This window comes from Bombyx mandarina, chromosome 18, assembly GCF_030267445.1.
Source record: "Bombyx mandarina strain Sakado chromosome 18, ASM3026744v2".
NCBI lineage: Eukaryota > Metazoa > Arthropoda > Insecta > Lepidoptera > Bombycidae > Bombyx > Bombyx mandarina.
Window position 1 is genome coordinate 51,297 of NC_143224.1, and position 70,313 is coordinate 121,609.

General features: G+C 49.1%; 5 protein-coding genes and 1 pseudogene across 6 annotated transcripts; 3 read left to right on the plus strand and 3 right to left on the minus strand.

Moving 5' to 3' along the window:
* Positions 1 to 590: 590 nt before the first annotated feature.
* LOC114245765 (uncharacterized) lies at positions 591 to 9,834 on the minus strand (annotated as a pseudogene). The gene is made up of 2 exons (XR_016324600.1): positions 9,149 to 9,834; positions 591 to 801 (listed from the first exon to the last, which is right to left on the minus strand). The product of XR_016324600.1 is annotated as an uncharacterized LOC114245765 (transcript).
* Positions 9,835 to 15,544: 5,710 nt separating this feature from the next.
* LOC114246084 (uncharacterized) lies at positions 15,545 to 17,676 on the plus strand. The gene has a single exon (XM_089734836.1). It carries the CDS (start codon positions 15,545 to 15,547, stop codon positions 17,558 to 17,560), a length of 2,016 nt encoding a protein of 671 aa, XP_089590962.1. The 3' UTR covers positions 17,561 to 17,676.
* Positions 17,677 to 23,628: 5,952 nt separating this feature from the next.
* Positions 23,629 to 25,076, minus strand: LOC114249734 (epithelial serine protease). The gene is made up of 5 exons (XM_028183404.2): positions 24,852 to 25,076; positions 24,391 to 24,658; positions 24,213 to 24,302; positions 23,887 to 24,080; positions 23,629 to 23,778 (listed from the first exon to the last, which is right to left on the minus strand). Exons 1-5 carry the CDS (start codon positions 25,044 to 25,046, stop codon positions 23,677 to 23,679), a joined length of 849 nt encoding a protein of 282 aa, XP_028039205.2. The 5' UTR covers positions 25,047 to 25,076; the 3' UTR covers positions 23,629 to 23,676.
* A 14,310-nt stretch (positions 25,077 to 39,386) lies between these two features.
* On the minus strand, positions 39,387 to 41,229 carry LOC149500913 (epithelial serine protease-like). Its single transcript, XM_089734837.1, has 5 exons — positions 40,972 to 41,229; positions 40,191 to 40,458; positions 40,008 to 40,097; positions 39,691 to 39,887; positions 39,387 to 39,552 (listed from the first exon to the last, which is right to left on the minus strand). The coding sequence occupies exons 1-5, from the start codon at positions 41,212 to 41,214 to the stop codon at positions 39,448 to 39,450; spliced, it is 903 nt and encodes a 300-aa protein (XP_089590963.1). The 5' UTR covers positions 41,215 to 41,229; the 3' UTR covers positions 39,387 to 39,447.
* Positions 41,230 to 51,967: 10,738 nt separating this feature from the next.
* LOC114249738 (epithelial serine protease-like) lies at positions 51,968 to 53,857 on the plus strand. The gene is made up of 5 exons (XM_028183412.2): positions 51,968 to 52,241; positions 52,787 to 53,054; positions 53,148 to 53,237; positions 53,360 to 53,556; positions 53,692 to 53,857. The coding sequence occupies exons 1-5, from the start codon at positions 51,999 to 52,001 to the stop codon at positions 53,794 to 53,796; spliced, it is 903 nt and encodes a 300-aa protein (XP_028039213.2). The 5' UTR covers positions 51,968 to 51,998; the 3' UTR covers positions 53,797 to 53,857.
* Positions 53,858 to 61,455: 7,598 nt separating this feature from the next.
* LOC149500914 (uncharacterized) lies at positions 61,456 to 63,908 on the plus strand. The gene has a single exon (XM_089734683.1). The coding sequence runs from the start codon at positions 61,623 to 61,625 to the stop codon at positions 63,894 to 63,896; it is 2,274 nt and encodes a 757-aa protein (XP_089590809.1). The 5' UTR covers positions 61,456 to 61,622; the 3' UTR covers positions 63,897 to 63,908.
* Positions 63,909 to 70,313: the final 6,405 nt, after the last annotated feature.

Genomic DNA, 70,313 nt, shown 5'->3' on the forward strand with positions numbered 1-70,313 from the left:
TATCGTTTTTTGTTAATAACTTGAAAAATATTAACATGGAAGCAACTTTGAAAAAAGCTCGTTAAAGAGGAGGAAATTTCCAATAAAAAAGTCCTAAGTCCCGGAACTCTATCTCCATTATTTATAATTTTAATTAGAGGGCTCCGCGCGGCTGTTACAGCATGCGCGCGCCGCCGCTAAAGAGAGTTCAGCAATAAAAATAATTTTTTTAAAGCATAAAATGTAATTTTAAAAATTTGAAAAAATTCTAGTATCTTCTTAACACTTGAAAGAATCGAGCCCTGAAGAAAAAAAAGTTTAATCATCATTTTTCAAAAAGTTATTCAATTGTTAACTAACAAATTTTTTCCCAATCTCCATTGGCATAAACAATGGAATGAAAGGTATAAATAATTGGCCTATAAATTTTAAACTTCGTGGAGCCCTTTCGATATATGTACTTTATAAGATCCTGCGGTTAATTTTCATTAAAGTTAATTAATTTGTTAGTTATGATTTTTTATAACTATTGAAAAATTAAAAATCTAAAATAATTTTAATTTTAATTTTTCGTTCTGTTGCAAATAATGTGACAATAAAAACCAGCAGCGTAACGACAAGTTCTTTTATTTGTGCGAGAATGCAGAAAGCAGGTAGAAATGGCTGGCACGGCTTGTTTTATTAACACTATCCCCCCTTCGTTGGCTTTGGCTGGCGGCGGTGGCGGTGGCTGTGGCGGAAGGGGGCGTGTTAATATGGCTTGGCGGCTTGGCTGGCGGCAGGGCATGACAGCTGACCTCACATCCGTTACATTCGGCCATCCTGCAACAATTGCTCCCGCAATGGGGAACACACAAAAACATTTAGTTCTCAAATAAATCAATAAGGTCTTCAGTTTCGAGCTGCTCATCGGAACTACTAGCGCTATCGGACACATGGGCTATACTTTTATAGGGCCTTAATGAATCTGTTGATACCAGGCCAGTGAAATTTTTATAACTTCGAAAACCTTTTAGATATACTTCTAATTCGATACCGATTGTTACCTACTACTTTACTTACTACATACGGACCTGAGTACAAATCGTCTAATTTGGTATTAATCCTAGTGGCGCTACTAACCAGTTGGCGCCTGTCTCTACGATACAAAATGCCTTTTCTTATAAACATGAGCATTTTTTTTTTTTTATATTAATGTTGTGTGTCATAATTGCACTCGCTTGTTTTATCCTAGCTGCAGCTATCTTACGCCGTGCGTCAACAGTTTCTGGTTCGCGACCAGGAATCGAAACATCACGTATTGACCTACCAGAGCGCGCAAAGATTAAATCACAAGGCTTGTAGCCGCTGCTACTGTTAATTGTATTGTTTATGCCCCAAATGATGTCAGGTATGGAGTGCACCCAATTACTTGAAGCTTCACTAGGATCAGTTGCCCGCAACGCATCTAAAATTGTACGATTAGTTCGTTCAACCTGGCCATTAGCGCGTGGGCAAGCAATAGCATTTAAGGTATGCCGAAACTACTCGTAAAAGCTTTCCCATGGTCTGTCACCACGTGATTCGGGTATCCGAACAAACTGAATATCTTCTTCAAGGCACGAATGGTCCCGATTGAGTTTACAATACGCGTTAGTTCAGCTATCACAAATTTAGACAACGCATCTTTCATTACGATCATGTACTGGTTGTAGCCTTTTAGATGTCCTACAGAAGGGCATCATGTTATCTATTTGTACCATGCGCATAGTATCAGATGGTTTAGAGATCATTCCGATAGAGGCACCCGTCACGTGCGGACGTGCTCATCGACCACTCGATCGCCCGGTCTTTGTTCGCCCGGCTTTTGTTAGCCCGGCCATTGTTCGCGCGGCCTGTGTTCGTGGTACATCTGCCGACTAAGTGCTCTTTCTGGAAGTTTTTATTTGTTTTGTTTCCTTTTGTTGTTTCTGTGTACGTGGTACATCTGCCGACAAACTGTTTTCCTGGAAGTGTTTAATTGTTCTGTTTCTTTTTGTTATTTCCGTTTTGTTGTGTTTTTTCTTTGTCCTGTAGTAATCGTGCCGCATCGCCACCTGTGTTCAATAGAACCGCTCAGGTCCGAGAAGTTGGGGCCTCGCCGCAAGGCGAGTGTTTTCAAGACCCGGGGCCGCCCCACCTGGGCTCTCAGCGATCATGGACGCTGTATTCGCGGAATTCCTCCGACTTCGCCACCAACAGCTCGCCTCAGAGTTTCTGGCCTTCAAGGCCGATCACACCGCGAGCCCTCTCGTGGACTCCGCCGAGCTCGCTGCTCCTGCGTCGCCTGTACCTGCGTGCAAAGCTTCTGCATCGAGTACCGCAGCCTCCGTCGTGCCTGCCGTTCCCGCGTAGGCGACGTACGATACGATACTGGCGAGTAAAACTGCTGCGTCGTCCGCCGTGGCCACCGTTCCAGCAGCGCGATCATCCGCAGCCTCCGTCGTGCCCTCCAAAACACCTGCTCGTAGGTCACCTGCGCCCGCCTCCTCGTCCTCCGACTCTGACTCGGAGATGGAGGTCGACCTCGCTCCCGCCTCATCGACGGATGGATTCACCCTGGTACAAAAGGGTAAGAAGCGTGCCGCGGAGTCTCGAGCTCCCGCGGCCGCTAAAATTAGCAAAGCCGCGAACGCGTCGCGCCCCCGCCCTCAGACTCCCGTTGCGCCTCCAGCCCGTGCCACTCCGTCGCCGCGTCCGGTGGCACAAAATAAAACCCAGACCCCTCCCCCGGTAATCCTCCAAGAGAAGGCAGCTTGGGATCGAGTTTCCCTGGCCCTTAAGGCCAAAAATATCAACTTCACGAATGCCCGTAACCTCGCGAACGGCATTCAAATTAAGGTTCGAACACCCGACGACCATAGGGCCCTCTCTTCTTACCTCCGTAAGGAGCGTATAAGTTTCCACACGTATACGCTCCAGGAGGAGCGCGAACTCCGTGCCGTCATACGTGGCATCCCTAAAGAGTTGGATGCCGAACTAGTCAAGGCCGACCTTCTCGAACAAGGCCTACCGGTTAACTCCGTACACCGCATGCACACAGGTCGCGGAAGGGAGCCATATAACATGGTTCTCGTCGCCCTCCAGCCTACCCCGAGGGTAAGCAAATATTCAACATCCGAACGGTCTGTAGCCTTTCCGGAATCGCCGTCGAAACCCCACACAAGAAAGGCACACCTAGCCAGTGCCATAACTGCCAATTATACGGGCATTCTTCCCGTAACTGTCACGCGCGCCCCCGATGCGTCAAGTGTTTAGGAGATCACGCCACGGCCCTCTGCACTCGCGATCAAAAAACCGCGACGGAACCGCCTAGCTGCGTCCTGTGTCGTAAACAGGGTCACCCCGCAAATTACCGCGGATGCCCCCGAGCCCCGAAAATAAATCGCCGCGTCGCCCGCCAAAACCGCCTCCGAGCCTCCGGCCCAGACATCAAAGCCTCGGCACCCTCTGTGTCGCAGGCTAAGCCAGCGTTCGTTCCGGCGCCGGTGCCCAGTGTCTCGGCTTGGGCGAAACCGCTGCCGTACACGAACACGGTTACAACTCCCTCCTCCGCGATTCGTCCCGCCCCCGCAACTCGTCCCTCTCCCGCGACTTGCCCTCCGACCGCGTCCGACAATCTCGCTTTAGCGATCGACTTCTTTCAGTCGATCAACTTTGAGCGCGTTAACGCTTTGGGCGACGCCATTCGCGCTGCCTCCACTGCACAACACTTTATCGCCGTTGTGCAAGAATACGCCGACGTATACGCGTCATTAAATACGTACGTCCTCCCCTCACTCCGCCGGTAATCAATGGCGTATATAAGTAGAATAAAGCCCCTATCCGTGACGATAGGATTTTTAACGCTTACGGTCTCGCAAATCAACGTGATCAGGTTTCTGACTTTTTGCGTGACCATCAAATTGATATCTTTTTAGTGCAGGAGACCCTACTTAAGCCCGCGCGCCGTGACCCTAAAATCGCGAACTATAACATGGTCAGGAACGACAGGCTCTCTGCTCGTGGTGGTGGTACCGTCATTTACTATAGAAGAGCCCTGCACTGCGTCCCGCTCGATCCTCCCGCGCTCGCTAATATCGAAGCATCAGTGTGCCGAATCTCACTGACGGGACACGCGTCGATCGTTATCGCGTCCGTTTATCTTCCACCGGATAAGATCGTTCTAAGCAGTGATATCGAGGCGCTGCTCGGCATGGGGAGCTCTGTCATTCTGGCGGGCGACCTAAATTGTAAACACATCAGGTGGAACTCACACACCACAACTCGCCTTCGATATCGTCGCTCCGCTAACACCGACTCACTACCCGCTAAATATCGCGCATCGCCCGGATATACTCGACATAGCGTTATTAAAAAACGTAACTCTGAGCTTACACTCGATCGAAGTAGTTTCAGAGTTAGATTCAGACCACCGTCCCGTCGTTATGAAGCTCGGTCGCGCTCCCGACTCCGTTCCCGTCACGAGGACTGTGGTGGATTGGCACACGCTGGGCATCAGCCTGGCTGAATCTGATCCACCATCCCTCCCGTTTAACCCGGACTCTACCCCGTCTCCTCAGGATACCGCTGAAGCCATAGACATCTTAACGTCACACATCACCTCAACATTAGATAGATCATCGAAACAAGTTGTAGCGGAGGACTTCCTTCACCGCTTCAAATTGTCCGATGATATTAGGGAACTCCTTAGAGCTAAGAACGCCTCGATACGCGCCTACGACAGGTATCCTACCGCGGAAAATCGTATTCGAATGCGTGCCCTACAACGCGACGTAAAGTCTCGCATCGCCGAAGTCCGAAATGCCAGATGGTCTGATTTCTTAGAAGGACTCGCGCCCTCCCAAAGGTCTTACTACCGCTTAGCTCGTACTCTCAAATCGGATACGGTAGTAACTATGCCCCCCCTCGTAGGCCCCTCAGGCCGACTCGCGGCGTTTGATGATGACGAAAAAGCAGAGTTGCTGGCCGATACATTGAAAACCCAGTGCACGCCCAGCACTCAATCCGTGGACCCTGTTCATGTAGAATTAGTAGACAGTGAGGTAGAACGCAGAGTCTCCTTGCCACCCTCGGATGCGTTACCACCCGTCACCCCGATGGAAGTTAAAGACTTGATCAAAGACCTACGTCCTCGCAAGGCTCCCGGTTCCGACGGTATATCCAACCGCGTTATTAAACTTCTACCCGTCTAACTCATCGTGATGTTGGCATCTATTTTCAATGCCGCTATGGCGAACTGTATCTTTCCCGCGGTGTGGAAAGAAGCGGACGTTATCGGCATACATAAACCCGGTAAACCAAAAAATCATCCGACGAGCTACCGCCTGATTAGCCTCCTCATGTCTCTAGGCAAACTGTATGAGCGTCTGCTCTACAAACGCCTCAGAGACTTCGACTCATCCAAGGGCATTCTCATCGATGAACAATTCGGATTCCGTACAAATCACTCATGCGTTCAACAGGTGCACCGCCTCACCGAGCACATTCTTGTGGGGCTTAATCGACCAAAACCGTTATACACGGGAGCTCTCTTCTTCGACGTCGCAAAAGCGTTCGACAAAGTCTGGCACAACGGTTTGATTTTCAAACTATTTAACATGGGTGTGCCGGATAGTCTCGTGCTCATCATACGGGACTTCTTGTCGAACCGCTCTTTTCGATATCGAGTCGAGGGAACCCGCTCCTCCCCGCGACCTCTCACAGCTGGAGTCCCGCAAGACTCTGTCCTTTCACCCCTCCTATTTAGCTTATTCGTTAACGATATTCCCCGGTCGCCGCCGACCCATTTAGCTTTATTCGCCGACGACACGACTGTTTACTATTCCAGTAGAAACAAGTCCCTAATCGCAAAGAAGCTTCAGAGCGCAGCCCTAGCCCTAGGACAGTGGTTCCGAAAATGGCGCATAAACATCAACCCAGCGAAAAGTACTGCGGTGCTATTTCAGAGGGGAAGCTCCACACGGATTTCCTCCCGTATTAGGAGGAGGAATCTCACACCCCCGATTACTCTCTTTAGTCAATCCATACCCTGGGCCAGGAAGGTCAAGTACCTGGGCGTTACCCTGGATGCATCGATGACATTCCACCCGCATATAAAATCAGTCCGTGACCGTGCCGCGTTTATTCTCGGTAGACTCTACCCCATGATCTGTAAGCGGAGTAAAATGTCCCTTCGGAACAAGGTGACACTTTACAAAACTTGCATAAGGCCCGTCATGACTTACGCGAGTGTGGTGTTCGCTCACGCGGCCCGCACACACATAGACACCCTCCAATCCCTACAATCCCGCTTTTGCAGGTTAGCTGTCGGGGCTCCGTGGTTCGTGAGGAACGTTGACCTACACGACGACCTGGGCCTCGAATCAATTCGGAAATACATGAAGTCAGCGTCGGAACGATACTTCGATAAGGCTATGCGTCATGATAATCGCCTTATCGTAGCCGCCGCTGACTACTCCCCGAATCCTGATCATGCAGGAGCCAGTCACCGTCGACGCCCTAGACACGTCCTTACGGATCCATCAGATCCAATAACCTTTGCACTAGACGCCTTCAGCTCTAGGAGCAGGCTTAGGGACCTCGGTAACCGTACTCGTCGAACTCGACAAAGAGTTCGCCGTGCAACCTAACCCATGAATCAGCTCGCTGAGTTTCTCGCCGGATCTTCTCAGCGGGTCGCGATTCCGATCCGGTAGTAGATTCATTCGCGAAGCAGCTACTCTTGAGTTGTTAGGTCTCCTTCGGAGGCGCTCGGGTAGCTGTTAGCAAATCCCACCCCTCCTGGCTGAGTCTTTGCTCGCCCACCTGTCCTGGTGAAACTGGAAAGGCCTCCGGGCAACCAGTAATACTTCAATCATAAAAAAAAAAAAAAAAAAAGGTTTAGAGATCGGATAGACAGTTCTTTTTTCTAACATAGTTATCCTTCTCATGTGTACAATAAAGACATGCTGCCACGTATTTCCTAATAAAGCGTGTCATTTTAAGAAACCAATATTGGCTTTTAGTCAAAGCTGATTTAGATCCACGTGACAAATGTCGTCATAGTGCATTTGTACAATTTTCCATTTAGTCGAAGGGACTGAGAGTCTGTTTCCCTTAAAAAATTTTCGAACTAGTTCATAATTATCTTTAACATCAGCGCGACTTCGTCCGCGTGGAATATAGTTCACAAATAATGCTTTATTTTAGAACAAATTTGGTTAGCATAAAAAAACCTTATAGTGAGCCAACCTTAACATATAGATATATGCTATCGCGGACATTTTTTTTTTAAAGGGGAACAATTCTGTCACATTATTTTAGCGAAACTTTAACCGCTTCTGCAGCGCTGGCACCGGAAGCTCTTAAAAGGGAAAATAACCCGATTTTGAAACATTATTTACTGGTACTTCGCTTGTATTGGCCTTAGCGTGACACAATGATGGTCTTAGCGGTCTTAGCGTTATATAGCCTATAACCTTTTATATAGCCTATAACCTTTCAATAAATGGGTTATTTAACACTGAAAGAATTTTTCAAATCGGACCAGCAGTTCTTGAGATTAGCGCGTTCAAACAAACTCTTCAGCTTTATAATGCTAGTATAGATTGCTTTATAATCGAACTAAGCTTTTCGTCCTGACATTGCACAGTACAGAATCAATTAGTAACTTTAAGATAATTTACGTTCATCATGTCAACAGGATGCCTATTAAGCGCGTCTACAAATGTTCCATACGTTCACCAGGTCTATACTCAACACTAATGTCATAATCTTCTTTCAAAACTCGCCATCGCGCCATGCGTGGTATAATGCCGCGTTTGGTAAGCGTAGCACAAACCACAGTACAATCAGTTTCTACTATATCATGCTTACCTACTTCATAAACACGGAACCTACGTAGCGATTGTACGACCGCCAGGTTTTGAGCTCTTAACTATGATACACATTCTTCCTTCCTAGTAACCCGGCTAAAATACATAACAGGCCGCAGTGAGTTGTCAGTTTGTTTTTGTAATAGTATACCAGAAATTCCTAAGTTACACGCATCGGTTTGTATTTCTGTAAGAAGCATAGGATTATACAGAGCTAGCATAGGTTTGGAACATAAACTGTTTTTCAGTTGTTCGAAATTCGCGTTATGTTCACGGCCCCACACCCATGATTTATCTTCTTTTTTTTTTTCTTAACTCAGTTAATGGACGCGCAAGTAACATATAACCAATAAACTGTCGCACACTATGAGCATTATTTGGCACAGGAAACTGCGAAACGGCCGTCAATTTTTGTTGCACCCGGCTGTATACCGTCTGAAGATATTTCATGACCTAAATAAGTGACTTGTTTCTCCAAGAATGAGCATTTACTCATATTTAATTTTAAGTCTCCACCATAAAATTTCCCAAGTACTTTCTCAATAACTATTGAACCTGATTTTATATCAACCGAGGGTAGAGGTAAATCGTTTAAAATTGCTAGTATCTCGATTTGACCTACATTTATTTTTACCCATTTCTTTTCTACCCACAGACTCAATTATTTTATTAATTAAACGTATTTAACCACCCCATCTTGAAGAATAATGTGGACAAAAAGAAGAAACGCATGAATACAGATGGCACATATGCTAAACCAAAAGGAGTTCTACTGTACTCGAAATAATGACCTTGCGGCGTAATGAAAGCAGTTGTGTGTCTGGCACAATGCTTAATTTATGGTAGCCCTGGGCTAAATCTAAACTCTTGAAGTACTGTTCGGTGGATACTTTTATATTTTACCATAGCGTTTAACGCACGATAATCAACGCATAGCCTACTGTCGCCGTTCTGTTTCTTAATAAGACCACTGGTGAAGCATGACTAGCTTCAGATTATTTTATAATGCCGGCATCTAAAAGTTAATTAGCTTTAGATTTAACTATCGTTTGTTCATTATGAGAAAGTAAAGGTGGCGATACACGGGCTGATCACTAGTAAGCTTAATTTGCATTTGGACTAAATTGGCAATACCTAAATCATGTGTATTCGTAGCAAAGCAATGCTTATACTGTATTTTTTAAATCTGAATGACCCTTGTTATTCAATGGCTCCTTTTAATTTTTTTTATTTCTACCCTCAAATCTCGAAATATTTGTAATGGCATGGCTAGGGCAAGTAGAAATGCAACACACCTGGCTGTTTGGCTGTGGCTCCTCGCAGCTGTTGGCCCTCGGCAGGATCTCGCCCGGCGGCCACATGATGGTCTCCGAGCTCATGTTGATGACTTTGACGTAGCTGTCTTCGCCGTGCAGCAGCGTCGCAGGCAGGGAGAAGGAAGCTCGTAGCCGTGAATCTCGTGAAGCGCCGTGAAGCTCGTAGTGCCGCAGTGGAGTAACCACGTTGCTGCTCTTTTAGTTTCCCTCCACGTGAACCAGAATGATGGAAGGACAGGGCGGCAGGCGCTCTTGGTCCGACGACGTCGAAGTCCCTTTGATTTGATTGTTCCAGGTTCTTCATCCTGTAGCTCAAGTATCGCCTTGTGGACCTCCTTCTGAAGCAATTTTTCAACACCTTCCTCGCCAGTGGAATAGGAGCTTCATCTTCTTCAAACTTGTCAGAAGACCGAGAGATCTGAGCGTGTATATGACGTTGTTTCATTTCTTTATGCCACTTCTGATTGTTGCAAATGATGTGACAATAAAAACCAGCAGCGTAACGACAAGTTCTTTTATTTGTGCGAGAATGCAGAAAGCAGGTAGAAATGGCTGGCACGGCTTGTTTTATTAACACTATCCCCCCTTCGTTGGCTTTGGCTGGCGGCGGTGGCGGTGGCTGTGGCGGAAGGGGGCGTGTTAATATGGCTTGGCGGCACGGCATGACAGCTGACGTCACATCCGTTACAGTTCGATTGTTTATGCCAATGGAGATTGGGAAAAAATTTGTTAGTTAACAATTGAATAACTTTTTGAAAAATGATGATTAAACTTTTTTTTCTTCAGGGCTCGATTCTTTCAACTGTTAAGAAGATACTAGAATTTTTTCAAATTCTTAAAATGACATTTTATGCTTTAAAAAAATTATTTTTATTGCTGAACTCTCTTTAGCGGCGGCGCGCGCATGCTGTAACAGCCGCGCGGAGCCCTCTAATTAAAATTATAAATAATGGAGATAGAGTTCCGGGAGTTAGGACTTTTTTATTGGAAATTTCCTCCTCTTTAACGAGCTTTTTTCAAAGTTGCTTCAATGTTAATATTTTTCAAGTTATTAACAAAAAACGAAATATCATTTTTTTTTTCATCTTATTTTGTTAATAACAATTGCAATTTTTAACCTGCACCAAAATCCTTCAAAAACATTTTTCTAGAGGTGATTCCGAATCGAATGAGCCATCGCTCATATTTTTAGGACCTTTATCTCTATTTTTCACGTTTTTGAACTTGTTGACTAGACTATAGAGGGGAATTGAGTCACCAGTATAGATGTGGTTTGTATGGGTCTTCGGCGGTGTGTGTGTTATGGAGAAAAGGTACCGGAGTAGGCGCCATCGCATTCCGATTTGAGCAACCGACGCGCGTGGACGTGCTCATTGTTTTGTCGGAAGTGACTACCGGTGATAATAGATCATTGTTCGTGGCACATCTGTGGCCCAAGTGTTTCTCGGAATTTGTACCTGCGCCTAATTGCAAGGCATTGCCGCCCGGGAACTGTGCAGTGGTTCTATTCACTCTAATTCTATTCTATTTACTCTATTCACTAAAATTTCTAAAATTCCTAGAATCGCTTCGGCCAATTTAGTGTTACCGACGCAGGGGCCTCGCCGCAAGGCGAGCGCGTGTTTAAGTCCCGGGGCCGCCCCCCCCGGGCGAAAATCACGTGAAGATGGAGGAAAAACTTTTCATCGACTTCATTCGGGAAAAATATCCGTCAATCGCGCCCGAATTCGAAGCCTATAGGGCCTCATTTGGTAAATATTCTCCCCCCGCATCTCTCGCCGCCGTCGCCAAACATGCCTCGCAGGCATGCCTCGCGTGCCCCGCCGCCGGTCCGTGTTCAACCGCACGTACGCACGCCGCCGCCGTAGCGTCGTGCTCGTGCGCGACTTCGTCACCGCGGTAAACTTTGACCGTCTGCGATCGTTCGCAGATGCTATCCGTAGGTCGGTAACCCCCGAACAGCGGCTCGCGGCCGCTTTCGATCACATGGACGTCTACGAGTCCGTGTCTCGCACGTTATAAAAATTCTTTACCGGTAATCAATGGCGCAAAAAGGTAGAGAAAAACCGTATTCCCTTACGTTAGCATTCTACAATGCTAACGGACTCGCGCGGCAACGCGATCAAATTTTCGAATTCCTCCGCGACAATCTTGTAGATATTTTGTTAGTGCAGGAGACCTGTCTGAAGCCCTCGCGTCGTGACCCGAAAGTCGCGAATTACGTCATGGTTAGGAATGACAGACTCACCGCCTCCAAAGGCGGGACTGCCATTTACTATAGGCGGGCCCTGCACGTTGTCCCTCTCGATACTCCCTCGCTCTTACATATCGAGGCGTCAGTGTGCCGTATCTCGCTGACGGGACACCAGCCGATCGTCATCGCATCCGTTTATCTCCCCCCGGACAAGCCCCTCCTGAGCAGTGACATCGAGTCACTGTTCGGCATGGGAGACTCCGTCATCCTGGCAGGCGATTTAAATTGCCACCACACTAGGTGGAACTGCCATCGTACTAACGTCAACGGTAGGCGTCTCGACGCGTTTATAGACGACCTCACCTTCGAAGTAGTCGGCCCCCCAACTCCAACATGTTATCCGTATAACATCGCGCTCCGTCCGAGCACTATAGACCTGGCATTGCTTAGGAACGTAACTCTGCGCTTGCATTCCATCGAAGCACTGTCAGAGCTCGACTCAGACCACCGACCTGTCGTTATGCAGCTCGGTCGCCCTCACAACCCAGTTACTGTTACGAGGACCATGGTGGATTGGAATAAGCTGGGCACGTGCTTAGCCGAAGCCGCTCCGCCAATCCTCCCTTACGGCCCGGATTCGAATCTATCCCCCGAGGACACCGTCGAATCCATAAACATCATTACCGATCACATCTCTTCCGCGATCATTAGATCTTCAAAAGAAGTCGATGTGGAGGACAGCTTCCACCGCATCAGACTATCCTCCGAACTTAGGAATCTCTTAAGAGTTAGGAACGCGGCAATCCGGGCCTACGATCGGCTTCCCACGCATTCAAACCGGATTCGGATGCGTCGTCTACAACGCGAAGTCCACTCCCGCCTAAGCGACGCGCGTAACGATAATTGGCATAGTTATTTAGAACTCGCGCCCTCCCACCAAGCATACTGGCGACTAGCTAGGACTCTCAAATCCGAAACTACCGCTACTATGCCTCCCCTCGTACGCCCTTCAGGCCAACCACCGGCATTCGATGACGATGACAAGGCTGAGCTGCTGGCCGATGCACTGCAAGAGCAGTGCACCACCAGCACTCAACACGCGGACCCCGAACACACCGAGTTAGTCGACAGGGAAGTCGAGCGCAGAGCTTCCCTGCCGCCCTCTGACGCGTTACCCCCCATTACCACTGACGAAGTTAGAGACGCGATCCACAATCTCCAACCTAGGAAGGCATCCGGCTCCGACGGCATCCGCAACCGCGCGCTAAAACTCTTGCCAGTCCAACTGATAGCAATGTTGGCTACAATTTTAAATGCCGCTATGACGCACTGCATCTTTCCCGCGGTGTGGAAAGAAGCGGACGTTATCGGTATACATAAGCCGGGCAAACCGACAAACGAAACATCTAGTTACCGTCCGATTAGTCTCCTCCCGACGATAGGAAAAATTTACGAACGGCTCCTTAGGAAACGCCTCTGGGATTTTGTTACCGCGAACAAAATTCTCATAGACGAACAGTTCGGATTCCGCTCTAAACACTCGTGCGTACAACAAGTGCACCGCCTCACGGAGCACATCCTGATAGGACTAAATAGGCGTAAACAAATCCCGACCGGCGCCCTCTTCTTCGACATCGCGAAGGCGTTCGACAAAGTCTGGCACAACGGTTTAATTTACAAACTGTACAACATGGGAGTGCCAGACAGACTCGTGCTCATCATACGAGACTTCTTGTCGAACCGTTCGTTTCGATATCGAGTAGAGGGAACTCGTTCTCGACCCCGTCAACTGACTGCCGGAGTCCCGCAAGGCTCCGCGCTCTCCCCGTTATTATTTAGTTTGTATATCAATGATATACCCCGGTCTCCGGAGACCCATCTAGCGCTCTTCGCCGATGACACGGCTATCTACTACTCGTGTAGGAAGATGTCGCTGCTTCATCGGCGACTCCAGATCGCAGTAGCCACCATGGGACAGTGGTTCCGGAAGTGGCGAATTGACATCAACCCCACGAAAAGCGCAGCGGTGCTCTTCAAAAGGGGTCGCCCTCCGAACATCACTTCGAGCATCCCACTCCGTAGTAGGCGCGCAAACACATCCGCCGTTAGTCCCATCACTCTCTTTGGCCAGCCCATACCGTGGGTCTCGAAGGTCAAATATCTAGGCGTCACCCTCGACAGAGGGATGACATTCCGTCCCCATATAAAAACGGTACGCGACCGCGCCGCGTTTATTCTAGGACGACTCTATTCAATGCTTTGTAGTCGAAGCAAACTGTCCCTCCGCAATAAGGTAACTCTCTACAAAACTTGTATACGCCCCGTCATGACGTATGCAAGCGTAGTGTTCGCTCACGCAGCCCGCACCCACTTGAAATCCCTTCAGGTTATTCAATCAAAATTCTGCAGGATAGCCGTCGGAGCGCCATGGTTCCTTAGGAATGTGGATCTCCACGATGACCTGGAGCTCGACTCATTTAGTAAGTATCTACAGTCGGCATCGCTGCGCCATTTTGAGAAGGCGGCACGACATGAGAACCCTCTCATCGTAGCCGCTGGAAATTACATACCCGACCCAGTAGACCGAATGGTAAACCGTCGACGTCGCCCAAAGCACGTCATTACGGATCCTCCTGATCCATTAACGGTGCTCTTAGGCACCACAAGCACCGGTCACCGTCCTCGTCGAACCCGTCGCTTGCGACGAAGGGCTCGACGAGCGAACTAACCCATAGACACAGCCCACTGAGTTTCTCGCCGGATCTTCTCAGTGGGTCGCGTTTCCGATCCGGTGGTAGATTCTGCGAAGCACTGCTCTTGCTAGGGTCAGTGTTAGCAACTCTCCGGTTGAGCCCCGCGAGCTCACCTACAAACGTTAGGGTGAAGCTGAAATAGCCTCTCAAGGCTATCAGCATAGGTAGGAAAAAAAAAAAAAAAATCCTTAGCTCAGAAGCGAGCGAGTCCCCGAGGGACCTGGGCGGGCCCCCCGGCGCGCACTTTGCGTGGCCGGGGGCTCCGTCTGTGGGGGAGTTTTGCTGGACTTCCACCGGGCGCGTCCGTAGGTGGCGGATAACGGGATCCTCTGGGAACAGTCCCACTCCCAGGGGTATCGTCCGGTCTTTTTCGTTGCAAGGATTCTTAGGTGTTAGGGAGGTAGGTTAGGTGTAGGAGTAGGGTAGCCTAGTTAGGCCTTGCAACGAAAGAGATCGGATGACGCGGACCAAAACCAGCAGGGGGAGTTGCGGGCTCTCCACGCCCTTCACTCGCTGAAGGGTGTTCCTCCTGGAGACGCTCGGGCTCCCTCTCTCTTCCCCCTTCTTCCCCCTTTTGTTTTTCGGGTGACGTCCGACCCGTTTCGGACGTAACCCATGGGTGATGGTGGGCCACTTTTGGCCTACCTGTCGATGGAGAAGTGAGCCGGCGTTGCTTACGCATCTTCCGGCCGCTGGTCGCCATGTCCCCGGCTTCGGCTACAGGGGCACGCCCTCCAGAGGGGGGTACCGGTATACCGGCGTGGCTTCGTGGTTGTTGCTCTTTTGAGCGTCGGGCGGTGGTCTGTCGTGTTGCTCGTTGCACTCGGCAGGCCGCCGGCCAACCCGTAATCCTCACCGCGTGGGGGACGGGGGCCGCTGCCGCGAGGCACGGGGCCGCGAGGACGTAAACCTCTTTAAAAAATGCCCCAATCCTAAGCTCTGGTGCCCGGCGATGGGATGAATGGCTGGAGGGAGTCCAGTCCCGAGGGTACCAACCAGACCCCAGGGGACCGACCCCTGGTTAATCAAAAAGGAATAATGAAAATGGCACTTGTTAAAGATTTATTACCCCAGGAGGGTACCTCCCGCTCTGCGGGGGGAGAATCCCTCCGTGCGGTCGAGCGATCGGCCGCACGCTGCCCCACCGTTTCTGGGGGGGGCAAACAATGCCAAGATGTAGGGGGCGACAGCACGGGTCGCGTAAGGGACAGAGTCCCCACCGTGCGCCTCGAGCGCTGTGAGAGCTTGATCTCGCTGTACTCGGCGCGGAGCTCCGCAAGGGGCGACGCATCTAGTGGGCGGGAGACGCCAGCTCTGTTTGCTGATTGTGTTCGGCAGCGGACTCGGCGGAAGCGGAAGTCGGCTCGTCAGCCGGCGTCCTCCGCTCCGTCCGACTCCTCGGAGGGTGAGCCTGCCTGCGCCAAATACATGGCGTTGGCGGAAGGGCCGGCGGCTGCTGCGGCGCCGCCCGCCACTGATTGTGAAGATAGTCTTCCTCGCGGACTGGCTGCTGCCTCCTCGGCGCATTCCAGGGCCGCCTGCCGTGAGGCAAGAGGAAAAATTAAAATAGGAGAGGTCGAGCGCCTGGAGCGTTCCCTAACGGAGGTGGGTCCCTATGACCACCTCCGAGCATTCGAAATAGTGAAGGACATGGTCGCCACCATAGCTACAAAATCGGCCAAGGGATTAAAGGGCGACTACGTGCGTGCCATGAAGTCGGCAGCCGCCACCTTGGCAGAGCGCATGGAAAAGATAGTAAGCCGCACAACAAATGAAGAGACAATGGACCAACGCAAGGAGCTGGATCTGATGCACGCCCGCCTCGAGCAAGTGTCAGAAGAGAATGGCCATCTTCGGGCGGAGAACGGTCAGCTCCGCGTCGACATGGCCGAGCTGCGAACAATGGTTGCCGATCTCATTGAGCGGCAACGCAGCTCGGCCCCTGTCCCTCCTCCGCCCGAAGCGGAAGGCCTCACTGAGGTCGAGGAGCTGAGGCGGCAGCTCCTTATACAGGAGGCAAGGAGCTCGACCGTTGAGCGCGCAAGACCGCCCCTCGCTCACGAGGCGAAAGATGGTGCCCCTGTGCCGGCACCTCGAAAGACCAAAGGAGCGGCTACTATTAAAACGTACGCGGGACAGAAGAAAGCTGCGGCACCCGAGACACGGTCGGCCACTTCTGCCGCTGTTCCGGCTGGGACTCCTACAACCGGAGCGTCTACGTCTGCAGCTACGGGGGCAACAAGATCCGCCCCCCCAAAGAAATCGGCGTCTACTCCTGCCCCGTCCCAGCCTGCGAAGATGGGGCCTGGCAGGAGCAGAGAAAAAAGGAAGGGGAGGACCAATGCCGCCAAACCGGCCCCGACCCCCCAGCCCCGCCCACTGCCCCCCGCCCCGGCCAACATGAATGAGGCCTGGACGACGGTGGTGCGGCGAGGGCCCAAAAAGGTAGCGGCGCCTGCCGCGCCGCGCCCCAAGCCCGCCCCTGCGGCCACCGCTCCCCGCCAAGAGGGTCGAGCGGAGCCGAGGGGCCGACCTGGACGAAGGAGGCCGCGCGCCCCGCGGTCGGCTGCAGTAGTCGTGGAGCTGCTGCCGGCCGCTAAAGAACGGGGCATCACCTACCACGAGGTGATGACCCAGGCGCGCGGCGGCGTGAATGTGGACGCCCTCGGCGTGGAGGGGGGCATCAAGGTCCGGCAGACGGCCAACGGGGCTCGTCTTATAGAGTGCCCCGGCCCCAACACAAACGCCGCGGCCGAAAAATTGGCAGCCCGGCTGAGGGAGATCCTGCCGGACCCCGAGGTGGTGCGCATCGCGCGGCCCGTGAAGATGGGAGAAGTAAAAATCACGGGCCTCGACGAGTGCGCCACAAAGGAGGAGGTCGCCTCGGCCATCGCGTCGCAGGGCAACTGCGCCCTCGCCGACGTCAAAGTCGGGGAGCTCCGGGCAACCTACTCTGGTACCCGGACGGCGTGGGCGCGTTGCCCCATCGCAACGGCGAACCTCCTGGCCACCCCTCCACAGGGTCGGCCTTCCGACAGCCCAGGAAGGCTGCGCGTGGGCTGGGTAGTGGCCCACGTGCAGCTGCAGGATGCCAGGCCGTGGCGCTGTCTTCGGTGCTTCGGCACCGGCCACGGTCTCGCCAAGTGCCCCTCGACCGTGGACCGCAGCGGCTTGTGTTTCCGCTGCGGCCAACCGGGGCACAAGGCAGCCTCCTGCACCACAGCCGCGCCGCACTGCGTCTTGTGCGACGCGGCCAAAAGGAAGGCCGACCACCGGGCCGGGGGCCCGGCGTGTAAATCCGCCCCCTCCTCTACAAAAACGAGGAGGGGTGGAAAGAAAAAGAAGCCGGCTGCAAAAAGGGCAGCCGGTGAGTCAGCTCCCGCCGCGGCACCAGAGCAGCCGCAAGGCGGGACAGACGAGGGAGCGATGGACGTAGCCCCGTAATGGGTTGCGTCCATCGCTTCCTCCAATGTAATTTGAACCACTCCGCCAGGGCACAGGATCTCCTCGTCCACACCATGGCGGAGTGGTCAATCGACGTCGCTGTCGCCGCGGAGCCTTACTTCGTCCCCACCGACCAGGACTGCTGGATCGGGGACGTCGACGGCTCCGTGGCCATCGTACTAAGACAGTCCGCGGCGTTACCCCCCTTGGATATGGTGGCCAGGGGACCCGGGTACGTCGCGGCTAGGATCGACGGGACCGTCGTGATCGGGGCGTACTTTTCTCCGAACAGGAGCCTCGCCGAGTTCGAGCGGTTTCTGGGCGGGCTCGAGGTGCTCTTGCACCGCTTCGGGTCCCGCCCTGTCATCGTCGCGGGGGACCTCAATGCCAAGTGTACGGCTTGGGGCTCCCCCCGCACGGATTCGCGAGGCGAGGCTCTTTCGGAGTGGGCGATCGCGACCGGCCTCTGTCTTCTAAACAGAGGTACGGTCGCGACTTGCGTGCGGTGGAACGGGGAATCTCACGTGGACGTTACGTTCGCGTCCCCGTCCGCCGTGCGCCGCACCCGCGGCTGGCGCGTACTCGAGGGGGCGGAGACGCTCTCGGACCACAGATACGTCCGATTCGAGCTCTCCGCCTCCTCCTTGTCGTCGTCAGCCGCGGGCGCCCGCGGCGAGGAGGAGCTCCCGCAAGGTGCGCCCCGTTCGTTCCCCAGGTGGGCCTTGAAACGGATGAACAAGGAGTTGCTGATGGAGGCGGCCGCTGTTGCTGCGTGGGCGCCAAAACCCGCGCGGCTCGCGGATGTGGATGCGGAGGTCGACTGGTTCCGGGGCACCATGGCAAACATTTGTGATGCCGCCATGCCCCGGGTCGGCCCCCGAGCACCACGTGGGGGTGCGTTCTGGTGGTCGCCCGAGATCGCAAGACTCCGCGAGGAGTGCGTGAGGGCGCGCCGCCGGAGCGCGCCGCCGTCGTCGCGACGCTGCGTTCGCGGAGACGGCGGCCCAGCTGCACGCTGACTGTCGTCAAAAGCAGACGGCGCTGCAGCTGGCCATCGGCGAGGCCAAGAAGCAGAGCATGAAGACTCTCCTGGAGTCGCTCGACGAAGATCCCTGGGGGCGCCCATACAAGATGGTTCGCAGGAAACTGCAACCGTGGGCGCTCCCGGTGACCGAGCGGCTCCAGCCTCGGCAGCTGCGGGAAATTGTTGCGGCACTCTTCCCGCCGGCAGCGGGGGGGGACTTTGAGCCCCCCCAGATGGACGCCACGTGGGGCACGCCGCCGCGTCGCCCCAGCGTTCCCGCTGCCGAGGAGCCCCCTCCCCCTATCACGGGGGCGGAGATCCATGCGGCCGTGTCCAAAATGAGAGCGAAGGACGCGGCCCCCGGCCCTGACGGCGTTCACGGCCGGGTCTGGAGCTTGGCCTTCGAGGCCCTAGGGGACCGGCTCGGGGGGCTTTTCGAAGCGTGCCTCGAGTCGGGACGGTTCCCGTCGAAATGGAAGACGGGCAGACTGGTCCTTCTGCGGAAGGACGGGCGCCCCGCGGACTCACCCGCGGGCTATCGCCCCATCGTGTTGCTGGACGAAGCGGGCAAGATGCTCGAGAGGATCGTCGCGGCCCGCATCGTCCGGCACCTGACCGAGACGGGTCCCGATCTTTCGGCGGAGCAGTACGGCTTCAGAGAGGGCCGCTCGACTATCGACGCAATTCTGCGCGTGCGGGCCCTCTCCGATGAAGCCGTATCCCGGGGCGGGGTGGCGATGGCGTTATCCTTAGATGTAAGGAACGCCTTCAACACCCTGCCCTGGTCGGTGATCGCGGGGGCGCTGGAGTATCACGGCGTCCCCGCATACCTCCGCCGACTGATCGGCTCCTACCTCGAGGGCAGGTCGATCCAGTGCATCGGACACGGTGGGGCGATGTACCGCTTCCCCGTCGAGCGCGGTGTTCCGCAGGGGTCTGTCCTGGGCCCCCTGCTGTGGAACATCGGCTACGACTGGGTCCTGCGGGGCGTCATTCGGGGACCCCTCCCCAGGCTCAGCGTAATTTGTTACGCTGACGACACGTTGGTCGTAGCTCCGGGGAGGGACTACCGGGAGTCTGCCCGTCTGGCGTGCGCAGGCGTGGCACACGTCGTCACCAGGATCCGACGGTTGGGGCTCGAGGTGGCGCTCGACAAAACCCAGGCCCTGCTCTTTCACGGGCCGGGACGAGCGCCGCCTCTGGGTGCCCACCTCGTGATCGGAGGCGTCCGCGTCGGGGTCGGGGTGACCGGTCTTCGGTACCTCGGCCTCGAACTGGACGGTCGGTGGAGCTTCCGCGCTCACTTCGAAAAATTGGGCCCTCGGCTGATGGCGACGGCCGGCTCTCTGAGCCGGCTTCTTCCAAACGTCGGGGGTCCCGATCAGGTGGCGCGCCGCCTCTACATGGGGGTGGTGCGGTCGATGGCACTATACGGCGCTCCCGTATGGTGCCACGCCCTGACCCGCGAGAACGTCGCGGCGCTGCGACGTCCGCAGCGCGCGATCGCGGTCAGGGCGATCCGAGGATACCGCACCGTCTCCTTCGAGGCGGCGTGCTTGCTCGCCGGGGCGCCACCCTGGGACCTGGAGGCGGAGGCGCTCGCTGCCGATTACCGGTGGCGTAGCGACCTCCGCTCTAGGGGGGAAGGGCGCCCCGGCGAAGGAGTAGTTCGAGCGCGGAGGCTCCAATCTCGGCGGTCCGTGCTGGAGGCGTGGTCTCGCCGCTTGGCGGACCCGTCGGCCGGCCTCCGAACCGTCGAGGCGGTCCGCCCGGTTCTCGCGGACTGGGTGGGCCGCGACCGCGGATGCCTCACCTTCCGGCTGACTCAGATGTTAACCGGCCATGGGTGTTTTGGCCGGTACCTCTTTAAGATAGCCGGAAGGGAACCGACGGCGCAGTGCCACCACTGCGCGGACCGCGACGAGGAAGACACAGCGGAACACACGCTGGCGCGTTGCTCTGGATTCGACGAGCAACGCGCCGCCCTCGTCGCGGTCATAGGAGAGGACCTCTCGCTGCCGCGCGTCGTGGCTACGATGCTCGGCAGCGACGCGTCCTGGAAGGCGATGCTCGACTTCTGCGAGTCCACCATCTCGCAGAAGGAGGCGGCGGAGCGAGAGAGGGAGAGCTCTTCCCTTTCCGCACCGATCCGTCGCCGTCGAGCCGGGGGCCGGAGGCGGGAATACGCCCGTACGTCCCGGCCCCTGTAGGTGGCGGCCTCCCCCCGGTGAAGGTCAAGGGGCGACCTGAGGGGGTGAGGCCGCGCGGCGCGCTACCAGCACTCTAGCGCGCTGCCGTGGAGTGAATAGAGCGACCGGTCGACGGTGTATCGCGTCCCGACCCGGCAGGCTGGTTCTGGTCCAGCGGGGTATTCCGGGACACCAGCGGCACCGTCTGGGCGGCCCGACGGGCTGCCGTACCGAGACGGCCGACGTTCCAGAGCCTTCGATTCGCCTCGAAGGCTCCGTCGGCTGGGCGTCCTTGGGGTGAGCCGCGCCGTCTGGTTGTAGTGTTGACCGTGGTAGCCCCCCTACCTCATCCGGGTTCTGACCTCGGAGGGGATCGGACGTCGGGTGTAAGAGTGCAGGGGAGTCGTTTAGTGGGTGGGCTCTAAAATCCTTGGGCCCGCGGTCTGCTCACAACACCATGCAGATCGTTGAGTCTCACATACCCCGCGCGCCCCTTTTGCGCGGGGACCTCGTAGGAGGTTCGGCCCTCTACCCGAAAAAAAAAAAAAAAAAAGAAGCGAGCGAGTCACCGTATCAGACAGAACGCTCCTGCGTAATATACGCTCTGAGTTAACATTTCTGGTTTTATTGACTTACGAAGACCACCCGCTGACCATGTCGCTACCCGAAAGTGGAAATACTCCAACATATATTCTTTACATACATACACTCAGTCGGTACTGCGACGCTGATCTCCCGCCGGCATCAAGCCGGCCGACCAATCATTCCAATATATCAATAGGAATCTTTTTTCAAAGGTAGGTAGTCCAAAATATAAAACAAACGAAATACAAGTAAAATGGTTCTGACTTAAATGATATGACAATATGAATGACAATGATATGGCAATATGACATCACAACGATGTAAAATAAAAAAATAATGGTGAAAGAAAATAGCAATAACAGCAATTAAATATGTTACATTATTACTAATTCCAATAGTACTTAATGTAGATTAACATACATTTGTATTGTTTGTAAATTCCAATTACCCACGCATCAGCCCGCTCAGTTTCTCGCCGGATCTTCTCAGCGGGTCCCGATTCCGATCCGGTAGTAGATTCATTCGCGAAGCAGCTGCTCGTGAGTTGTCAGATCTCCTTCAGAGGCGCTCGAGCAACTGTTAGGAAATCCCACCCCTCCTAGCTGAGCCTTTGCTCGCCCACCGGTCCTGGTGAAACTGGAACGGCCTCCGGACAATCAGTACACATACAATCCAATTACAATACTCAATTATAGGAAGGAATATGTAGTTGATATTTATGTTTTCAAATTTATCTGCGTATTCAGAAGATGCATTTTTAAATACGTTTTAAAATAACTTAACTTATTTCCTGGTGCCGGATAGATGGAGGAATAATGTTCCAACATTTAGATGCCAGGCAACGGAAGCTACCTCAAAAGCAGCAGAGCAGAGTCCAAGAGTCGTTAACATTTGCGAACGCTGACCTGACTGCCGACCACCAACTCCTAAGCAATTTATGTGGCGATGAAAGTAATTTTCGGGTTTCTGGAATTTCATGTCTTGAAACTTTACATTCATTTCTAAACACACTATATCTAGTCTTGCTGGGACTCAAGAAGAGTGATTTAAGTATTTAAGTCGGCTGTAATTTTTGCTAGAGCTAGTGACGACTCGGATGTTTTGAATGCACGACCATATAGGTATGTAGTATTAACAATAGTGCGGTGGAGTGGAGTGTGGTCAACAATATTATAAACAGCGGTGGACCCAGAATCGACTCCTGTGGGACCCCATTATTAACATTAGCCATGTTGGATCGGACATTACCTTCACCACTACGAATTCCTGCCAGTTTTAGTCGGTCAGTCAAACAGCTGGGGAACCAGTTGATGGTATCCGCACTTAAGCTGTAGTAACTCAATTGGGTAAAGAAGAAAGAGTCAATATTCAAGCTATCGAAAGCCCGAGAGAAGTCCAGAAGTACCAGAACCGTATACATACCCTGATCTTGTGCAGCAAGCACATTATTAGTCACATCTAAGAGCAGTTGCAGTACCGCGCGGTCTCTGGAACCCGGACTGGTATTCAGGCAATATTTTAATTGCATAGATGGGTGGACGAGCTCATGGCCCACCTGGTGTTAAGTGGTTACCGGAGCCCATAGACATCCGTATGGTAAATGTCGCCACCCACCTTGAGATATGAGTTCTAAGGTCTCAGTATAGTTATATAATATGTTACGCTTCTCGATATAGTTAATTAGCTGTGAAGATACTACTTCCTGCAAATTCTTAGGCAGCATACTAATGGCTTGTAGGTCATTGAGCGTCACGGCATTGGCGATTTGAGGGTATGCTCATCTGACGTGGAGTTGATGTGAACTGACCACGGATATCCGGTGATTTGACCCCGTTAGACTTTTTTATGGGGTTTCCTTAAGTCGCAGGTGTATAATAAGCCACAAACCACAGCGGTCTTCAAAGCCAACACAGCCCAAACTGTCGGTCAAATTCAGCCTGATTTATGCGCCAGAGTCGTGGAAAATTGGACATTTCGTATGTACTCCACCCAGAAAAGCCGTGGCGGAGGTTTAAACGATGCTATAGTATATTCCACGCATAATGCCGACAATAGGTCTTTCAAACGAATAATACAATTTCTGTGATATCTCACACACACTTTGTAAAGATAGGAAGCGTTAAGCGCTAAATATCCTTTATGTTCAGTCAGTCAGTTTCTTTCGTCACTCGGAAACTAAACAGTTTGAACTTAAGTGGTATTAGTAGCAGCTCGACGAAAATATGACCTGTAGCGTGAATAAAGAACAAGAATAAAATGAGAAATTCTACTTAAATTTTATAGTAATTTATTGAGAAGAAGCAATTGATGAGTTCCGTTTAAAGTCTGGAGTTGATCCAGGAAGCGAAGGACGTAACTCTGGCATAAGCAGCAGGGAAACCGCGCTGGCAGGAAGCAGCACCGAACGAGGTGATGCCGATCTGTAACAACCAGTAATCTGTACATATTTACTAAGTAAAAGTGATATTGAAAACACTGAGGTATCTGCATAGATACAGCATTGTACTCATTCGTGAAGAGTGACTGACCAGCAGGCGCCGTCCGCCGCTGGAGATGGAGAGCGGGCCGCCGGAGTCTCCGCGGCAGGTGCTGCGGCCGTTGGCTCCGCTGGTGCAGATGGTCGAGTCGCGGATTCTGGTACCGAAAGTCCGTCTGCAGTCGGAATTGGTGATAACTTGCAGGGTGACGTGGCTCAGGACCTGGTTCGTGGTGATAGCGGCATCTGCAAATGTATTATATCTCGCCTAGCAACACATACGTCGTTATAACTCGTAGCTTGAAACATACGAGTATACGTAACGTAAGGTAATTATTTATAACATTCCATCTAATTACATAATGAACGCTATCTTACTGTCAGCTGTGAGTCCGAATCCAGCAGCCTGGGCCGAGGTACCGGCGTAGTTGGCGCTACCGGTCGCCAGGCTGATGCGGTTGATCGTGTCTGTGGAGCGATTCAAGTCACTTCATTTACTTCGATTTCTCGACAAACCCTTTAAGTCTTAGCAAACATAGCTGATGCATCAACTCACTGGAGAAGCCCACGTGGTTAATTGAGATAACAGCAACATCATTGGCGATCGTGGAAGGGTTCCAGTTGCCGTGCATTTGAACGTTGGGCGTGTTGATCCTAGTGCCGCCGGAGAAGAGGCGTACGGAGCCCAACACGACGGTGACCTGACGACCTCGGTTCCTGCCATCGAACCAGCAATGAGCGGCCGTCACCAGACGAGTGTTGGTCAGCAGAGAGGAGCCACAGACGGACTGTGCACCGGTCGTCAAGGTTATAATAAGACCTCCCTGAAAACAATATCCACTATATTATAATTTTATGCAGGTAAATACCTACATTAAATTCTGGCAACAAATTTTGTAGGTACATATCTTGATGTAGAAATCTGCATTTTAAATTTATTATTGAACAGAAGTGTATCTTTTCTTATTTATAAGCAGATCAACTTTATTCAATTTAGTGAAAATTAATTGAACATACCAAGTAAGGATATTGGCCGAGGTTGGCCGCAGATCCTCCCACAATCCTGGAGCCGTCAAAGTCTACAGCTTCCTCCGCCTGCTTAATGCGCGCTGCCTCCGGGATGCCCACGTTCTCGTGGTAGTAGCGCAGAGGCTCCTCGTAGCAGAGGGCTGCGGACACGAGGCTCAACAGAATTATAGCGGAGAGCTTCATCTTGGAACGCGAAGGGACAGACGGTTTCACTGCTCCACTTCTCGCTTTTATACAGGACTGCGCTGGCCGATGCCATATCTAATCTCTCACGCTTAAGATTATATTATAATTAAGTAAGTTGGTAACAGTATGAATCTTCATTAATTTCAGATCTTCTCAAATTAATCGAGTGCTTAAAATTATACAAAGTTTTTTTTTAAAATAAAGTCAGAATGATCGACAATATAAGTGATGAGTAGTGTAACAAATTTGCTAAAGACTAAACATACTCGCAATGCCGCTTAGTTTATTTAATTTTGTTTTAATAAATTGTTCGTATATTTATCATAGTCGTCACCGTTAACGGCTCGATTCTTGTTTTCCTTGATACGTAGTGTTTCGGAATATTGGTTTAGATTTTCTTTCTTTCTTTCTCTCATCGACAAAAATTTTAATTTAAAAAGTTGTTACGCTTCGGTCTCTGTCTACGTTTATGTGATGAATTAAAAAAATAAGCCTACACGAAGGTTAAAATTTAGTTGGGAGATTGTTTCTTTTTTTTTTGCTTGCTTTGTGGGCCTAATTCGTTTATTGTTTTGCGTTTTGCGCATGTATGGCGGTTTGCGACCTCTAGTATGGGTCTTATTCGTCTTGTTGTGTTATGTTCTGGGCGTATAGAGCGGGTAGTGACTCTTTAAGTTATAACGTGCCTGTGTCTAAGGGTGCCCCTGGTATGCCGATGTTACATGAGGCCCAGTCGCGTCTCCCCAAAAGGTGGTCTATGGGTCGAGAGACACGGGGCCGAGTCGCACCACTTCAAGAAACGTCACCACCGGTAGACAACCGGTGAACAGGAGATCTGTGAGGAGGATCTCAGGGCGCCACCACTTACCGCTCTGGGAGACTTACACCAATAAATTAAAACAATTAAAAATAACAATGTTGTGTTTATTCCACACAAATATTAAGGTTAAAATTATTACAATAGTTTACAAAGTTCTAGTGAATGGTCAGGTACAATGTTACAGGTACAGTAGGTAGGTACAGGTAGGTATACCGAACACACGAGAAAGTTACACAAAGAAAATTAATTTAAATTAGTTAAAAAGAAACAATAAAGGCTTCACCGATTTAACTTAGTTAACAAGAAACAATGAAGGCTTCACCGGATCGCTTCCCAGCAACTGGGGTTACTGAATTCAAGCAAGGCTGTGAATGCGGGTGTGTTCTTAGTCTACCGTAGTCAAGTATCCTTCTTGGATCGCCTAGCCAGAGCACCTCGCTTCCGGCAGCGTCCACACAGTAAGGTACTGTGGGATCTTGAAGGTGAACTGAAGGTCACTCTCCGCACCTTAACTGTTGTACATATTATGTACCAGTTACTAGGACCTACGCGATAAGACATAGTGATGTTAAATTTTATTTAATTACAGTTTGTGGACACAGTGTGGAGAATAAATTATAAAACACTTACCCTGGTTTATTACACAACACCAAGGAATTATTCAATTAACTTTGGCAAATGCTTAAGAATACTATCACCTCGCAGCTCGAGAGATGTTGACAGAAAAAGGACTTGGACAAAGTGACTTGTCTTTTTATAGTAATTGTCTGTCGGTTCTCGAAGATTCTGCATGCCAGTGATGTGCAAACCTTGCTTTCGAACAATAGACAAGATCGCACAGTCACGACATGCAATGTCGAGTGAGTGAACTTATTTGTGTTTTTAAAATAATTTGATTTCTCCACACTGCACCACGTACACGCTAGATGACGTTAATTTAAAAAAAAAAAACAAAATTAAATTTTCAGGCGTTACCAAGTAAGCCTACACTAATATTCTCGTTACAGCGGGTCGTGACTGTAACAAATTCATGAAAGACCAAACGTATTTCACAGTGCCGATTCGTTCCGAATGTTACACGTACACAGTATTCTTCCTCTTAGACGCTCTTTGTCATGCAGTGCTGTTCTCGAGTACAATCTTTTAATAGAGTTGTATTCTAGTTGTATGGTAGTCTGTTGATTATAAATTTCCTCAGACAACTATGACAGGTCGTCTGCTAGGTCGCATGGTAGGTATTTGTTACTGGGTGGTTCTATCCTTATTAGGCGCTTACCGCAGCGGATTTTACTACGTATAATCCTTTCTCTTGGAGAGGGGATATTGCTACGTCGTAACAAAATTTTAAAAATATTAAATTAATACAAAAATAATTACTCACAAACAAACAAAATAACTAGTTGTTACAATGAATGAAAACCGCGCGCTTTAACTAGCGATAGATTCATAATGACCATATAAGGTATTCGTTGGTACCGGAAATCAATTTCTTTCTAGAACATCCGATAACAAACGCCCACAACGTAGGTGCCTGAAAATTTCGACTATTGCTATCTCAGTACCACAGGATCTGTCTGGAATATGGACAATACTTAGCCTGGCCATAAATACTGTTACAAAAGAAAACAAAAAAAAATCTATGGCAAATAACATTTATTACTTTTACAGTGTGTTAGTTTAATACATAAATATAAAACAATTTAAAGTCATCATCATCATCATCATCATCAGCCTTTATCTGCCCACCGCTGGACATAGGCCTTCCCCAATGCCTTCCACATAATGCGGTCCTCCGCCTTCCACATCCAACGACTTCCCGCCGTGCGCACTAAGTCGTCAGTCCACCTGGTTGGGGACGCCCCACGCTCCTTGTACCCATCCGTGGCCTCCATTCGAGGACTTTCCTCCCCCACCTGGCGTCGCTGGCTCGACAGATGTGACCGGCCCATTGCCACTTCAGCCTGCTAAATTTAAAGTATAAAAAAATTATTCGAAGTGGTCTCCACTGGCTGCAATACGGTCATTTAAACGTTGAGGCCAGTTATCAATAGAAGCACGCACTCTTTCCATGGAAAAAATTTTCACTGCCAATCGTACGGATTGTTTTAGGGACTCCAAATTATCATGGCGTTTAGAGCAAGCCGTACTCTCTAAAACTGACCATAAATCATAATCCAGCGCATTAAGATCGGGACTAGACGACGGCCAGTCTTCATTCAGCTCTGATGAAGTCCGAAACGTTCGTTTCCAACCAAGACTGCGTAGACCGAGCTTTATGACCTGGCGCCGTGTCTTGCTGGAAGGACCATTCTTGATTATTGAACATGGTGTTGTTAAGTGGCTTCACTACCTTCTCAAGAATGGTATCTTGATACACTTGTGCCGATGTTTTGATACCTCTTTCACAAAAGTATGGCCCAGTCACTCCTTCATAGCTAATACCCCACCAAACCATCACTGAAGTCGGATAGTGCCCACGTTGCACTCTGTCGACTAATTGGGAAGCTTCCTTAGATCTTTGAGCATAAACACATTCATTTTGTTTGTGAAAATGTTGCTCAATTGTAAAAAATTTCTCATCCGTAAACAAAAATTTTCTATGACCTCCCTTTGCGTACCGCTTCAGTAGTTGTTTCGATTTTACCACCCTATTCTCTTTTAAATTATCGGTTAAGAAATTATTAGTACGTCTCTTATAGGCTGCAAGTCCTAAGTCATCTTTTAAAATACGCGACATGGTTCTAGGTGCTATCTTCATATCCCGAGATAAAATCTTTTGCTTTCGAACAGGATTTCTTCGAATTCTTTCCCTTACCTTTTTCGTACGAACACTACGTGGACGGCCAGATCTTTTTCTGTCACAAACAGAGGAGGTCTCATTGCACCTATTAATAGCCCAGTACACAAACATTTTACTAATACCAAGCGTATGGAGAATTTTAAATATTGCATTTGGCTCCATACCTACTTTGTGTAATGCAATCACAGCGATTCGGTTTTCTTTATCACACCACTCCATTTTAATATCGAAAAATATGGTACACCGCCACGCGGAGCGTGACCGCTGACCCAGGGCATCGCAGCATCGCAGACGCGACGCATCGTACCCCGGAACCATTCGGCCTCCAACTCCACGTCCACTAGACGCGCGGGCATCGGCGCCCACGCGGCCACTGTGGCCGTCTCCACCGCAAGCACCTTGTTCAGGCGCTTCAGTACCAATCGCGGGAATGATCGGGGAGCACTACGCGGGAGCTCCTCCTCACCGCGGGTGTCTTCGTCCGGCGCGTTCAACAAGGTGGAAACGGAGAGCTCAAATCGGACGAACCGATGGTCCGAGAGCGTCTCCGCCCCCTCGAGAACACGCCAGCCACGGACACGGCGTGCGGCGGACGGAGACGCGAACGACACGTCCACGTGTGATTCCCCGTTCCACCGCACGCAGGTCGCGACCGAACATCTGTTCAGAAGACAGAGGCCGGTCGCGAAAGCCCACTCCGACAGGAACTGGTGGTAGGTTTACTGGTGGTAGGACCTCTTGTGAGTCCGCGCGGATAGGTACCACCGCCCTGCTTATTTCTGCCGTGAAGCAGTAATGCGTTTCGGTTTGAAGGGTGGGGTAGCCGTTGTAACTATACTGAGACTTTAGAACTTGTATCTCAAGGTGGGTGGCGCGTCTACGTTGTAGATGTCTATGGGCTCCAGTAACCACTTAACATCAGGTGGGCTGTGAGCTCGTCCACCCATCTAAGCAATAAAAAAAAAAAAAAAAAAAAAACTCGCCGCGCGGGTCCGTGCGGGGAGAACCCCACGCCGTACATTTAGCGTTGAGGTCCTCCACCAGTATCACCGGGCGAGACTCGAAGCGATGAACCAACGCCTCGAGCCCGCCCAGGAACCGCTCGAACTCAGCGAGACTCCTGTTCGGAGAGAAGTACACCCCGATCACGACGGTTTCGTTGACCCTAACGACGACGTACCCGGATCCCCTGGCCACCATTCCAAGGGGGGGTAACGCCGCAGACTGTCGCATCAAGATCGCCACGGAGCCATCAACATCTTCGGCCCAGGAATCCTCCCGGTCGGGAGGTACGAAGTATGGCTCCGCAACGATCGCGATGTCGATGAACCACTCCGCCATGGTGTGGACGAGGAGATCCTGCGCCCTGGCGGAGTGGTTCATGTTCGCTTGAAGGAAGCGATGGACGTGATCCATTATTGAGGTGTCACGTCCATCGCTCCCTCGTCTTCCGTCCCGCCTTGCGGCCCGACAGCCGCGGCGGGAACTGACCGGCCGGCTGTATCACAGGCAGCCGGCCCTTCCTCTATATTTTTCTTCTTTTTTCCGCCACGCCTCCTCTTTGTGGAGGAGGGTGCGGAAAGACAGGACGGGCCCCCGGCCCGATGATCGGCCCGCCGCTTCGCCGCGTCGCATAGCACGCAGTGCGGTGCGGCGGCTGTGCAGGAGCCCGCCTTGTGACCGGGCTGGCCGCAGCGGAAACAAAGACCGCTGCGGTCCATAGCCGACGGGCACCTGGCGAGGCCGTGCCCGGTGCCAAAACACCGGAGGCATCGCCAGGGGCGGGCCTTCTGTAGCTGCACGTGGGCTATCACCCAGCCTACGCGTAGCCTCCCTGGTGAGTCGGCGGGCCGACCTTGTGGAGGCGTAGCCAGGAGTGTGGCTGCCTGCATAGGGCAACGCGCCCACACAGTGAAGGCTCCAGAGTAAGAGCTTCGCAGCTCTCCTACCTTCACCTGCGTAAGGGCGCAATTGCCCTGCGATGCAATGGCGGCGGCCACTTCCTCCTTAGTGGCGCATTCATCCAGGCCCGTCACTTTGACTTCCGCCATCTTGACGGGCCTGTCTATACGCACCACTTCTGGGTCCGGCAGGATTTCGCGGAGCCGGGCTGCTACCCTGTCCGCGACCGCGCTGGTGTTGGCACCAGGACACTCCAGCAACCGGGCCCCATTGGCGGTGTGCCGGACTCGGAGGCCACCTTCCACGCCCATGGCATCCACGTCGACGCTAACGCGCGCCCGGGACATCACCTCCCCATAAGTGAGGCCCTTTTCCTTGGCAGCCGGCAGCAGCTCCAATACGACAGCCGCCGACTGCGGGTCGCGCGGTTTCCTTGCCTTGCGCCCTCCCTTTCTCTTTCCCTCAGTCACTGCTCGACCCATTACCTGGGGAGCGTTAACCGTCGGGACGGGACGGGGGTTAGGAACGTCTAGCGCCCTCCTTCGACCGCGTTTCACTACCGTCGTCCAGGCTGCTTCCATGTTGGACGGGGCTGGAGGTAGTGGACGGGGCTGTGGGCGTTGCGCCGGCTGGGCGGCATTCACACACCCCTTTGTATTCTTGCGGCTTCTGCCAGGCCCCGCCTTCGCAGGCTGGAGCGGGGCAGAAGCATCAGCCTGAGGCCTCACGGGCTGGACCGCCATTCGCCGTCCAACGGGCTTGTTTGACGCGGCCACTTTGGTGGACGCGCGTGCCGAAGGTGCCGCACCCACCCTGGTACCTGCTGCCCTTGTGAGTGACAGTGCAGCTAAGGCGTCGCACGGTGACAGCGCAGGCGCCTGGCGCTCGTGCGCCAGCGGAGGCCTTGCGCGTTCAACCTTGGAGGCGCGGGCCTCGAGGATTGCTATTCGTTTCTTCAGTTCCTCTATTTCCTTGTCCTTCTCATTTTTCGCTCTTTCATTTGATGGGGACGGGGGCGACGGAGAGGCTAATCTACCCTGCTGTCCCAAGAAACCGTCAAGGGATGCACGCATTTCGGCCAATCTCTTCCCGCACCCGCACGCCCTCCGCTCGAAGCCTGAGTTTTCTGCCAACAGTCGCTCCAGTTGCGACCGCAGACAGGTTACTTCCTCCGTGCTAGTGCGTCGTAGAAACTCGTCCAATAGCTTCTCCACGGCAGCAGCCACGCACTTCAGGGCCCGCACGTACGTGCCCTTCAGGGAGCCTGATTTGGCCGCCACCTTGGAAACAATTTCCAGCGAAATTTCAACCGCCTTCCGCGGGTCCATTGTGTCCACTTCTGTGAGGGAGCGGGTTATTCGCTCGACCTCGCCTTCTCTCACCAGACCAGCTTCTTTACGGCGGAAGGCTCCGGTCCGCACCGAGGTGGTGACAGCCGGTTCTCCGTAGGTCACCGTAAGATCTTGTCGAGCGCGTTCTTTGGCAGATGATCCTATAGCATCCGCCGGCCCATCCTCGACTGCCAAAAATTTGGCAGGCGCGAGCTCAATCTCCGAGGAGTCGGAGAGAGCGGGAGTCACTGGTCGTTTGACCGTCTTCCGCTTCCTCCGAGTCCTCGGATCAGCCTTGTTCCGGCTCACAAATCGTCCGGTACTATCCCGGGCAAACAGTGGCGGCTCTCGACCGCTCGAAGCGCAGCCCCTTGCAGAGCTTCGCGCCGAGCGCAGTGAGAGCGCACCGTCGCAGCGTTCGGGGTGCACGAATAGAAGACACTCCAGCCTAGGTTAACTCAGTATACTTTTAAATTGTAATTCTTATAATTAAATTTAGTTTAAATAAACGTTCGTTTTTTTTTTGCAACTTCCGGCTGTAGCAACCGTAATTCCTTTATAGAAGTCATACAACACTAAAACAAAACTCCCAATCAAAACACCGAAATTCGTGAAGGCTTGTTTTAATCCGCTAAAAACAAACATAATCAATTACCGAACAAAATAATGTTGAATTTAATATTTGCCGATACAGGATAAAATAAAACTAATGTTAATATAACTAGTCAGGTCATAAGTATTGTCACACAGTAAAAACTTTTCTTTTAGAATGCTGGCCACAAAAAAGTTTATTGAATTCGAATTTCGAATTGTTCATGAAAATAAAAATGTATACTTTTAGAATTTTACTCATTTTTAAATATGGAGTGAACGCTTAAAAAAGACCGTGTTGCAGTTATTGCGTTGCATCGTTGCGGTTACGCGCCAATTCAAATTTTTAACATACTGAAAATTTTGAATATAACCAAAAGATTCGTTTATCGTACCATCAAACAATACAAGGAAGACTCTAGTGTAGATGACAGGTCAAGAAGTGGTCGCCCTCGGTCTGTTAGGACTCCAGCAGTGATAAAAGCTGTGAAGGCGCGAATTCAAAGAAATCCCAAACGTAAGCAGAAACTGTTGGCCCTTCAGATGGGGTTAAGCAGAACCACGGTGAAAAGGGTGTTAAACGAAGACTTAGGGCTTCGGGCATATCAAAGAAAAACAGGACATCGTTTGAATGCTCGTCTAATGGACCTAAGACTGAAGAGATGCCGCGCTTTGTTGAAGCGGTATGCGGGAAAAAAATATCGGGAAATTCTTTTTTCGGATGAAAAAATTTTTACCGTAGAAGAGAGCTACAACAAACAAAATTATAAGGTGTACGCACACAGTAGTGAAGAAGCGAGCAACCGTATTCCGCGTGTCCAACGAGGTCATTTTCCATCTTCGCTCATGGTATGGTTGGGAGTTTCTTATTGGGGCTTAACAGAGGTACATTTTTTTACATTTGTGAGAAAGGTGTAAAAACGAATGCAGTTGTGTATCAAAATACAGTCCTGACGAACCTTGTGGAACCTGTTTCTCATACCATGTTCAATAACAGGCACTGGGTATTCCAACAAGATTCGGCGCCAGCCCATAGAGCGAAGAGCACACAAGACTGGCTGGCGGCGCGTGAAATCGACTTCATCCGGCACGAAGACTGGCCCTCCTCCAGTCCAGATTTGAATCCGTTAGATTACAAGATATGGCAACACTTGGAGGAAAAGGCGTGCTCAAAGCCTCATCCCAATTTGGAGTCACTCAAGACATCCTTGATTAAGGCAGCCACCGATATTGACATGGACCTCGTTCGTGCTGCGATAGACGACTGGCCGCGCAGATTGAAGGCCTGTATTCAAAATCACGGAGGTCATTTTGAATAAACTTTAGTGTCATAAGAATCTATGTTTTGTTAAGTTCATTTTGGTATATGAATGGTTACATAATGAATAAACTTGTTTCAATTATTTTACATTAAACATGTGACAGAATTTATGACCTGACTAGGTATATTTTAGGTTGGGGAAAAAGTTTCTTTGCATTTTTTAAGAAAATTCACAGCATTTTAATATAGTTTAATTACATTTAAATAAAGTATGTAGGTACCATTTTGTTCGGTAGCTTTTTGCCATGTTGTAGGTAGGGACATGATCCCATTGCTATATAAATTTTTTGGCTTCTGATCAAAATATCGCGACAATTGGTTTTGGCAGTCCTCTCGTGATGTTAACCTAACACTGCCTAAAGAATTCTGAAGAGACCGAAACAGGTGGAAATCTGAAGGTACAAGGTCAGGGCTATACGGCGGATGCATTAACACCTCCCAGCCAAGCTCTCTTAATTTTGGCTGAGTGGCTAAAGATGTGTGAGGTCTAGCGTTATCATGATGAAAAACCACACGCCTTCTGTTGATTAATTCCGGCCGCTTTCTCTCAACTTCTTGCTTTAATCTCATCAGTTGTTCGTAGTAGAGTTCAGAATCGATGGTCTTGCCTGGTGGTAACAGCTCATAATGAATAATGCCCTTCTGATTCCACCACACGCACAGCATCACCTTGTTACGAGTTAACCCGGGTTTCGCCACAGTCTGTGAACATTTTTATCGTACATGATCCGCTTTTCATCACCAGTTATCAGCTTCTTCAAAAATGGTTCGGTTTCATTACGTCGTAATAAAGAATCACAAATGAGTACACAACAACAAAAACTTTTAAAAGCAGGGTTCATAATGAACACTGCTGATATATTAACAGTTACGACTGCAGGCGGTCAGTCTTATCATTCTATTGGAAATATTTTGTTACCTATAGTTTTCAAAAGTATAGTTAAATTTTAAATGTTCACGTAATACCAGAAATAGATTCGTATTTAATTCTTGGCATTGATTGTTGGAAAAAATATATATGTCGCATCCGGGTCAATAGTTCGGAATATCAACGATACACAAACGTCAAAGTGACGTGTACAGAGTCCTATAAATACGGCCGTGCTGTCTAGCGCTGATTCATTCGTGTCTGAGCCGTCGTACAGTACGGATCTCTCTGGAATGTTGTTACGCTTCTCGTGAAATATACGCCACGCACAAAGTTCTCGTGAAGTTTTGTTTCGGAAGCCCAAACATGAGTCATCGTCGAGAACTTAATGACCGTGACGTCAGCAATGGTGACGTCACACTTTTTAAAAACATTCCTTCAGCGTTTCTCCTCCGACATCAGAAGTGGGATGACTGTTGATTAGAGTCACTGGGATGACTGTTGATTAGAGTCACTGGGATGACTGTTGATTAGAGAGTCACAGGGATGACTGTCGATTAGAGAGTCACAGGGATGACTGTCGATTAGAGAGTCACAGGGATGACTGTCGATTAGAGAGTCACAGGGACGACTGTCGATTAGAGAGTCACAGGGATGACTGTCGATTAGAGAGTCACAGGGATGACTGTCGATTAGAGAGTCACAGGGATGACTGTCGATTAGAGAGTCACAGGGATGACTGTCGATTAGAGAGTCACAGGGATGACTGTCGATTAGAGAGTCACAGGGATGACTGTCGATTAGAGAGTCACAGGGATGACTGTCGATTAGAGAGTCACAGGGATGACTGTCGATTAGAGAGTCACAGGGATGACTGTCGATTAGAGAGTCACAGGGATGACTGTCGATTAGAGAGTCACAGGGATGACTGTCGATTAGAGAGTCACAGGGATGACTGTCGATTAGAGAGTCACAGGGATGACTGTCGATTAGAGAGTCACAGGGATGACTGTCGATTAGAGAGTCACAGGGATGACTGTCGATTAGAGAGTCACAGGGATGACTGTCGATTAGAGAGTCACAGGGATGACTTAGTTACTGTGTACATGAATTGTACGGGGAGAACTTGCAGCTGTAGTAAATCACTTATTTTCGTTTGTGTAATCTTTCGTCGTTATAGAATTTGTGATGACACAGACTTTTATTTTAGTAGAGTGGTCAGATATGGCCGAGCGTGAATGATACTGTGCGGTATTTGCTTTTGCTTCAGATTAACACACGAGGACGTGTGTAACACAGGATGGCCGTGTCGCATCCGGGTCAATAGTTCGGAATATCAACGATACACAAACGTCAAAGTGACGTGTACAGAGTCCTATAAATACGGCCGTGCTGTCTAGCGCTGATTCATTCGTGTCTGAGCCGTCGTACAGTACGGATCTCTCTGGAATGTTGTTACGCTTCTCGTGAAATATACGCCACGCACAAAGTTCTCGTGAAGTTTTGTTTCGGAAGCCCAAACATGAGTCATCGTCGAGAACTTAATGACCGTGACGTCAGCAATGGTGACGTCACACTTTTTAAAAACATTCCTTCAGCGTTTCTCCTCCGACATATATATTTGTCCTAAATATCTACCTAAATTTGATTTTATAAGTAACACAGACCCTAAAACTTATAATATTACGTCTTCTACTTCCTCAAAAGGCCTTCATTCGTATGACACGTTAGAACCATAAAAAAAAAATAGCGTAATCAATTGATCAATTTAAATATATCTCTTTTGAACGTATAGGTTTAGGTAGAACATCCCTAGTTATCCATAGGATCGATACAGGAGATGCACTTCCTATTAGGCAGCACTCGTATAGGTTGTTCCCGGTAAAATAAAAAGACGTATCAGAGCAGGTAGACGAAATGTTGAAACTTGGCGTAATCTCGCCAGGCGAGAGTCCGTGGTCTTCCCCTGTCATAGTAGTAGAGAAAAAAGAGGGTAAACCTCGGGTATGCCTAGACAGTAGGAAGCTTAACTCGGTCACCAAAAAAGACGCCTATAGCCTACCGTATATATCTAAGATCTTAGACAACCTTAGCGACGCTCATTTCCTGTCATCGATTGATCTGTCAAAATCTTTTTGGCAAATTCCATTGGCTGAAAAGGACAGAGAGAAGACTAGTTTTTACGTTCCGGGTCGTGGAACTTTCGTTTTTAATGTAAGGCCTTTTGGGTTGACCAATGCGCTAGCTACACAACAAAGATTAGGGGATACCCTATTTGGACCGGAGTTCGAGCACAAAGTCTTCTGTTACTTAGATGACGTTATTGTAATTAGCGAATCGTTCCATGATCACGTGTCCCTGCTGTTGGGCGTATTGGAAAAACTTAAAAAAGCTAATTTATCAGTTAACTTCAGTTAAAATGTCAACTTTTTAGGGATAGCAAAGTATTTGTGTGACTGCACTTAATTTTTTTTATTTAAAAGGTGCCCTGAGAATTTTTTTTTTATATAGAACTCATACTCTCCACTGCAGCTGCCGGTTGGTGTAACGCTTACCGTTACAGGACATATGGGAATTTTTAAAACTTACCAAAGACTTAAGTTACGCTATTATTGGCCAGGTATGTACGGCGATACTGCTAAATTTGTGACAGCTTGTGATACATGTACATGTGCATATAAATCTCCGTAGATTTCTGTAAAACCTGTAGATTTTAACGACATAGTATGGAAGCGGTGCTATTTCCAAAGCGATAAGAATGCACACTTCGCGAAAAAATTAGCTCCGAATTTTTTTAAATGCAAAATAGTAGCCCAGCACTCCCCATCAGTTTACACCGTCGAGCACATGTCTGGAAATAATTTAGGAAACTGGCACATCAAGGATTTTAAGCTACACTCCTCTCCTTCGTAAAATTATTTTTGGTAGTATGTTGACACACTTTTGTAGTATCTCTGCTCCTCATATCAAGTTACTTAATATGTTTTTATATTCACGGGGTTATACACGTTGGATTTACCTTATCATTTTCGTTCTGTTTCGTGGGTTTGAAAATTTTTTTTAGGGTTGTTATTTAATATTATGATAATACCTAGTCAGGTCATAAATTCTGTCACATGTTTAATGTAAAATAATTGAAACAAGTTTATTCATTATGTAACCATTCATATACCAAAATGAACTTAACAAAACATAGATTCTTATGACATTAAAGTTTATTCAAAATGACCTCCGTGATTTTGAATACAGGCCTTCAATCTGCGCGGCCAGTCGTCTATCGCAGCATGAACGAGGTCCATGTCAATATCGGCGGCTGCCTTAATCAAGGATGTCTTGAGTGACTCCAAATTGGGATGAGGCTTTGAGCACGCCTTTTCCTCCAAGTGTTGCCATATCTTGTAATCTAACGGATTCAAATCTGGACTGGAGGAGGGCCAGTCTTCGTGCCGGATGAAGTCGATTTCACGCGCCGCTAGCCAGTCTTGTGTGCTCTTCGCTCTATGAGCTGGTGCCGAATCTTGTTGGAATACCCAGTGCCTGTTATTGAACATGGTATGAGAAACAGGTTCCACAAGGTTCGTCAGGACTGTATTTTGATACACAACTGCATTCGTTTTTACACCTTTCTCACAAAAATGTACCTCTGTTAAGCCCCAATAAGAAACTCCCAACTATACCATGAGCGAGGATGGAAAATGACCTCGTTGGACACGCGGAATACGGTTGCTCGCTTCTTCACTACTGTGTGCGTACACCTTATAATTTTGTTTGTTGTAGCTCTCTTCTACGGTAAAAATTTTTTCATCCGAAAAAAGAAATTCCCGATATTTTTTTCCCGTGTACCGCTTCAACAAAGCGCGGCATCTCTTCAGTCTCAGGTCCATTAGACGAGCATTCAAACGATGTCCTGTTTTTCTTCGATATGCCCGAAGCCCTAAGTCTTCATTTAACACCCTTTTCACCGTGGTTCTGCTTAACCCCATCTGAAGGGCCAACAGTTTCTGCTTACGTTTGGGATTTCTTTGAATTCGCGCCTTCACAGCTTTTATCACTGCTGGAGTCCTAACAGACCGAGGGCGACCACTTCTTGACCTGTCATCTACACTAGAGTCTTCATTGTATCGTTTGATGGTACGATAAACGAATCTTTTGGTTATATTAAAATTTTTCAGTATGTTAAAAATTTGAATTGGCGCGTAACCGCAACGATGCAACGCAATAACTGCAACACGGTCTTCATTAAGCGTCCACTCCATATTTAAAAATGAGTAAAATTCTAAAAGTATACATTTTTATTTTCATGAACAATTCGAAATTCGAATTCAATAAACTTTTTTGTGACCAGCATTCTAAAAGAAAAGTTTTTACTGTGTGACAATACTTATGACCTGACTAGTTATATACTAAAATATATCGACAAAGGAAAGATCTTCCAGCGAGCGGGTATATTGCTCGGTAGACCGACGGTACCTAGGCGATCGAAGACCTCGCACTCACTCAATAGAACTAGCAAACCTACCTGCTGCTAAGGAACTTCCTACAAATTTAAGTCAACATTCACGCTATCGAGTAGCCCGATCGAGAAAACAAAAGGAATACACTCCGAGCACACTGCCGTGAATCCACACTGTTTAACTTTTTATTGAGTACTTATTCAAGTTTCCCAAAGAGGATGAGATTGAGGAATACGAAAATAAAGAAAGGTTTTTTTGTAAATGAAATTATTTTATTATTAATGAATCATTCAGCATTCGTCAGTCGTCATTTAAATTCTAGCCCGGATCCAGGAGTTAAAGGATGTGACTCTAGCGAAACCGGCAGGGTAGCCTCTCTGGCAGCCTTTGTCTGATCCGAACGACGTGATACCGATCTGGAAAGTACAAGAAACAAATGGGAAATGTAGTGAGTCATAAAAGGCTACCCTAGTAAATAAACAAATAAACAAAAAACAGAGAATCTATAGGCAACCAGTTAAAGCAGTAAAGTTAAACAAAACTAGTGTACTGACCAGCTGACGGCCTCCGCCGCTGCCGATGGAGAGAGGGCCGCCGGAGTCTCCGCTGCAGGTGCTGCGACCGTTAGCGCCGGAAACACAGAGGGTGGAGCCAATGATCACAGAGTTTCCGTACGTGCGGGCGCAGACGGCGTTGGTAATGACCTGGAGGCTCACTTGACGTTTTTGTTGGTTGTTGGCTCCCGAAGCAGCTGGAATAGTCAAGGAATTTTATCAAAACTCTCTCATGGCGCCTTCTAGTCGCGGAGTCAACGCAGAATACAAAATGAGAGAATAATATATATTTTTTTTCAGTAATGATAAATACTAACCATCGGAGGTCCTCCCGAAGCCGGCAGCCCAGGCCCAAGTACCAGCAAAGTTGTTGTTTCCACTGGCTAGGTTGATGCGCTGGATGTTGTCTGTAATGAGGTGAAGTAGACAGAATCACATTACAGGTGTAGGAACTCTAAAATAATCAATAATTTAAACAAAGCACAGATAATGGTACTGACTGTTGAAGCCAACATGGTTGTGGTTGATGACGGCGACGTCGTTGTTGAGGTTGTTCATGTTGTAGCTGCCGTGCAGGTGAACACTGGAGGTGGTGACCCTGGTTCCTCCGGAGAAGATGTTAGCTGTACCAAAAGCGAGAGTAAACTGACGAGCCTGGGCGTTCCTGGTCCTCCAGCAGTGAGCCGCGGTCACAGAGCGGGTGTTGGTCAGTAAGGAAGCTCCGCAGATGGAAGTTCTGCCATTCGTGAGTGCGATCACAAGTCCAGCCTATGATATGAGAAAAATAAGAAAAATTAAGTATTTTGATGCGATTTGATGATGATAATAAGAATAACATTGTACATTTCAAGGAACAATATACAATTTAGTTGATCTTTTAGAGAAGTGCGCTAACAGCCGGAGAGTCCCAGCAAGAGGGTATACGTCGCCGACTCTCCTCTGGACTAACACAGTTATGGATCCGGCGATAGACACGTGGACACAGCCACTGAGTATCTCGCCGGATCTTCCGAGTGGGACGCGATTCCGATCCGTTGATAGACTCTGTGAAGCACTGCTCTTGCTAGGACTGGTGTTAGTGAATTCTATCAACTTAAGCCTGTGAGCTCACTCACTCGTCCGCGGGAAGTTGGAACAGCCCCTTAGGCTACCAGTGATTAGGTAGAAAAATAGTAATAATAATAATAATTAAATGGCTAATATGCTATGTTTCGATCGAAATTTGAATAAAAGTTTAAAATCGGTAGGATTAGTGCGTATTGGATAGCAGTAGGTACTTACAAGATGGGGGTGAGCACCAGCGTTGGCGGCAGAACCACCCACAATCCTGGTACCGTCGAAGTCAGCGGCTTCCTCGGCGCGTCTAAGACTCTCAGCCCGGGGGATACCGATCTTGTTGTGGTAGTCAAGTTCGATGGCCTCTTCTGCCACGACCACGGCCGCCAACGCCATCAGTACTGCTGCGAAGACCTTCATGGCTACTACCAGTTTACAGGTTCCCTCGAGTAGAATGTTGTCAGTCATCGCTTCGGTATCTTTTATACTTGCAAAAATAGTATCTTATCTCAACAAAAGTCTCATTTCAAAATTTAATTAATTTTGACATGTAAATGATGATAAAATTAAATTGCGAAAATAATCCCCGCCGTTCATAAAACGCACCATTCGTGGAAAAAGGACCCAAGTGAAAAACTCGAACTTTACAGGAACGTAAAAAAACTGTTTTGTTATAGAATGCTAAATCATAGATGAAAATGTTCTTAAGAGACTTTATGGATAAAATTAAGCTGCATCTTTGTCTGCTGTCTGTAATTGATTTAAAACAATATTGAGTAGATTTCGAAATAATTTGAAATTAATCTGTTACGGGTTTAATCCCCGACATGATATTATGACTTTTAGGAATAAGTAAAGTAACCGCTTTGTTGCTACGGCGTTCACACGGGTCATATCTTCGTAATTTTAGTTACGTATTTCTTGCCGACAAAATTCACCTAACCTATGTATGTGTATAATAAAATACGCCTTTGTTCCGGAAGAATTAAAATAGAAATAATCATAGTAAATAAATTTATGTTTTTATTACAAGTTTAATTACTAAATAAATATGTCTGTATTACCAACAACTTACTTATTCTACTCTGACAAAAAACGTTAAAATATATTTAATGAGCCGTAATTTTTTACTACAACAATATTTGTTTGCTATTATTATGTGAAAATTTAATGCTTAAGGTAGTAATTAAATTTAAATTGATAATATGAACATACTAAATGAAATCGACCAGCTTTATCAAACAAAAGGACTTGATAATAATGTTTAAAAGTAAATTAGTCAGTAAAATTCTCAATACGTAATCTTTTATAAAAACCATGATAATGCCATCGTATATTATTGCCGTTACAAAGACTTATCAAGTCTCTATAGAAATTTCTAGAAATTGGAAATAGACCATTGTGTAACCGCGTTAGTACTGATAATACTTGGTTACTTTCACTCTGAGCCTTTCTGTTCTGCCTTCACTTTCTGTAATTTGCATTGGTATTAACACTATTGCATTGGTATTAGCATTGGTATTAGGTTCTTCTTCATAAAAGTCATATTTCAAATTACTTAATAATTACAGGATTTTGAAGATCGGCAAATAATTATTTCATTTTATAACACACTAGCGACCCGCCCTCGCTTCGCTTCGGAAACATTAAAACACACATGACACAAAAAAAAAATAAAAAAAAATAAAAAAAAAGTAGCCTATGTTCATCAGGGACAATGTCGGCTTCTAATGGAAAAATAATTTTTCAAATCGGTCCAGTAGTTTCGGAGCCTATTCGAAACAAACAAACAAACAAATCTTTCCTCTTTATAATATTAGTATAGAAAACTTAGTTGGCAGCGGTATCCTCTGAGATGATGTTTAGCAAGTTCAACTAATCGCTTATAGTTAAAGAAATCCTCTTGTGTCATGTGTTTGACAATATATACTTCTTTGTATTTACTTTGGCATTGCGAACAATTGAGTGCTTTTCGTCTGGTACATAATAAACTTGTTTTTTTTTGTTTCTACATGCTGCATCGAGTCTCTTTTATTCTGAGAATGAGATTTTTTTTAAAAGCCGTGGATAATTTCTACTTGCGACATATTAGATCAATATGTACATAGGTATATAGTGCAAAAATAAAATAGTTTCGGTTTTCTCCTGAACCATTCTCCGAATAGAACGATATTTACTGATATTCCCTGATGGTTCATTTAAAAAAAAATCCATAGACATATATTTCATTGGCTTCCCCTTTCGCAATTTGAGTAAGCCGCATATAGCAATAACCACCTTTAGTTAAAATATGATCAACAGTGAAATTTTATACTTCTTCTTTCTTGCGAAAAACTTCGACCTCCGATTGAGGTGCGCTAAAAATTTTTTCTAAATCAAGCTTGCTACTGGTTTTTCTTTTGAATTAGCTTTTTTTTTTTCTGTGTTTTTATATCCCGTTTTTTTTTGTCGTTTAAATAATTCTCGTATTCGTATTTCAATTGTTTTTTTCTTTTCATGATCCGCTTGCTCCTACACCTTCATGTAACGCATAAATATATTTTAGGGTAGAAGAATCCGATGTTGAATTTTGTGTTGAAAATAAGGCAAGGGTCTATTGTTATAGTGTTGCTGGCTTAACATTTTGACAAAGTTGTTGATCTTTTATCCAATTTAGACATAAACACTTTTAGCATAAGTAAGCTTTTCGTCCAAGTTTTCCCTTTGAGTTTCTTGAAAATTGATTTATATGATCAATAAAGCTTTTTATTTAAATCATCAACTTTTTTAGGCCGGTCAGAATGATATCCTCGCAAATCTTTCACTGACTCCATCCGTTATTCATCAAGCACTGTGTAGACAATTTTATCATTTATATTGTGGCGGGTAGCCATCATACAACGCAAGATATTTGAGTTCCGAACAACATTCGGACCGTCGGTCTACCGAGCAATATCACCCGCTCGGTGGAAGATCTCCCCTTTGTCGTATACCTACAAACTTGCGCTGATGATGAATCAGAAGGTTGCGTGGGAATCTCGTCGCCGGTCACCAGTTTGGGGCTTATGTGATGGCTACCGCCACAATATCCAAAGTATGTAAATCTATTGCAAATAGTTACTACGTTTTCAGTATTTAAACTTTTTGGGATTCGAAAATCGATGCCATCAATCTTTTCGAATCTACCAGTGTCATACGTTTAGGCTTAGGTTTTACAAATCTTATAATAAAATGTAGTTCTACTGACGCTCAGAATTTCCCAAACACCAATAATAGTTGAAAATAACAATCCTTTCAAATTTATCTATTTATTCGTTACACTTTTTATTTCATGTACACGGATCTCCCGTAACTTTTCCCTTCTCTCTTTTCCTGTATCCACTAACGGTATGTGATTTACCAAAATTTTTGAATATTTTACTTCTTCATCTTTTTTTTTTTTTTTTTTTTTTTTTTCGGGTAGAGGACCGAACCTCCTACGAGGTCCCCGCGCAAAAGGGGCGCGCGGGGTATGTGAGACTCAACGATCTGCATGGTGTTGTGAGCAGACCGCGGGCCCAAGGATTTTAGGACCCACCCACTAAACGACTCCCCTGCACTCTTACACCCGACGTCCGATCCCCTCCGAGGTCAGAACCCGGATGAGGTAGGGGGGCTACCGCGGTCAACACTACAACCAGACGGCGCGGCTCACCCCAAGGACGCCCAGCCGACGGAGCCTTCGAGGCGAATCGAAGGCTCTGAAACGTCGGCCGTCTCGGTACGGCAGCCCGTCGGGCCGCCCAGACGGTGCCGCTGGTGTCCCGGAACACCCCGCTGGACCAGAACCAGCCTGCCGGGTCGGGACGCGATACACCGTCGACCGGTCGCTCTATTCACTCCACGGCAGCGCGCTAGAGTGCTGGTAGCGCGCCGCGCGGCCTCACCCCCTCAGGTCGCCCCTTGACCTTCACCGGGGGGAGGCCGCCACCTACAGGGGCCGGGACGTACGGGCATATTCCCGCCTCCGGCCCCCGGCTCGACGGCGACGGATCGGTGCGGAAAGGGAAGAGCTCTCTCTCTCTCGCTCCGCCGCCTCCTTCTGCGAGATGGTGGACTCGCAGAAGTCGAGCATCGCCTTCCAGGACGCGTCGCTGCCGAGCATCGTAGCCACGACGCGCGGCAGCGAGAGGTCCTCTCCAATGACCGCGACGAGGGCGGCGCGCTACTCGTCAAATCCAGAGCAACGCGCCAGCGTGTGTTCCGCTGTGTCATCCTCGTCGCGGTCCGCGCAGTGGTGGCACTGCGCCGTCGGTTCCCTTCCGGCTATCTTAAAGAGGTACCGGCCGAAACAACCATGGCCCGTAAGCATCTGCGTTAGCCGGAAGGTGAGGCATCCGCGGTCGCGGCCCACCCAGTCCGCGAGAACCGGGCGGACCGCCTCGACGGTTCGGAGGCCGGCCGACGGGTCCGCCAAGCGGCGAGACCACGCCTCCAGCACGGACCGCCGAGAGTGGAGCCTCCGCGCTCGAACTACACCTTCGCTGGGGCGCCCTTCCCCCCTAGAGCGGAGGTCGCTACGCCACCGGTAATCGGCAGCGAGTGCCTCCGCCTCCAGGTCCCAGGGTGGCGCCCCGGCGAGCAAGCACGCCACCTCGAAGGAGACGGTGCGGTATCCTCGGATCGCCCTGACCGCGATCGCGCGCTGCGGACGTCGCAGCGCCGCGACGTTCTTGCGGGTCAGGGCGTGGCACCATACGGGAGCCCCGTATAGTGCCATCGACCGCACCACCCCCATGTAGAGGCGGCGCGCCACCTGATCGGGACCCCCGACGTTTGGAAGCAGCCGGCTCAGAGAGCCGGCCGTCGCCATCAGTCGAGGGCCCAACTTCTCAAAGTGAGCGCGGAAGTTCCACCGACTATCCAGTTCGAGGCCGAGGTACCGAAGACCGGTCACCCCGACCCCGACGCGGACGCCTCCGATCACGAGGTGGGCACCCAGAGGCGGCGCTCGTCCCGGCCCGTGAAACAACAGGGCCTGGGTTTTGTCGAGCGCCACCTCGAGTCCCAACCGTCGGATCCTTGTGACGACGTGTGCCACGCCTGCGCACGCCAGACGGGCAGACTCCCGGTAGTCCCTCCCCGGAGCCACGAACACCGCGCTCGACGGGAAAGCGGTACATCGCCCCACCGTGTCCGATGCACTGCCAGGAACTTTCATCTCGCATTTTTTTTTAAATTCTTTTCACTGCTATTTGATTATTGTTATGGGTAAAGCTTCTATCGTCGTTTAACATTGTTTATATATTCTGTAAACTACGATGCGATGAAATTTATATCATTGGCAGTTTAAAAAGGGTTTTTTTTGCACTGACTTTCTCTTCCGTTAATTCTAAAATATTTGCATTATGCGATTGTTTCTTTTGATCGAGGTGTACGTGTAGAGCAAGCAACTTTCAGGCGTAAATAATTCTTTGGTTGATTCTGTATAAAAGTTATAGTTTCCGACAAAGTTGCTAATACACATTGTCTAGTTCCACTGTTCTGTACTGTATTACTTAAACTAGTTTATGTTCCATCATCATAAGAAGAAAAACATTCCTTTGGGATTTTTTTTAGATTTCATACCATTTTCAGTAAAACTCATTGACATGTCATGCCTGCGCATGTGCATCAAGTCATTTGCGTTTTCTTTCAATAATATCCGTAACTTTACTTCTGCAGTACAGTCTATGGCAGTATCTTATTCAACTTCGCGTAAGAAAATGGTACACATTCGCGTATTTAAAATGGTACACATACGTTTAGATCAATGATAGTTAACTAGGTAGCGGCATGCTCGTGAGAACTATTTAGCTGGTGCCCATGTACCACTCTCGCGCGTTATAGATTTAAAACCAAACAAGAAACTTCGTGATACAAATCGTTGTATAATCAAATTTCACAAGAAATAAGTAAGTATGTAGTGTGCAGTGTATGTAGTGTGCAGTGTATGTAGTGTGCAGTGTATGTAATGTGCAGTGTATGTAGTGTGCAGTGTATGTAGTGTGCAGTGTATGTAGTGTGCAGTGTATGTAGTGTGCAGTGTATGTAGTGTGCAGTGTATGTAGTGTGCAGTGTATGTAGTGTGCAGTGTATGTAATGTGCAGTGTATGTAGTGTGCAGTGTATGTAGTGTGCAGTGTATGTAGTGTGCAGTGTATGTAATGTGCAGTGTATGTAGTGTGCAGTGTATGTAGTGTGCAGTGTATGTAATGTGCAGTGTATGTAATGTGCAGTGTATGTAGTGTGCAGTGTATGTAGTGTGCAGTGTATGTAGTGTGCAGTGTATGTAGTGTGCAGTGTATGTAGTGTGCAGTGTATGTAGTGTGCAGTGTATGTAGTGTGCAGTGTATGTAGTGTGCAGTGTATGTAGTGTGCAGTGTATGTAGTGTGCAGTGTATGTAGTGTGCAGTGTATGTAGTGTGCAGTGTATGTAGTGTGCAGTGTATGTAGTGTGCAGTGTATGTAGTGTGCAGTGTATGTAGTGTGCAGTGTATGTAGTGTGCAGTGTATGTAGTGTGCAGTGTATGTAGTGTGCAGTGTATGTAGTGTGCAGTGTATGTAGTGTGCAGTGTATGTAGTGTGCAGTGTATGTAGTGTGCAGTGTATGTAATGTGCAGTGTATGTAGTGTGCAGTGTACGTAGTGTGCAGTGTACGTAGTGTGCAGTGTACGTAGTGTGCAGTGTACGTAGTGTGCAGTGTACGTAGTGTGCAGTGTACGTAGTGTGCAGTGTACGTAGTGTGCAGTGTACGTAGTGTGCAGTGTACGTAGTGTGCAGTGTATGTAGTGTGCAGTGTATGTAGTGTGCAGTGTATGTAGTGTGGTTTATCCAACTGGTATACGAGTGTTTTTGTTTTTAATTATAATTACGTTACGAAATTACTTTTAAAATATACAGTATAAAATTAGGTATTTGCATATAAAAATTAAAATCTATCGAAATGATTCATAGAAGAAGCGAGCTTATAATATTACGTATGAATGATTCGCAAAAGGTCACGTACAAAAAACACGAAACTGAACTTGCGCACTTCACATCTTCATCAAATATCGTGGCAAAAGTGGGCAAGTTCATTTATGCACTTATATTTCAATAAAATGGTGTATAAGTAACAATAAGCTTTTATTGATAGGGCAAAATTTCAGAAATGACCAAATATAACAAATATTACGTAAATAATAAGGCAAATCTTTTAAAAAAAATCTTAGCATTTCGCAAAATTTGCGATATCTCCGTCATTTTTTTGGATATTTTCTTCAAACTTGTTGAGAATATTATGTGTCATAATATCCTTTATCGAATGGTGAAATAAAAAATTATTAAATTAATTGTACTTGCGACTTTCTTCTACCAATGGTGCGAAATCATCATAAATAGTAAATTGACGAGACCTTGTTTGTGTCCGGGCGGGCTCGGCGTGTCGTGTGAATTATCCGCCTGATCTAAGCATTTACGGCCCTTACCGAATGTTTGAAGGTTTATTCATGGGCCACTTGTTAAAGTATTGTTACGACGGTAAGAGTAACGCTATCTATCGCCGAATAGTCGAGGAAGTATCGAAGGATCTAGTAGCATCTAGAACCATCTATTGTCAGATAGCGGAAACACACTATACCTAGACTTTGTGGAATATTCTCGACGATTCTAGGGATTTCGTCTCGGCTATAAAAGCGCTGCAGGGATGGCACGCAGTCAGTTAGTAATCGGAGCCACTCAAAGCGAAACAGCGAACGGATCACCTGAAGCGAAACAGAAGAAGCGAATTGAGATTTTTAAAGTGATTGTAAAGTGTTCTAAGTGTTGAATACAGTCTTTAGTTATACTTTGGTGGAATTTTATTTATCATTATTATTATTCTATTACTATTTCATTAGAAAAATTGGTACCCGCCTGCGGGATTCGAACACCGGTGCATCGCTAGAGACGAATGTGCCGGACGTCTTATTCTTTAGGCCACGACGAATTCATGCTTCTGATAAAGGATCTAAAAGACACTTTCGGCAAAGACCTGACGGAGATAAAAGAGCAGGTCCAACAGAACTAGGAGCGTGTTTCTCAGCACGAGAGCCGGATTGGAAGACCCTGGAAGACATGAAAACAGGAACAGTAACATCAGCCTCAGTTACTGCTGTTCCTTCCACGCGGGGGTTCAAAGTTCCGCCATTCGGTGGAACAACCTCGTGGTCAGCCTACAGGATCCAGTTTGAGGCGGTTATGAAAACAAACGGCTGGAGCAAGTCACAGGCTATGACGACGCTTACTTTGGGACTCCGTGAACAAGCTTTGATCATCCTGGAAGCCTTAGGTGCGGATGCAATCAATCAATCAATCAAAATTTTTTATTCAACAAAAATGAAAGTACATACAAAAAGAACTATCGCCAATTCACAAAAACTAGCCTCTGTCCTGAGAAGAACTGGCAAGAAACTCAGCAGGCATGTCGAACAATAGTATCTTATCTCATCAAAAGTATCGTTTCAAAAATTAATTAATAAATTTAACACGTAAATGATGATAAAATTTAATTAATAATCCCCACTGCTCATAAAATCATCATAGATAATAAATTGACGAGATCTAGTTTGTGTGTCAACAATATACCAACGGGCGGGCCCGGCGTGTCGTGTGAATTAGCCGCCTGATCTAAGCATTAACGGCTCTTATAGTAATCGGCAAACTTCTTGAGCAAATGACCTTGACTGCGCAGAACCGAATTTTAGATCACTTTGGTGGTGAGGGTGAGGCGCGACGGCAGGGGAAATCGTATCGAGCGCGTTATTGGTAGATCAGTCGAACCTTGCGTCCCGCACCGCGCCCTCATTCCGCTTGCTCCCAAAAGTACGCTTGCGCACAGTGGAAAGTCTATCGTTATTAATCGTTAAGTTATTTGTTATAATTGCTTGTGGACTTTGTTGCCATTGCTATTTGTTGAGTGTTTGTTGATTTTTTATAAAACATACACTATGCCGTGACAAACTGGTGTAGTACTTAAAAGAAAGGGTAGAAAATTTGTGTACGACGTATATTGCTTCTTTATAAAACAGGGGAAGAATGATATGGAAAAATTAAAACAGACTTCGGAAGCAACAAAAACATCAGTGAGTACTGTTAGGTGCATTATTAACGAAGCTAAAGGCTCTGGCTTGCTCGCCGTGTTTCGGACTCCGGGTAAGAAAAGATCAGGGAAGAAGAAAGTTACCGGAACGGATAGTTTCGTTCAATCTGTAATAAAAAGATGTAATCATAATAACTACATAACAAGCAGCGAAACTCCGTACCGTAGAAAGGCTTCGAAAAATTTAAAGAAGCTTACGACGAATTATGAAAGAGCTAGGCTTCAGATGGAAAAAAGAACAGAAAATAATCGGAAGCTGGTAAATGAAAAAAGTAACATTCGATTACTACGAATCGAATATCTTCAAAAAATAATTAATTACAGACAAAAAAGAAGACCGAATCGACCGAGTTGTAAACTACGCCGATGAGCCCTATGTCGACTCATCACGATGATAGCGACTCGGGTGATGAAAACAGTGATGATGATGATGGTCAAGATTATGATAACGAAAAAAAAATTACAAATACCAGCTTCGTTTCAACTGAACCAAGACCTGGCAACAGCTCTAGTTTTGACTTAATAGAAGGAATATCTATTTTACCCCAAGGTTAAATTATTACAATTATTAACCTATATGTTTTGTTGATGTTCTAATAAATATATAAATAAATACATATGTTGATTTTAATAATTTAATAGCATTATGACGCAGAGTAAGTAATGTTTTTGCACGTGAGTGTACCATGCGCAAACTTACCCCCACTACGTCAACAAATGCTCAAGAAGTTTGCCGGTTATTATACCAAATGTTTCAAGATTTATTCATAATCCAGTTGTTAAAGTATGTTTATTGGGACACTAAGTTTATGTCTCTGTAAGTAGAGGGTTGGGCACTGCCGACCGGCCCATGGGTGCCTCTCGGTAGTCACTCGGCAGAGGAAGGGAAGACTTTCCCTTCCCCTTACCCTTACCCTTAGAGGTAGTTGGAAGTGACACAGTCGGTATGGGAATTGGAGCTGGGGTGTTCCTTAGTCTAGGCACCGGTGGCATTGGAGGGGGTACGGTTAGTCCCATCGACCTGACCTTTCTGCGGTAGATCGCGCACCGTCTGTCGACGGCTGCGTGGTCCTTGCCGCAGTTGGCACAGGTAAATGGGCCCTCCCTCGGCCTTGGGCAGTCCGCTACCGCGTGCTCTCCTGCCCATCGTACGCAGCCGACCGCTCGGTGGCAGTTGGTGGAGGCATGGCCGAAGGCCTGGCAGCGATGACACTGCGCAGGCTCTCTTCCAGAACGCCAACCCTTAACTGACACCACCGGCAAGTACAGCAGTTCATTGACTGCGTACAGGCGGGCGAGGTCGACCTTGGAGAGGTGGTCGAGAGCTACATAAAATATGCAGCCCGGCCTCCCTCTCCTGGCCTCGATACACCGGGCGTAACGCGCCGGAAATCCAAGCTCTTTTACAGCCTGCGTGATCACTGCCGCATCCGTGTCGGCAGGGAGGCCCCGGATCACTACCTTAGTAGGGATGCCCTCCGTCAGCGCATAACAGTACCATTTAATGGCACTGTCAGCTGCGGAGGCCCCCGACAGGTACGCCTGGACCACCCTCCACTCCTCGACGGATGACGGCAGGAATCGAAAACCGGATCCGTAGGGTCGCACTGACGGAGCCCGGCCAAGGCGCTCCGTAATGGCAGCCATATGGCTAGTCCAATTAGGGAGAGCCTCCACCAATATAGGCGTGTGGCGTTTGAGATCTTCGTTGGTGCGACCCCTCGGGCCCGAGGTAGGAGTGATTGGTTTCGGAGCAGAAGCAGGAGTAGGTCGGAAGGAGGGTTGAATAGCGGCTTTAGCCGCGTATGAAATAGAAGGAGTGGGATTGGGAACAGCGGGGATGGAGTGAGATAGAGTGACCTTGAGGTGCACGTACCTCGTGGATTCGAGGTTGCCTACCGTGCTGCGGCTAATTCACACGACACGCCGGGCCCGCCGGTTGGTATATTTTTGACACACAAACAAGATCTCGTCAATTTACTATCTATGATGATTTAATTTTTATGAATGATGGGGATTATTTTCGCAATTTAATTTTATCATCATTTACATGTAAAATTTATTAATTAAATTTTGAAATGAGACTTTTGTTGAGATAAGATACTATTTTTGCAAGTATAAAAGATACCGAAGCGATGACTGACAACATTCTACTCGAGGGAACCTGTAAACTGGTAATAGCCATGAAGGTCTTCGCAGCAGTACTGATGGCGTTGGCGGCCGTGGTCGTGGCAGAAGAGGCCATCGAACTTGACTACCACAACAAGATCGGTATCCCCCGGGCCGAGAGTCTTAGACGTGCCGAGGAAGCCGCTGACTTCGACGGTACCAGGATTGTGGGTGGTTCTGCCGCCAACGCTGGTGCTCACCCCCATCTTGTAAGTACCTACTGCTATCCAATACGCACTAATCCTACCGATTTTAAACTTTTATTCAAATTTTCATCGAAACCTTACCTCGACGAGTGATTAAGACAAACCAATCAATTTTATTTCAACTTGTACATCACCATAGCATATTAGTCATTTAATTATTATTACTATTTTACTACCTATTCACCGGTAGCCTAAGGGGCTGTTCCAACTTCCCGCGGACGGTTGGTTGAGCTCACAGGCTTAAGCTGATAGAATTCACTGAAACCAGTCCTAGCAAGAGCAGTGCTTCACAGAGTCTATCACCGGAACGGAATCGCGTCCCAATGAGAAGATCCGCCGAAATACTCGGTGGGCTCCAAGTGTCTATCACCGGATCCTTAACTGTGTTAGTCCAGAGGAGAGTCGGCAACGAGTACCCTCCTGCTGGGACTCTCCGGCCGTTAGCGCACTTCTCTAAAAGATCAACTAAATTGTATATTGTTCCTTGAAATGTACAATGTTATTCCGCATCAAAATACTTGATTTTTCTTATTTTTCTCATATCATAGGCTGGACTTGTGATCGCACTCACGAATGGCAGAACTTCCATCTGCGGAGCTTCCTTACTGACCAACACCCGCTCCGTGACCGCGGCTCACTGCTGGAGAACCAGGAACGCCCAGGCTCGTCAGTTCACCCTCGCTTTTGGTACAGCTAACATCTTCTCCGGCGGCACCAGGGTCACCACCTCCAGTGTTCACCTGCACGGCAGCTACAACATGAACAACCTCAACAACGACGTCGCCGTCATCAACCACAACCATGTTGGCTTCAACAGTCAGTACCATTATCTGTGCTTTGTTTAAATTATTGATTATTTTAGAGTTCCTACACCTGTAATGTGATTCTGTCTACTTCACCTCATTACAGACAACATCCAGCGCATCAACCTAGCCAGTGGAAGCAACAACTTTGCTGGTACTTGGGCCTGGGCTGCCGGCTTCGGGAGGACCTCCGATGGTTAGTATTTATCATTTCTGAAAAAAAAAATATATATTATTCTCTCATTTTGTATTCTGCGTTGACTCCGCGACTAGAAGGCGCCATGAGAGAGTGCTGATAAAATTAATTGACTATTCCAGCTGCTTCGGGAGCCAACAACCAACAAAAACGCCAAGTGAGCCTCCAGGTCATTACCAACGCCGTCTGCGCCCGCACGTACGGAAACTCTGTGATCATTGGCTCCACCCTCTGTGTTTCCGGCGCTAACGGTCGCAGCACCTGCAGCGGAGACTCCGGCGGCCCTCTCTCCATCGGCAGCGGCGGAGGCCGTCAGCTGGTCAGTACACTAGTTTTGTTTAACTTTACTGCTTTAACTGGTTGCCTATAGATTCTCTGTTTGTTTATTTGTTTATTTATTAGGGTAGCCTTTTATGACTCCCTACATTTCCCATTTGTTTCTTGTACTTTCCAGATCGGTATCACGTCGTTCGGATCAGACAGAGGCTGCCAGAGAGGCTACCCTGCCGGTTTCGCTAGAGTCACATCCTTTAACTCCTGGATCCGGGCTAGAATTTAAATGACGACTGACGAATGCTGAATGATTCATTAATAATAAAATAATTTCATTTACAAAAAAACCTTTCTTTATTTTCGTATTCCTCAATCTCATCCTCTTTGGGAAATTTAGATAAGCACTCAATAAAAAATTAAACAATAATTGTAAGAAATATCATCATACTTGATTGTGTTTTGGTAATAAACGGGCAAATCGAAATAGTAAAAGCGTACCCAGTCAATCGAATGACTACGCTGATATGGAATTTTTTAAATATATATCTAATCTATAATCTAAGCCGACCGCCACGAACGTTGCAAGTGTACCGGTGACCGGAGCCGTCAAAGGGTGCCGGTGCGCTCTGTGATCCAAGCCGCCTGCCGTTGATCGTTGTAAATGTGCCGGTGACCCGAGTCATCAAAGGGTGCCGACGCGCTCTGTGATCTAAGCCGCATGTCGTCGACCGTTGCAAGTGTGCCAGCGGCGCAGTTTGGATTCCGCGCTAAGCACTCGTGCGTACAACAAGTGCACCGCCTCACGGAGCACATCTTAATAGGGCTAAATAGACGTAAACAAATTCCGACCGGCGCCCTCTTCTTCGATGTCGCAAAGGCGTTCGACAAAGTCTGGCATAACGGTTTGATCTACAAACTGTACAACATGGGAGTGCCAGACAGACTCGTGCTCATCATACGAGACTTCTTGTCGAACCGTTTGTTTCGATATCGAGTAGAGGGAACTCGCTCTCGCCCCCGTCATCTGACTGCCGGAGTCCCGCAAGGCTCCGCGCTCTCCCCGTTATTATTTAGTTTGTATATCAATGATATACCCCGGTCTCCGGAGACCCATCTAGCGCTCTTCGCCGATGACACGGCTATCTACTACTCGTGTAGGAAGATGTCGCTGCTTCATCGGCGACTCCAGATCGCAGTAGCCACCATGGAACAGTGGTTCCGGAAGTGGCGCATCGACATCAACCCCACGAAAAGCACAGCGGTGCTCTTCAAAAGGGGTCGCCCTCCGAATACCACTTCGAGCATCCCACTCCCTAATAGGCGCGCAAACACCTCCGCCGTTAGCCCCGTCACTCTCTTTGGCCAGCCCATACCGTGGACCTCGCAGGTCAAATACCTAGGCGTCACCCTCGACAGAGGGATGACATTCCGTCCCCATATTAAAACGGTACGCGACCGTGCCGCCTTCATATTAGGACGTCTCTACCCTATGCTTTGCAAGCGAAACAAACTGTCCCTCCGTAATAAGGTAACTCTCTACAAAACTTGCATACGCCCCGTTATGACGTATGCAAGCGTAGTGTTCGCTCACGCAGCCCGCACCAACTTGAAGCCCCTTCAGGTTATTCAATCCCGATTCTGCAGGATAGCCGTCGGAGCACCATGGTTCCTGAGGAACGTGGATCTCCACGATGACCTGGAGCTCGACTCTGTCAGTAAGTATCTACAGTCGGCATCATTGCGCCATTTCGAGAAGGCGGCACGACATGAGAACCCTCTTGTCGTGGCCGCTGGAAACTACATACCCGATCCTGTAGACCGAATGGTAAACAGTCGACGTCGCCCAAAGCACGTCATTGCGGATCCTCCCGATCCATTAACGGTGCTTTTAGGCACCACAAGCACCAGTCACCGTCCTCGTCGAACCCGTCGCTTGCGACGAAGGGCTCGACGAGCGAATTAACCCCTAGACACAGCCCACTGAGTTTCTCGCCGGATCTTCTCAGTGGGTCGCGTTTCCGATCCGGTGGTAGATTCTGCGAAGCACTGCTCTTGCTAGGGTCAGTGTTAGCAACTCTCCGGTTTGAGCCCCGTGAGCTCACCTACACACGTTAGGGTGAAGCTGAAATAGCCTCTCAAGGCTATCAGCATAGGTAGGAAAAAAAAAAAAAAAAGTGTGCCAGCGGCGATCGCCGACAAAGGGTGCGGATGCGCTTTGTGATCTAAGCCGCGCGCCGACATATATACTTAGGTAATCGTATAGATACTGGTTCACTAGCGCCACCTGCCGTAGAAACAACCTTCTTTTATGTTCTTATGGGTGACGTACCTGATGTGAGTTACACCGGCATTATGAAACCGCAACATGATAATATTTCTGTTATAAATGATACCTAATAATACCTCTTTGTGACTATCTAGTACAGTTTATATTGATAATCCACCCGCTTTCGTAAATACTAAAACTCATTCTACCTTCACTTTACATAAAACTTTCTCATCTATAACGCCTAAAGACCTTGAGTCATTTTTACATAAATTTTGGGAATTAGAGGAGATTCCTCATGATCGTCATCTTAGCCCTGAGGAAGTCGAGTGTGAAAACAAATATATTTCTACAATTACCCGCGATAATGATGGCCGATATACGGTTGAGTTACCATTTAGTAGAAATCCCGCTGACCTTGGCAAATCTTATACTGTTGCTCACCGCCGTTTTCTTTCGCTCGAACGTAAGTTTGTTCAATTACCCTCACTCCGCGATGATTACGATATCGTTATACAGGATTACACTAGTAAAGGTTATTTAACTGAAATTAACGACACCGCTAAGGAAACCGATAATGGTTATTATATACCGCACCATGCAGTTATCCGCCCAAGCAAGACTACCACCAAACTACGTGTAGTTGTCGATACTAGTGCTAAAACATCTAGTGGACTGTCACTTAATGACGTCTTGCATACTGGTCCAAATTTACAGGCAGACTTATTTTTGCTTTTGCTGTGGCATTGTGCGCTGATGTGGAAAAAATATACTTACGCATTAGGGTGACCACAGACCACCATAAATATTTAAAAATATTGTACCGTTTTAAAAATGATAAACTTCGCATTTTAGCTTTTAACTGTCTGCCCTTTGGTTTAAAGTCATCACCTTATTTAGCAATGCGTACTGTACGTCAATTAGCATCAGATGAATGTTATCGTTATCCAGAAGCCGCTAGTGTAGCTGAGTCTCAATTATATATGAATGATCTCGTCACATCCCTACACGAATATATTTCAGCTATCAACTATCGAAACAACTAATTTCACTCTTTAAATCAGGAGGTTTTAATTTAACAAAATGGGCAAGTAACTCCGCTGCCTTTCTTAATAGCCTTCCAGATACGCACCGCTCTTCTGTAAGCTTCTCTGATGATGCTAATAATACCATGAAAGTTTTAGGCCTTGCATGGCTTCCCGCTAATGACTCATTTTTTATGACGAGCTCAAACACTAATGAAAAGTGCACTAAGAGAACAATATTATCTTTAGTCGCACGCTTGTTCGACGTGCTTGGTTTAGTTGCTCCAGTTATATTGTTCGCTAAATTGCTAATTAAGGAACTCTGGAATTCTAAAACAGACTGGGATGATACACCTCCAGATACAATTATTTACCGCTACTCTTCACTTGTGAAAGAGCTTCCATTGCTTTCAACTATAGCAATAGCGCGCCATATTGGAGTTTCCAAAGACTGTGAAGTATATATTGTTGCATTTTGTGATGCAAGCTTGAACGCTTACGGTTGCGTTGTTTATGTACACATTACAGATCCCACAGGAGATATTACTTTAAGATTATTGTGCTCAAAATCAAAGGTTTCTCCGGTTAAGATAGCTACATTAGCTCGCCTTGAGCTTTGTGCCGCTCTTGTTTTGTCAAAATTAGTTAAACTTATTTATAACGCTTATAATTCTTTACATCCTATCATCGCTATATACGCTTTCTCAGATTCTACAATTGCTCTTTCTTGGATCAAATCTTCCCCGCATAGATGGTCAATATTTGTAGGAAACCGCATCGCTCAAATTCAGGAGAATTTATCACCTGACCGCTTTTTTCATATTAATGGTAAGGAAAATTCTAGCGATTGTGTGTCACGAGGTCTTTTACTGTCACAAATTATTAACAACTCGCTTTGGTGGCAGGGTCCTTCATGGGCCTGCTATCCTATTTCACAATGACATATTGAACCTTTTGTACCTTGTAAATCTGGAAGTGACATACCTGAAATGAAAAAATCTGTAACACTTACCACTTTAACTGTTGTCGAAGATTCCCCAATATATCAACTTGGGTTGAGAATTTCGTCATGGTCAAAACTTCTTCGCTGTGTTGTTTATGTACTTCGATTTATAATAAAATTACCGCGAAACAAGTTTGTAACCGCATCCGATTTAAATACTGCTGAGAAAGCTATTATTCGAGCTCTTCAAGCTAAATATTTTGGTCATGATATTGCCAGCATTAGAAAATTAGATTTACCTTCGAAAAACATTCGTAAACTTAGTCCATTTATTGACGAAGATGGAATTTTACGTATTCAGGGTAGACTTTCGAACTCTGATTTACCGTTTGAAACTCAACACCCAGCTTTATTGCCAAAACGCGATCACATAATAAATATTATTGTTGATTATTTTCATAATACAAACTTGCACACTGGTCCGGACCTTTTGATGTCCATTATTCGTCAACGCTTTTGGATATTGTCCGCTAGAAACGTTATAAGAAAAAGAGTGCATATGTGTAAATCATGTTTTCGAGTATCACCTTCACACCCAACTCCCATGATGGCTGACCTTCCGTCAAGCCGTGTAATGGAGGCCAAAGTTTTCTTTCACACGGGAGTAGATTACGCGGGCCCATTTAAGATAACGCTTGTACGCAAACGTGGTCATCATTCACAAAAGGCTTACATTTGCCTGTTCGTATGCTTAACGACAAAGGCTATACATATTGAGTTAGCCTCGGATTTGTCAGCGGACTCATTTCTTGCCGCTTTCAAACGTTTTATATCTCGTCGAGGCACTAATTTTGTTGGCGCAAAGGCTCAGTTAGACGAAATGTATAAACTTCTAGTTTCAAATAATTTTATATCCGCATGGAATGATGAATTAACTAAATACCGAATCATTGGGAAGATGATCCCGCCTCTGACTCCACATTTTGGAGGTTTATAGGAATCAAACATTAAATCCGTTAAAACCCATTTAAATAGAGTAATAGGCGCACAAATTCTCACTTACGAAGAGATGTTAACGGTGTTGAATCAAATAGAATGTCTTATCAATTCCAGACCTTTATGTCTTTTATCCGCAGATCCCAACCCCGGAATTCTCACACCCGCACATTTTTTGATGTCCACTCCTTTGCAGTATTTACCCGCGTTTGAATTGTCCGCAAATCAGATGAGTCTAACTAATCGCAAAGCGTTGTTAGATAGTTTGGTTAATTCCTATTGGAGGAAATGGAGATTAGAGTACCTGCATACGTTGCAAGTCAGACAGAAGTGGTGTACAACAGATAACCCCGTGAAGGTTGGGACAGTAGTTCTTATTCATCAAGATGACATTCCACCGCTCCGCTGGCCACTTGGCGTTATACAAGAGGTGTATCCATGTGTCGATAACATTAAACGCGTTGCTTTGGTAAAAACGAAATCTGGATTTCTTAAACGTCCAGTTGTAAAATTATATCCGCTACCGCTAGAATAAATTAGAGTACCGCATGTCATCAACCGCTTCAACTCTACTCGTAAACATTCATGATGGCTTATTATTAATTAAAATTTGTTTCTTTTCAAATAACTTCCCGATATTTAAACTTTATGCTTCCTATCTTAGTATCTTTATATATTTGTTGAAAGTCCTGCGAACTTTCAAGGCGGGCAGGATGGTTGCGCGCGGATGTAGTAATAGGATGCGTAATGAATTATTGGGATGGTGCCACCTTTGGAGTTTGTCAGTTAATAATTACCGCGAGCGTAATTTAATCCAAAGCGTGGTGTTAGCTCCCGATCGATAACGCTTCACCGCTAGCTGCCTAGATGGCGGCAGATGTACCGTAGTGCATGTAGTGCTTGTGTTTACGAAAAGCTACGTGAGCTACGCCCCCCTCCCGCCGCCCGCATGCTTCCATCGCCGACGCCCGCACGACAGTCACTGGCAAGGTCTACAGGTGAGTGCAAATTCTTTTAATTTATTGCCATTTTATTGCTGCTTTCGTGTAATCATTCGCCCGCCCTCTCGCTTATGTGTATTTAATTTATATCTTTAGTTTAATTACTAGCTTTTGTTTACCGCTATATAGTTTTACCGCTCCGCTAATTATAAGTGACAAACATTTATTGTCACATACCACTTAGGACGGCTATTTACACGCCTTTCTACAACCCCGCTTTATATGCTCCCGCCGCAGGAGGGCTATTTACACGCCCCCTTGCTACCCCACGGGGCTCAAACCGGAGTGTTGCTAGCACTGACCCTAGCAAGAGCAGTGCTTCGCAGAATCTACCACCGGATCGGAAACGCGACTCACTGAGAAGATCCGGCGAGAAACTCAGTGGGCTGTGTCTATGGGTTAATTCGCTCGTCTAGCTCTTCGTCGCAAGCGACGGGTTCGACGAGGACGGTGACCGGTGCTTGTGGTGCCTAAAAGCACCGTTAATGGATCGGGAGGATCAGTAATGACGTGCTTTGGGCGACGTCGACTGTTTACCATTCGGTCTACATGATCGGGTATGTAGTTTCCAGCGGCCACGACTGACTTCCCGCTGTAGAGGACGCATCCGAATCCGGTTTGAATGCGTGGGAAGACGATCGTAGGCCCGCATTGCCGCGTTCCTAATGGTCCTCGTAACTGTGACTGGGTTGTGGGGGCGACCGAGCTGCATAACGACAGGTCGGTGGTCTGAGTCGAGCTCTGACAGTGCTTCGATGAAACGCAAGCGCAGAGTTACGTTCCTAAGTAGTGCCAGGTCTATAGTGCTCGGACGGAGCGCGATGTTATACGGATAACATGTTAGAGTTGGGGGGTAGACTACTTCGAAGGTGAGGTCGTCTATAAACGCGTCGAGACGCCTACCGCTTAAGTTAGTACGATGGCAGTTCCACCTAGTGTGGTGGCAATTTAAATCGCCTGGCAGAATGACAGAGTCTCCCATGCCGAACAGTGTCTCAATGTCACTACTCAGGAGGGTCCTGTCAGGGGGAGGAGGTAAACGGATGCGATGACGATCGGCTGATGTCCCCTCAGCGATATATGTACGCCTCGATATGTATTTATACTGGTGGTAGGACCTCTTGTGAGTCCGCACGGGTAGGTACCACCGCCCCGCCTATTTCTGCCGTGAAGCAGTAATGCGTTTCGGTTCGAAGGGTGGGGCAGCCGTTGTGACTATACTGAGACCTTAGAACTATATCTCAAGGTGTGTGGCGCATATACGTTGTAGATGTCTATGGGCTCCAGTAACGACTTAACACCAGGAGGGCTGTGAGCTCGTCCACACATATAAGCAATAAAAAAAAAAAAAAAAAAAATAATGTAAGAGCGAGGGAGTATCGAGAGCCCGAGGGACCTGGGCGGGCCCCCCGGCGCGCACTCTGCGTGGCCGGGGGCTCCGTCTGTGGGGGAGTTTTGCTGGACTTCCACCGGGCGCGTCCGTAGGTGGCGGATAACGGGATCCTCTGGGAACAGTCCCACTCCCAGGGGTATCGTCCGATCTTTTTCGTTGCAAGGATTCTTAGGTGTTAGGGAGGTAGGTTAGGTGTAGGAGTAGGGTAGCCTAGTTAGGCTTGCAACGAAAGAGATCGGATGACGCGGACCAAAACCAGCAGGGGGAGTTGCGGGCTCTCCACGCCCTTCACTCGCTGAAGGGTGTTCCTCCTGGAGACGCTCGGGCTCCCTCTCTTTTCCCCTTTCTTCCCCCTTTTTTGTTTTTCTTCGGGTCACGTCCGACCCGTTTCGGACGTAACCCATGGGAGATGGTGGGCCACTTTTGGCCTGCCTTTCGATGGAGAAGTGAGCCGGCGTTGCTTACGCATCTTCCGGCCGCTGGTCGCCATGTCCCCGGCTTCGGCTACAGGGGCACGCCCTCCAGAGGGGGGTACCGGTATACCGGCGTGGCTTCGTCGTTGTTGCTCTTTTGAGCGTCGGGCGGTGGTCTGCCGTGTTGCTCGCTGCACTCGGCGGGCTGCCGGCCAACCCGTAATCCCCACCGCGTGGGGGAGGCGGGAGACACCGGCGCTGTTCACCGACACTCGACAGCGGACTCGGCGGAAGCGGAAGTCGGCTCGACAGCCGGCGTCCTCCGCTCCGTCCGACTCGTCGGAGGGAGAGCCTGCCAGCGCCAAGTACATGGCGTTGGCGGAATTGCCGGCGGCTGCTGTGGCGCCGCCCGCCACAGATTGTGACGCAGTCTCTTCTCGCGGACTGGCTGCTGCCTCCTCGGCGCAGTCCAGGACCGCCTGCCGTGAGGCAAGAGGAAAAGCGGAAACCGGAGAGGTCGCGCGTTTAGAGCGCTGCCTGGCCGGGGTGGGTCCCTCTGACCCCTTCCGAGCATTCGAGGTGGTTGGGAAATTGGTTTCCGCAGTCGTGGCAACATCCGGCGGTGGACTCAAGGGTGACTGCGTGCGGGCCTTAAAATCCGGAGCGGCCACCCTAGAAGAACGTCTGAGGGAAGTGGTAGACCGCACCACAACGACGGAGACGGCGGGCTTGCGGCAGGAAGTGGCCCTGCAGCACGCCCGCCTCGAGCAACTCTCGAACGAGAATGGCAAACTTCGGGCGGAGAATGGGCAGCTGCGAGTGGACATGGCCGAGTTGAGGACCATGGTTGCCGACCTCATCGAGCGGCAACGCAGCTCGGCCCCTGCCCCTCCTCCGCCCGAAGCGGAAGGCCTCAGTGAGGTGGACGAGTTGAGGCGGCAGCTCCTCATACAGGAGGCGCGCAGCTCCAAGGTGGAGCGCGCGAGACCGCCCCTCGCTCACGAGGCTAACGGAATTACGCCTGTGCCGGCACCCCGCAGGAGTGTGCAGCCCGCTGTAAAAGCATACAGCGGGAAGAAGAAGGCTACACCCGCGCGAGCTCCCGCTGCGGCTGCACCTAAACCCGCGGCTGCAGGGGCGCCGGCACCCACGGCCCCTGCATCAAAACCGGTGTCCGCTCCTGCCCCGTCCCAGCCTGCGAAGGCGGGGCCTGGCAGGAGCCGAAACAAAAAGAAGGGGCGGACCAACGCCGCCAAACCGGCACCGACCCCCCAGCCCCGCCCACTGCCCCCAGCCCCGGCCAACATGGACGAGGCCTGGACGACGGTGGTGCGGCGAGGGCCCAAAAAGGTTGCGGCGCCTGTCGCGCCGCGCCCCAAGCCCGCCCCTACGGCCGCCGCTCCCCGTCAAGAGGGTCGAGCGGAGCCTAGGGGCCGAACTGGACGAAGGAGGCCGCGCGCCCCGCGGTCGGCTGCAGTAGTTGTGGAGCTGCTGCCGGCCGCCAAAGAACGGGGCATCACGTACCACGACGTGATGACTCAGGCGCGCGGCGGCGTAAATGTGGACGCCCTCGGCGTGGAGGGTGGCCTGAAGGTCCGGCAGACGGCCAACGGGGCCCGCCTGGTAGAATGCCCCGGCGCGAATTCCAGCGCCGCGGCAGAAAAACTGACGATCCGTCTGCGGGAAATCTTGCCGGACCCCGAGGTGGTGCGCATCACGCGGCCCGTAAAAATGGCGGAGGTGAAGATTACGGGCCTCGACGAGTGCGCCACGAAGGAGGAGGTCGCCGCGGCCATCGCGTCGCAGGGCAACTGCGCCCTCGCCGATGTCAAAGTCGGGGAGCTCCGGGCGACGTACTCCGGAACCCGGACGGCGTGGGCGCGTTGCCCGGTAGCAACGGCGAACCTCCTGGCCACCCCTCCACATGGTCGGCCTTCGGACAGCCCAGGATGGCTGCGCGTTTGCTGGGTAGTGGCCCACGTGCAACTGCAGGAGAGCAGGCCGTGGCGTTGTCTTCGGTGCTTCGGCACCGGCCACGGCCTCGCCAATTGCCCCTCGACAGTGGACCGCAGCGACCTGTGCTTCCGCTGCGGCCAACCGGGGCACAAGGCAGCCTCCTGCACCGCAGTCGCGCCGCACTGTGTCTTGTGCGACGCGGCTAAAAGGAAGGCCGACCACCGGGCCGGGGGCCCGGCGTGCAAGTCCGCCCCCTCCTCTACAAAAACGAGGAGGGGCGGAAAGAAAAAGAAGCCGGCTGCAAAAAGGGCAGCCGGTGAGTCAGCTCCCGCCGCGGCACGAGAAGAGCCGCAGGGCGGGACAGACGAGGGAGCGATGGACGTAGCCCCGTAATGGGTTGCGTCCATCGCTTCCTCCAATGTAACTTGAACCACTCCGCCAGGGCACAGGATCTCCTCGTCCACACCATGGCGGAGTGGTCAATCGATGTTGCTGTCGCTGCGGAGCCGTATTTCGTCCCCACCGACCAGGACTGCTGGATCGGGGACGTCGACGGCTCCGTGGCCATTATATTACGACAGTCCGCGGCGTTACCCCCCTTGGATATGGTGGCCAGGGGACCCGGGTACGTCGCGGCTAGGATCGACGGGACCGTCGTGATCGGGGCGTACTTTTCTCCGAACAGGAGCCTCGCCGAGTTCGAGCGGTTTCTGGGCGGGCTCGAGGCGCTTTTACACCGCCTCGGGTCCCGCCCTGTCATCGTCGCGGGGGACCTCAATGCCAAGTGTACGGCTTGGGGTTCCCCCCGCACGGATTCGCGAGGCGGGGCCCTTTCGGAGTGGGCGATCGCGACCGGCCTCTGTCTCCTAAACAGAGGCACGGTCGCGACTTGCGTGCGGTGGAACGGGGAATCTCACGTGGACGTGACGTTCGCGTCCCCGTCCGCCGTGCGCCGCACCCGCGGCTGGCGCGTACTCGAGGGGGCAGAGACGCTCTCGGACCACAGATACGTCCGATTCGAGCTCTCCGCCTCCTCCTTGTCGTCGTCGTTAGCCGTGGGCGCCCGCGGCGAGGAGGAGCTCCCGCAAGGTGCGCCCCGTTCGTTCCCCAGGTGGGCCTTGAAACGGATGAACAAGGAGTTGCTGATGGAGGCGGCCGCTGTTGCTGCGTGGGCGCCAAAACCCGCGCGGCTCGCGGACGTGGATGCGGAGGTCGACTGGTTCCGGGGCACCATGGCAAACATTTGCGATGCCGCCATGCCCCGGGTCGGTCCCCGAGCACCACGTGGGGGTGCGTTCTGGTGGTCGCCCGAGATCGCAAGACTCCGCGAGGAGTGCGTGAGGGCGCGCCGCCGGAGCGCACGCCACCGCCGCCGCCGTCGTCGCGACGCTGCGTTCGCGGAGACGGCGGCCCAGCTGCACGCTGACTGTCGTCAAAAGCAGACGGCGCTGCAGCTGGCCATCGGCGAGGCCAAGAAGCAGAGCATGAAGACTCTCCTGGAGTCGCTCGACGAAGATCCCTGGGGGCGCCCATACAAGATGGTTCGCAGGAAACTGCAGCCGTGGGCGCTCCCCGTGACCGAGCGGCTCCAGCCTCGGCAGCTGCGGGAAATTGTTGCGGCACTCTTCCCGCCGGCAGCAGGGGGGGACTTTGAGCCCCCCCAGATGGACGCCACGTGGGGCACGCCACCGCGTCGCCCCAGCGTTCCCGCTGCCGAGGAGCCCCCTCCCCCTATCACGGGGGCGGAGATCCATGCGGCCGTGTCCAGAATGAGAGCGAAGGACGCGGCCCCCGGCCCTGACGGCGTTCACGGCCGGGTCTGGAGCTTGGCCTTCGAGGCCCTAGGGGACCGGCTCGGGGGGCTTTTCGAAGCGTGCCTCGAGTCGGGACGGTTCCCGTCGAAATGGAAGATGGGCAGACTGGTCCTTCTGCGGAAGGACGGGCGCCCCGCGGACTCACCCGCGGGCTATCGCCCCATCGTGTTGCTGGACGAAGCGGGCAAGATGCTCGAGAGGATCGTCGCGGCCCGCATCGTCCGGCACCTGACCGAGACGGGTCCCGATCTTTCGGCGGAACAATACGGCTTCAGAGAGGGCCGCTCGACGGTAGACGCAATTCTGCGCGTGCGTGCCCTCTCCGACGAAGCCGTATCCCGGGGCGGGGTGGCGATGGCGTTATCCTTAGATGTAAGGAACGCCTTCAACACCCTGCCCTGGTCGGTGATCGCGGGGGCGCTGGAGTATCACGGCGTCCCCGCATACCTCCGTCGACTGATCGGCTCCTACCTCGAGGGCAGGTCGATCCAGTGCATCGGACACGGTGGGGCGATGTACCGCTTCCCCGTCGAGCGCGGTGTTCCGCAGGGGTCTGTCCTGGGCCCCCTGCTGTGGAACATCGGCTACGACTGGGTCCTGCGGGGCGTCGTACGGGGTCCCCTCCCCGGGCTGAGCGTAATTTGTTACGCCGACGACACGTTGGTCGTGGCTCCGGGGAGGGACTACCGGGAGTCTGCCCGTCTGGCGTGCGCAGGCGTGGCACACGTCGTCACAAGGATCCGACGGCTGGGACTCGAGGTGGCGCTCGACAAAACCCAGGCCCTGTTGTTTCACGGGCCGGGACGAGCGCCGCCTCTGGGTGCCCACCTCGTGATCGGAGGCGTCCGCGTCGGGGTCGGGGTGACCGGTCTTCGGTACCTCGGCCTTGAACTGGATGGTCGGTGGAACTTCCGCGCTCACTTTGCGAAGTTGGGCCCTCGACTGATGGCGACGGCCGGCTCTTTGAGCCGGCTGCTTCCAAACGTCGGGGGTCCCGATCAGGTGGCGCGCCGCCTCTACATGGGGGTGGTGCGGTCGATGGCACTATACGGGGCTCCCGTATGGTGCCACGCCCTGACCCGCAAGAACGTCGCGGCGCTGCGACGTCCGCAGCGCGCGATCGCGGTCAGGGCGATCCGAGGATACCGCACCGTCTCCTTCGAGGCGGCGTGCTTGCTCGCCGGGGCGCCACCCTGGGACCTGGAGGCGGAGGCGCTCGCTGCCGATTACCGGTGGCGTAGCGACCTTCGCTCTAGGGGGGAAGGGCGCCCCGGCGAAGGAGTAGTTCGAGCGCGGAGGCTCCAATCTCGGCGGTCCGTGCTGGAGGCGTGGTCTCGAAGCTTGGCGGACCCGTCGGCCGGCCTCCGTACCGTTGAGGCGGTCCGCCCGGTTCTCGCGGACTGGGTGGGCCGCGACCGCGGATGCCTCACCTTCCGGCTGACGCAGATGTTGACCGGCCATGGGTGTTTTGGCCGGTACCTCTTTAAGATAGCCGGAAGGGAACCGACGGCGCAGTGTCACCACTGCGCGGACCGCGACGAGGAAGACACAGCGGAACATACATTGGCGCGTTGCTCTGGATTCGACGAGCAACGCGCCGCCCTCGTCGCGGTCATAGGAGAGGACCTCTCGCTGCCGCGCGTCGTGGCTACGATGCTCGGCAGCGACGCGTCCTGGAAGGCGATGCTCGACTTCTGCGAGTCCACCATCTCGCAGAAGGAGGCGGCGGAGCGAGAGAGGGAGAGCTCTTCCCTTTCCGCACCGATCCGTCGCCATCGAGCCGGGGGCCGGAGGCGGGAATACGCCCGTACGTCCCGGCCCCTGTAGGTGGCGGCCTCCCCCCGGTGAAGGTCAAGGGGCGACCTGAGGGGGTGAGGCCGCGCGGCGCGCTACCAGCACTCTAGCGCGCTGCTGTGGAGTGAATAGAGCGACCGGTCGACGGTGTATCGCGTCCCGACCCGGCAGGCTGGTTCTGGTTCAGCGGGGTATTCCGGGACACCAGCGGCACCGTCTGGGCGGCCCGACGGGCTGCCGTACCGAGACGGCCGACGTTTCAGAGCCTTCGATTCGCCTCGAAGGCTCCGTCGGCTGGGCGTCCTTGGGGTGAGCCGCGCCGTCTGGTTGTAGTGTTGACCGCGGTAGCCCCCCTACCTCATCCGGGTTCTGACCTCGGAGGGGATCGGACGTCGGGTGTAAGAGTGCAGGGGAGTCGTTTAGTGGGTGGGTCCTAAAATCCTTGGGCCCGCGGTCTGCTCACAACACCATGCAGATCGTTGAGTCTCACATACCCCGCGCGCCCCTTTTGCGCGGGGACCTCGTAGGAGTTTCGGCCCTCTACCCGAAAAAAAAAAAAAAAAAAAAGGGAGTATCGAGAGGGACACAGTGCAGGGCCCGCCTATAGTAAATGACAGTCCCGCCTTTGTAGGCGGTGTAGGTGTTTCTACTATATTTGTAATGAATGATTGAATGTCAATCTGTCATATGACAATTGATAGTTGTTTAAATAATTTTTCGGTTAATGGACGTTGTGAAATGTGTGTTATAGAATTATTGAAGAAAGGGCATTAAATGTTGTTTCTTGTTGTTTAGAAGAAACGCAATTTCGTCTTTTCTTATTTAAACACCGTAAATACCATTATAAAACAACATTTTTGCTAATATATTGAGAAAATGGAGAAATTAAGATTTGATTTTACAACGAAATCAATGGCGGATGGAAAAACAAACGTCATATGCATAACTTCCATTGCTACACCAAGTGGACAAGTTTTTGGAATTCCAGTCGAATATCAACCCGTAAATCTCCATAAGGTGATCACAACTACTCCTAACTACACCAGAGTAAAAAACTCTTTAGTAAAAAGGCATCAAACGAGAAAAATATGGATAACTGTGACGGAGGAAATTTCAAAAACATATTTGGATGAAGAACAAAATTTGCAATTCAATGATTGTTATTTGGAAGAGATTTCAGAACAACCTGTTAGTTATGAATCGACATCTAGTGATTCTAATCACATGCTTGAAAAACTGTTAGAAAAACTACAAGAACAAAAACAGCAGAAACCAGAAAAACAAAATTTAGGGAAAATTGCAAAGGATTTTATTATAGAAAAATTCAACGGCCGTAATTCAAATGCATTACAGTGGATCAAAGATTTTAATAAAGAATGTGAACGTTTTCAAATAAACGAGGATAAACAAAAAATTGAAATTTTGAAGAACTTCTTAGAAAATGCTAGTGTAGATTGGTACAGTTGTATGCTGATGAAGCTTACAGTACAATCAGAATGGAGCAAATGGGAGAAAAATTTTTGTAAGACATTTGCGAACAAAGGTTGGTCCTCCACTAGATATGCTCTTGCCTTTAAATATCAATCGGGATCCTTACTTGAGTATGCTTTAAAGAAGGAGAAATTATTGTTGGAAGTCAGGAAGACAGTGGATACCGGAACAATTATTGATCTCATAGCATTTGGTTTACCCAATTATGTGGCGGACAAGATTGACAAAGAAACATTACAAAGAACGGAAGACCTTTACAATGAGATAAGAAAATTGGAACATCTGGTGATGAAAAATAAATATGAAAAAAGGAACAGCTCATATAATTTAGATAATAAAGGGAAAAAGATTGACGAAAAGAAACCATGCCCAATCTGTTTAAATGAGAAAAAAGGGAAACGGTTCCACCCAGAGGACAGCTGTTGGTTCAAAGAAAAAAATAAAAAAGCTGTGGTAAAAACAGTAAATAATTCAGAATTGGAAATAGAACTGAATAAGAAAAACCCAAAAAACTAGAAATACCACCATTAATAAAAATAAGTTTACAAATAAATGACACTTTGAAGGTTTCTGGAATCTATGACTCTGGATCTAATGTTTCTTTAATTAATGCAAGATTATTGAAAATACAAGAGAAACAGAAGACAAATGATATGCAAGTTGTAAACTTAAAAACTATTAATGGTGAGAAAAAAACGAAAGGTATGGTAACGCTAAAAATAAAAATCTACAATATTGAAAGAAATATGGATATTTTTGTGGTGGATAATGAAAATTTTAACTATGACTTCTTAATTGGTTTGGATTGTATAAAAAAATTCAAATTAATACAAAATGAAGAACTTAACATCATACAATATCCCGAAAAGAAAAGAATAATCTCAAATGAACATTGTTCTAATGAGAATAATGTAACAAATGTCGGAATTCCTGATGTACTAGGTGACAAAAATAAAGAACAAACATTTAAAGAGAGAATAGAAGAGAAAGAGAAGATAGAGATGGAACTATACTCTGAGATAGTAAAAAAGGGTACTACTATAAATACCAACAAATTGTGTGAAATTAATTTCAATGAACATGTAAACATTGATAAATTTCAAATGTCTGTAAATCATCTAGATTTATATCAGCAATCAAAAATTGAGAAGTTAGTAGATAAATACAAATCTGTTTTTGCTAAGGACAAATATGATGTTGGCTCTGTGCAGGATTATGAAGCCCATATAGACTTGATGGTAGATAAATACTGCTATAAGCGTCCGTACAGATGCACAATTGAAGACAGAACAGAAATTGAAAGTCAAATATCGAAGCTACTACAGAAAAATTTGATAGAGGAATCTTACAGCCCGTTTGCTGCTCCTGTAACTCTAGCATATAAGAAAGAAGATGATAAAAAAACAAGATTATGCATAGATTTCAGAGATTTAAACAAAATAGTAGTTCCACAATCACAACCTTTCCCACTTATAGAGGATTTAATGACCAAAACAGTAAACTGTAAGTATTATTCTACATTAGACATAAACTCAGAATTTTGGTCGATCCCATTGAAAATTCAAGATAGACATAAGAATGCTTTTGTGACACAAGAAGGACATTTTCAATGGACTTGTCTCCCACTTGGGTTAAAGACTGCACCAGCGATTTTCCAAAGAATATTGAGCAATATTATAAGAAAACACAAACTATCTAACTTTGCAGTAAA

What these genes read in the sequence shown, in the direction of transcription:
- LOC114249738 (XM_028183412.2), top strand. Translation starts at nt 51,999, where the DNA reads ATGACTGACAACATTCTACTCGAGGGAACCTGTAAACTGGTAATAGCC. An exon ending in CTGGTGCTCACCCCCATCTT is followed by an intron (nt 52,242 to 52,786) that starts GTAAGTACCTAC and finishes CTCATATCATAG; the next exon opens with GCTGGACTTGTGATCGCACT. An exon ending in CTTCGGGAGGACCTCCGATG is followed by an intron (nt 53,238 to 53,359) that starts GTTAGTATTTAT and finishes TGACTATTCCAG; the next exon opens with CTGCTTCGGGAGCCAACAAC.
- LOC114246084 (XM_089734836.1), top strand. Translation starts at nt 15,545, where the DNA reads ATGGCGTTGGCGGAAGGGCCGGCGGCTGCTGCGGCGCCGCCCGCCACT.
- LOC149500914 (XM_089734683.1), top strand. Translation starts at nt 61,623, where the DNA reads ATGTCCCCGGCTTCGGCTACAGGGGCACGCCCTCCAGAGGGGGGTACC.
- LOC114249734 (XM_028183404.2), bottom strand. Translation starts at nt 25,046, where the DNA reads ATGAAGCTCTCCGCTATAATTCTGTTGAGCCTCGTGTCCGCAGCCCTC. An exon ending in TCGGCCAATATCCTTACTTG is followed by an intron (nt 24,659 to 24,851) that starts GTATGTTCAATT and finishes TATTGTTTTCAG; the next exon opens with GGAGGTCTTATTATAACCTT. An exon ending in TAACCACGTGGGCTTCTCCA is followed by an intron (nt 24,303 to 24,390) that starts GTGAGTTGATGC and finishes ATCGCTCCACAG; the next exon opens with ACACGATCAACCGCATCAGC.
- LOC149500913 (XM_089734837.1), bottom strand. Translation starts at nt 41,214, where the DNA reads ATGACTGACAACATTCTACTCGAGGGAACCTGTAAACTGGTAGTAGCC. An exon ending in CAACCATGTTGGCTTCAACA is followed by an intron (nt 40,098 to 40,190) that starts GTCAGTACCATT and finishes ACCTCATTACAG; the next exon opens with ACAACATCCAGCGCATCAAC. An exon ending in GCGGCGGAGGCCGTCAGCTG is followed by an intron (nt 39,553 to 39,690) that starts GTCAGTACACTA and finishes TGTACTTTCCAG; the next exon opens with ATCGGTATCACGTCGTTCGG.